General features: G+C 35.6%; 1 protein-coding gene across 1 annotated transcript; it reads right to left on the bottom strand.

Annotated features, from left to right (window-relative positions):
* Nucleotides 1–51,979: 51,979 nt before the first annotated feature.
* On the bottom strand, nt 51,980–69,726 carry LOC145672663 (uncharacterized). Its single transcript, XM_081741827.1, has 6 exons — nt 69,256–69,726; nt 66,215–66,632; nt 63,675–63,848; nt 58,699–59,721; nt 57,314–57,632; nt 51,980–55,937 (listed from the first exon to the last, which is right to left on the bottom strand). Exons 1-6 carry the CDS (start codon nt 69,453–69,455, stop codon nt 55,477–55,479), a joined length of 2,595 nt encoding a protein of 864 aa, XP_081597953.1. The 5' UTR covers nt 69,456–69,726; the 3' UTR covers nt 51,980–55,476.
* Between the last annotated feature and the right edge of the window lie 2,363 nt (nt 69,727–72,089).

Below are 72,089 nucleotides of genomic sequence, written 5' to 3'. Positions count from 1 at the left end.
TATTTGACGAACACTTCTAAATATATTTTAAAGGAGTTAAAGTAAAGTTCATCAGTCTTCTCGAATCTTGATATGAAATGACAGAATACACATTGAAGCAAGTTTTTCGAAAAGAAGGAATATGTTCATAATACTTAACGCCACAGTTGTAATAGCGATCTGGGAGGTAGGAGACAAAGTGTGAAGTCCTTACTGCAAACCAAATCATGTAAACAGGAACAGGAACAAAGCGTTTGTCTTTGTTCATTGCAGTAACGGCGGTAGGTCATTGTTATTCTATTGTGTACTTGTAGATACATGCATTGCAAAATCCTCGTCAATAGCAAATCTTAGATTAATTGTGGAATAATTTAGTGGGTTTTCTAGTGGTATCCCGTGTGCAATTTAATGGTAGATTATTGTGGATGGTATCATTTTGTTCCTTATAATGTAGGGAATAAGAAAAGTGATGATGGGCATGTCAGACCCGCGACTGGGAAGGCGGAGGGGAGGGGAGAAATGATGAGTCATCGCAAGCTTAACCCCTTATAACTTTGCTCCTAATCACTCGATTTTAATTTTTTTAATAAAGAAAGGTCTAAGTACCTTCTACACATTATATTATTGGCACCTTTTACGTAAATGTAGCTGTTTTGGTTTAATTTTTTTAAAAAAGATTTTTACTAAGAAAAAGTGTTTCATTTTACAAAATCATCATTTTTGTATTTTTTTTAATGCTAAATAGCTAAATTTATAAAAGGAGCATGAAATACGAATAAATTTTCGTTTTCAAAATCGTTGTTATATAAAAACGTAAGGAAAAGAACAGTACAGAAAATCTAATATTTCAATCAAGCGAAGTAATTAATATATTTCAATTACCATTACATCTATTCCTACAATTATTTTATTATGTGATCCATATTAATATTAATTCTGTAGATGTTGATAAGTATTTGGGAAACATGTTTTAATTATCATGGAATAAGTACTCCAGTTACGTATATTCATTTACTAAAATGTAAAGGATATACCCTACTCTTCTTTTTGGTGTGAATCCACACGTTAGTCATCGGGACACTTCTAGAATTCGAAGTTGTCTTTCTTACTTCAATCTTTATAACATTCATTCTTCTTAATATTTTACTTGTAATATACACTATACTACACTATGACACCATTTTCGGAACACTGTAATGATAATTAAAGTATATTAATTACTTCTCTTGAGTGAAATGTTAGATTTTCTGTACTGTTCTTTTCCTTACGTTTTATATAACAACGATTTTGAAAATAAAAATTTATTCGTATTTCATGCTCTTTTTATACAGTAAATTTAGTTATTTGGCATAAATAAATAATACAAAAATGATTATTTTGTCAAATGAAATATTTTTTCTTAGGATTTTTTTTTTTGAAATTTTAACCAAAACGGCTACATTTACGTAAAAGGTGTTAATAACATGATGTGTAGAACGCACTTAGACCTTTCTTTTTTTAAAAGAAGAAAATTAAAATCGAATGATTAGGACCGAAGTCCTAAGGGGTTAACCGAACAATGATCCATCATTTCCCCCTTCCAAGTCGCAGGTCTGACATGTCCACCATCACTTTTCTTATTTCCTACCTTTTAAGGAACAAAATGATACCATCCACAATACTCTACCATTAAATAGCACACGGAATAAAAAAAAAGTGACCACTAGAAAACTGACTAATTAGTTGTGAAGTGAATTAAGAGCTCCGTGTTCCATTAAAGGCGACCGATTCTGGTAAATTATTTGTGGTGCGATACGTAAAACAAGACCTGTTGTGGAACATTCACCGAAAAAGTAATGGTTGCAAAGACTTTCATTTGTTTGTCCTCGTAGAAGAATAAAGCTAAGCTAAATTACTTTAATTAGATGAGTAACTGAGCAAGTGAACATATTTAACGTTTAAGGATTAAATTCCCTGTTGAGGAGCTGATGTTACTATTTGATGAACTATAATATGATTGGCTCTCCTGCCCTAACTTCTACCGGGCCCCCTCTACATTTTGGGGCTGGCTACGGGCCTGGGGCAAATTATGAAGAATGAAACAATAAGTATTAACCTTAGTTCTGTAATTATTGATGAGCGCTTAAGGAGCTTCTTGATGATTTCAGTCATCATAAAAGAAATCCATATTGAATTCGAGAACAACAATTTAAAAGTTATGCTAAAAAAGTTTGAACAATAACGAAGATTTTACTAAACACAAGAAAAGTATGAATATTGTTATTTCCAAGAGAAGAGTAATAACCTGTTTCATCTCCGGTTATATTATTTAGATACTTTCAAAAAGATCACGAGGTTTGTTATCGAAGGTGGAATCAGTGTTGCAGTAACATCTTCTGCAGGTCACTCAAAATTTTTACGCAGCAGCGGGAACTGAGCATAATTTTGTTTTTCTTTATGTTTCGTGTGTTTTTCATTATACTGACTTACATATAATATTAACTACATAATTTTTGTTTAGTTATTTTACTAATGCCTCACTTAGTTTTGATTAATAAATTTAACTCCAAATTTTCATAATATCATCTTCATAGAATCATATTGTATTTAAATTGCATTTATAATATTTTTCCATTCATTTATTTCCAGAAAAAAAGTTTCAAAAGTGAAGCTGTACAATTATGTATATATTAAAATGCTAGGTTTGTACGTTTTTGGTCAAGAAACGTTTATATGTTTTGGTCAATTCCTTTGATAATGAGATCTCGGAAACTACAAATTCTAGAAAGATTCGATTTTCGCTGATCGATTGCAAATTTAATGAAGATTGCTCAGTTCTGATTGAATATTTAAAAATGGCCGTTATTTCTTTATTACATTTTTAGGGCTACACTAGAAGTATTGAAATTTTAAAAAGTAAAGCTTCATAACCTACAAGTTATACATTCCAACATCACACATTTGTATATTCGTTAGTATATTTCTCTGGCGCTTGTTTATTTGCCAAATGATAACGAAAAACAAAGGATAATCATTTCCTTAGTCCAAGAGGAATCTAGTATACTGTTAGGAGTGTTTTGGCCAATGAACACCATTTATCAATGACATTATAATTACTGTAATTGTGTGTGTAATGTATTTACTTATTATATACTGTATGCAAGAATAAAGAAATCACTGATCATACATGTATTAGAAACTCTAACATGAAGTACCGGAAGTTAGCTCATGTGGTTCGGATTCCACCTTAATCAGTAGGTCTGCGTCTGATAAAGCCTCGCTGCAGAAAGGGACGTTTAACTTAGACTCAACTCCAACATGAAGTAGGGTCAAATCTTGCAAACGATGCGAGATAATGAAAAAATAATAAAAAAATCTCCCCTTTATGATATATCTTGTCAATTTTGAACAAGACGTCCTTCACTCGTGTCTGTAAAGGATCATGTACAGATATTGTGGGAAACGACAAGAAGATTCAAATGTGAATGATGTGCTTTTAGAGCGCTGTTTAATCTAGTATACAAATTAAAATCATAACAATTTATGGATATCAACACAAGTATTTACAAATGATTTTTTACTATTATCCTAGAATCTTTAAAATATTTTTCGTCTTGCAAAAACATATCACAAGATTTGTTCCTTCGAGAATTAGCTCTATGTTGTTCTCAAATAGTAGCTTTTGTCACATAATTCTCACACTTGGCGACTGTAAAGATTACACCTATTATTATATTAATATATATATATATATATATATATATATATATATATATATATATATATATATATATATATATATATATATATATATATATATATAGATATAGATATAGATATAGATATAGATATAGATATATATATAGATATATTAATAATAATAATAATAATAGTGTTTTACTTGTGGCATAATTGTTTCTAAGAAGGAACGTGTGAAAGCTGGATCTTTTAGTTACTATAATCTAATTATTTCCAGTCTTAATGGAATTATTTGTGTGGAAAAATTTTTCATTCTGTGACTACGGACAAAGTATTTGTGATGAATAACCAAACAGTCTAGAGGAAAATTTTAAGAGAAAATTCTAAAGGCCAAAAAGTTGAAAAAGTTCACAAAGAAAATGACTGCAAATTACATAAGACTGAAAAAAGGGGGAGAAAGAAAAAGGGCAAGCGGTTCTATTAGTATTTCTGAAAACTTTTAAATTTGCCGCACTCTTTGACAGTCATGCAATTAAGCAATTATAGATCCTATTTAGTAATATTTCTCTTTGCTTTGCAAAGCTTTTAAAACTTTCAAGATTTTTAATTTAACTTTGTCGTAAATCTTGGGATTAAGATCTTTCTTTAGGTAGCTATGCACTGCTCTTTTAAATCACATCGGTGAGCGTAAGACATAAATACGATTGTGTTTATGACAGTGGGTTTGTGTGCTTGAATCGTTCAGCAAGATGAAGACTACCGATAAGATTTTATCTGCAGCTCCAAAATTACCCGTTAAATACAATGAAGGCAGTTATGTAGGAAAACAATTCAGTTTATAACTGCTCGTATTCTGTAGTCTGTAGAACATAAGATTATTATTATTATTATTATTATTATTATTATTATTATTATTATTATTATTATTATTATTATTATTATTATTATTACACTGGTCAACAGTGAAAATGCTTCGGAGATAAAACTAACCAATTCTTACTAATTTTAGGGTGCTGATAACGAATATGAAATTAGTTTCTGAAGATTGGTTCGGGTGTCAAAGAAATACGTTATCACCCAATGTGCTGTGCTGGTCAAATTAAGGGTTCGTGACAACAGGAGCTGTCTACTTACTTCAACAAACTTCCATTGTTTGATGGTTAGTTTCATTGCTATCCTCAGGGACATACACAGAGGTGGGTCCTGCGGATCTTGACACCCCGACTTGTTTGTAAATTTAGTCTAATTTCAGGTGCAATTTTACAAATTTTATTATAATTTAGCTTCAAATTGTATTTGGACCACCGAAAAGCTTACGACCCCTCCCGAAATAAATTCCTGCGTAGTCTTTGGCTATCCATTTGTTCGCACTTCATCGCTAACAAAAATATATCAACCACTTCACGGTTTAGTTTGTATTGAAGAGTTTGCCAGAGAAAACAGGTTGTGTAACGTTCTTTTGTAGTTACAATTTGCAATGTCGGACGTAGTCGTGATGAGATATTGGATGGGTAGGTGAGTGCTGTTATTATTATTATTATTATTATTATTATTATTATTATTATTATTATTATTATTATTATTATTATTTATCGTTCTATGACTATATTAAGCAGAAACATGTCGCGTAAATGTGTTTGCCGTGCAGAGCAAATTGTTGTTTTTAACAAAGTGTAGCGAAAAGTGGAATTTCGCTCCTATCATAAAGAAAGCCTATCACTTGTACTTTGGCTGTAAAGTGGGAGATGTGGACAAGAAGTGAGCACCACATGTATGTTGTAATACTTATTCTACAAATTGCGGGACTGGCTATTCGGAAAAGGGCCATGCGTGCCATTTGCAGTTCCAATAATATGGAGAGAACGGACAGATCATAATTCAAACTGCTATTTTTGCATAGTTCTTCCAATTAAAGGTCTATCCAAAACTAGATAAAAGTGGACTGCTAATTATTCAAATATTCCTTGAAATGTTTATGACTTTGGCACACTCTGAAGAACTACAGGTTCCACAAATTCCCGTACCTTACTCAAGTGCTTCACCCGATGAAGAGCAAAAGGCGAAACATGTCGACCCACCTTGTCAAATTCTGCTGCAGATTCATCGTCTTCCACCGATTCTAACTTCACAAAACCAAAATATCATTATCTATTCACCATATGCTACTCAACCTGAATTAAATTACCTGGGGTTGTCAAAAGTGGCGCAGAACTGCTGGTATCCAAACTCAAGAAGTGGTCAGCTTATTCTGAAGATCTAAAAGTGTTCGTGTTTTGAACACGTCAGAATCCCTAAACAGTATTTTCAGTGGAGAGTGACATATTACGTTGTAACAATGTACGCCTAACTGGTCTTATGAGTAAATTTAACATAGACGATAATCTCGATGAATGGCGGCTATTCATAGACGCATCAAAATTATTCTTCACATATATTTTGCGTAAACTTCCACAAATTGCTGAAACTAAAATCAGGTAACGCACTCAAATTGGCACTCAAATTCGCTAACTCCTCAATGATCCTGAATTTGATGCAGTGTTAGAAAATGAGGAGAGGATTGCATGAGATTCTTTCTGAAAAGTGATGACGAATGTTTTGGGCAACGAGCGGTCTCAGAACTATATGGAAGTAGAGGTTCACCTTCTACCAAGCAATAGTATGTAAAGTATCACTAAAAATGCATATGTTGCACTCCCACATAGATTTCTTCCCAGAAAATTGCGGAGCAGTCATTGATGAACATGGGAAACATTTCCACCAAGTTATATTTATGATGGAGAAACGATATCAGGTCTACTGGAGCAACTCTACTCTTGCCGCATTATCAGAAAGAAATGACTACTTTATTTTCATTTATTATGAGTTTCTTTTAGGTTTTAAATAATTTGGAGGTTAAGAAAATGAAATTGCCTGTACTTTATATAACTAATTAATAATATATAAATATACTATAATATATAATATATTTATAATATATATTAAATAATATATTTTTTTTAATTTCCATTTCCACTTGCACTAGAAAGTAGCAAAATGAGGAGAGGATTCTATAAATGATCTATAAATGATGAAAACGAACCAGTTTGTAAAGTAATCTAGAAATTCTGTAGAGGTAAAGGTGAAGTACTATGAAAACACCCCGAACCCCCGTCAGTAATAGATGTTGGTCTGTTTGTTGTCTCTGACTCGAATTTCGTTCTCCGAGGAAGAATCAGATATTGAATAAAGGAATCTCTGTAGTTGTAAATACATATACAATTAAAATATAATATTATCAAAATTAGGGTTGCTTCTCAGGATGTTTCATTAGTATGGTGTTTGCGGACCTGTGTTAATTATGTGAAGTATCTGTGTAATTACAGTGATGTGACAGTGAGATGATTGCGAACTATTAATTTACTTTGTTAAATTCTATTTCATTATTTTTACGATTATCTTCGACAGTATCATGAACTCTTTAAATTCCAACGGAACAAAACTTTTATTAATGTTGTACATTGCCAGACAGTTTGAATAAGCATGTATTTGTTAATTGTCACTTTCAAAATTGTCAATAAACTCGACTAGTTTCCTTCACCTTTCTGCGTTCCTCTCTGCCCAGCTTGACATATCCAAGTTCACTGAACGTCAGAGTCATCCTCATCACTTTACAGCCGGACTAAACCACGGGGGACACATCGACAAGGGATATTCGCCACAAAGTTTAGGAAGGTGCAGGATCATCGGAGGCAAGCGGATCGCACCAATGGAGGACGACCGACTGCATGTCCCGAGAATACCATTCTACTGGTTCATCGCCGCAGACACATTTTGACATCTGAGTAGTGGAATGCAGGTGTAGAAGAACATTATCGTGAGAGGCACATTGTCAAGAGAGAATTCGACGCCCCTGGCAGCCATCAGGATTAAGATCCAGATGTTGGCTGACTCCAGTACATCCAGGCTCCTCCAGGGGAAACGTTTCATCTACCAGATGACCAGTATGACACCAGTCTAAGTGGATTTGTCAGGCTAGTGCTCATTCTTTATCTTTTAATTATAACCTATCTTTCTCACCTATTTCCCCAACTAGTCATTTTCAAAATTAAAAAAAATTGAATTTCATTTAAAGTCAACCATAATTTTGCAGTTAAGTACCGTGTTGTGCATCAGTTTCATCCCCAGTTGTTGCATTTATTTAATGAGTATTATAGAGGTTATTCTGAGCTACGACTGATGGCACAGCAAAGCCACAATTAGGATTGGTTTGCTTCTTTTTACATGTGTATCCATGTACCAAGCGTTGTTGGAAAATTTTTGTAACACTGTAAATATTGTTCTTAGTATCCTATCTTCTTAAATTAGAGATTTAATAGTGCACAGTAATTACCCAGTAACAAAGCACAGTGTACCTCAAATCAAGATTCTTTGTATATACACCCCATTCCATACACTGGCAACCTTACGAATTTTTCGACAGATTACGTACGTTTTTTGGCAGTTTCCTAACCTAATTTCTTTATAACATTTAAATAAGTAATATGTTTATAATATCAGTACTATAGTCAAGTTTAGAAAATCCACTGATATATAAATTTAAAATGTTTAGCGGTGTACAAGTATGTGGACGTTCTATACCAAATGTTTTTCCAACATATTTACTCGCATAAGACATATTGTAAGTAAATATAGGTCTATATTTAGGATATACGTACTTTCTAAATTTAATAAAATAACAATATACTGCTCAGAATATACATTTTAAAGAATCTTGTGGAGACAACAATAATAAATATACTCTTATAAAAAAGATTTTGAAATCATAATATAGTAATAGAATACAGTTTTCTTTGTGTTTGTACATAAATTCCCGGAATATTCCCGGGAATTTGCCCATCACTAGGATAAAGGTGTATGCAACAAATTGTACATTTCTGGAAAATTGACTTCCACTATTGTCTGTTGACATACACCCTTCATCGTTTACAAATCTCTTCACTTGAACGAGGACTACTAAATGTAGCATTACATAGCATGACCAACATATAACACGTGCATGAACCTCCAGAACCCTCTAAGCACTTCAATTCGTACAGTTGCTACTGGCAGAGAACATGTAAAGGGTACAATTACTTTAAAAGATATATGTATAAAGTTATGTATCTTTAATACAAAACATTGTGAGAAATCGAGAATAAGTTGGACAATCAAACGTCTGATGCGTTCATGAAATACTACATTGTCTGTTTCTAATTTATTTATGATTTGTAGATTGCACAGTATACATATATCCGTGCATATTCATTGTTCCAGTGCATTTCAGAGCTTTGTTTGGATAATCAGTGTCTATTATATTTCTAAAATATAGCTATATTGATTTGTTGGTATATTTAGCTTTATTTCGTTTAACAAAAAATTATTACAAGGACTAAAAGGTGGTTCTCTAGTAAAGACGTTTCCTAAGTTTAGATATTTACGTTAGTAAAATAGTTTTCTTGATTTTAATATATAAAATGGAGCCCATAGTTATATATACTTAATAATTATTTGCGTTTGTATAGGCGTCCTATTGATAAACTTATCCATTGACCTAAAAATAATAGTCCTGTAAAATAGCGACAGAAAATATGCCAAAAATGTAAAATAAAAAAGTATCAAAAGGGATTTATTCCTCAGTTAAAATATAAAATCAACAAAGGGAGAGCGCTGTAATCCAATACTACGAAAGAAACCGATTCAAATGCATAATGGAATTTCCACATTCAAACCACGCTGCGTAGAATATAATAAACAGTCTGTCCAGTTAATCTCTATCCTAGTCGCATATTTTTTGAAATGAATTGTTTAGTCTTTTTCAACCAATGAGACTCCGAACCCAATGCTACCCAATGCTCACTCATTGCACAAACATTAAACGAAAATTGAAGATGTCATATATGTTATTATAATAGGAAGTTTTAAGATTGTTTCGGGACAAAAGCAGGAAGATAAACTCAAATGCACAGAAATCTCATAGATAAGAAATATGCAAAAGCTGATTAGAATTCTGAAAATATTTCACACAAGTGTACAAAAGATATTTCGTTTTGTATATGACCAATTTTGAAGTGGTTTACCATGTTTACAAGAAATCTTGCCCCCGTCAATGCCATATTGGACATTAAATTTTGTAAAAATCACCTGACATAGAAATTTTCATTGAGCCAAATTCACAGGCACAGGCAAAAAAAATTCAATCTCACTGCTGCCTACAAGCTTTCTAGAAGTTAACGATGGTGCCCGGATACCAATATTAAAGACGTCCTCTCAACTGACGAAAGACGCAGAAATCCATGGAGCAAGTGGATATATTAGCATATATTAGCAAGAGCACGTTCTTCCATACAAACCTTGGATATGTTATTTGTATCCCAATATGATTACACTGTTCAACAACGAAAAAGTAAATTGAACAAAATCAGCTAATTCTTATTGATTTTGTGGTGCTGATCACGAATTTGAAAGTTATTTTCGAATATTAGCTCTACTTTTCGTTTTACAGGCATGTCTAATAATAACGCTTTAAAAATAAATATATTCGCTTCGTTTGGGGTAAAATGTTACACTGATCCGGCAACACTGGAGAAACTATATGAACGCTTGGTTTCATTGTGTTCCTTATCTCAGTAGTGTTCTGCTATTGTTAGAAAAGACAGGTTTAGTGCAGTTATCAGCGTTTTGGGTGTGACGTTTGTGTAGTGCAGGACATAAAAATACAACTACAAGTACGCAAAAATACTGGTATTTCGAATGTATATTTTTAAATAGTTGTCGGAACTATTTCAAGTGACATTTTAAGGATTTCAATAAACAAAAATGCCGCGAAATTGTGTAAACAGTGCGGATAGCTTCTGCTACGTGTGTGGGGAAGTGACATTTTCCTCACAAAAGCAGACTATAACACCACTAATAAGAAAAGCCTATCAATATTACTTTGGTTGTAAAATTGGAGACCAAGATAAATCTTGGGTACCCCACATTGTGTGTAACACTTGTGCCAGCAATCTAAGAAATTGGATTAATGGGAAGGGGCGCTCAATGCCTTTTGCAGTGCCCATGATTTGGAGGGAGCCAAGCGACCATATCAGAGACTGTTATTTTTGTATGGTTCCTTCCGTCAAGAAGGGAATTTCCACGAAGAAGAAGCGGGTCTTGAACTATCCTAACATTTCTTCCGCAATGCGCCCTGTTCCACATGAAGAAGGACTACCTGTTCCTGACCCACCTAAAGAATACGATCTTTTTTCTGATGATGATCAAGAAGTTGAAGCTCCTGAATCAAGTACTTCGAAGGACCCTACGTTTGTTTTAGAAGAACCTCCATGTGAACCACATAGACTTACTCAAGAGGAACTAAGTGATCTAATCAGAGACTTGGACCTCTCGAAAAGCAAAGCCGAAATTTTAGCGTCACGCTTAAAGCAATGGAATTTATTGCAGGGAAAAGTAAATATTTCAGTGTATCGGAATAGGGAGAAGATGTTCACTTCATGTTTTACTATGGAAGACACACTTGTGGCATGTACAGATGTAAATGGTCTCATGAGGGCACTTAAAATTAATTACGAACCTACGGAGTGGAGGCTCTTTATAGATTCGTCCAAGGTGAGTTTAAAGGCAGTGCTTTTACATATTGGAAATGAACTTCCTTCAATTTCTGTAGGTTACGCAGTTCATATGAAGGAATCTTATGAAAACTTGAAACGTTTACTTCAAGCCATTAAATATTACGATTTTCAGTGGCTCATTTGTGGTGACCTTAAAGTAATAGCACTGTTGCTAGGTATGCAGTTAGGGTATACAAAGTATTGTTGCTTTATATGTGAATGGGACAGTAGAGATCGTGGATCTCATTACCGCAAAAGTGGTTCTTGGAGTACCAGAGAAACTCTTCAGCCGGGAGTGAAAAATGTGCAGCATGAACCACTGGTAGATCGTAACCGAATTTTGCTTACCCCTCTACATATTAAATTAGGTCTTATGAAAAGTTTTGTTAAGAGCATGAACCAAGAGGATGAGGCCTATAAGTAAATAAGAGGACAATTCCCTTGATTAAGTGATGCCAAAGTTAAAGAGGGTGTTTTCTTAGGGCCACAGATTAGGCAACTATTCAAAGATCACAAGTTCGAAGAAATTCTCCAAGGTGAGGAGAAAGCTGCGTGGGAAAGCTTGAAGAGTGTTTGTTCACAGTTCTTGGGAAGACACCGAGCAACAAATTACAAACAACTGGTAGCAAAGTTGTTATTGTGCTACGAAAATCTTGGTTGCAATATGTCTCTGAAACTCCACTTTCTTCATTCACATCTAGACTTCTTTCCCGAAGATTGTGGAGCAGTAAGTGACGAACATGGTGAGCGTTTCCATCAAGATATTGCAGCCATGGAGAAGAGATATGAGGGAAAGTGGAGTTCTAACATATTGGCCGACTACTGTTGGACTATTGCAAGGGATGCTCCAGATGTAACCTACAAAAGGCAAGCCAAGCGAAGACACTCAAAATAAAATAAACATAATCCTGTACAAGGGATCACTTGAAACTTTTGTCTACATTGCAGTGTAGTTCTTCCACAAAAAGGTATTTGTACATATTTTTCATGTTTTGATGTTAATACCGATTTTTATTATGGAATTGTTAATGTTTAACTTGATCATGGTTACTTTATTTTCTGTATCGCTGTGAAACTGGTATTTGCGCAATTTTGAAAAAGGAAGTACAAGGGTATAGAAAGCTATAGGTTAGGGTACATCTTAACTCCCCAGCTTATCACATCACAGTGAAATAGATAAAAAAAGTGAAATTTAGGTTTTTACAAGGATTTTGCTTAAATGTTCTATAAATATTAATACATTTGTATATATACAGCTACTGTTGTACAAGGGCGCTTTTTTTACAACCTGAGCTAAGAAAATTCTTCTATTATCATTTCCTTTCATATTATGCTTAAATGAATGTAAAAATCGCAATTTCAAAGAATTTACATACTTTCGATCAAACTTTGTTGAACAGTGTTATTCATCAACTACTATGAACAAGTATTAGTTCAGATAAAGAAATTTCCAACAAATATTACATACAGAAAGTATGGATAATTCTTAGGTATATGAGTGGCTAAGGGAAATACAATAATTTTATACATTACAATAGTACGTCCATTTTTTTTTTAAACTTTTGAGTAAACTGGAAAAGAAAATTCGACATTTCTATGCATGAATGTAATGACACATATGCATAAATGTAATGCAAACAAGCTTCCCCTGCCATTTGCAGGTACTTCTCCAAAATTAAAATACCTACATACTTTTCTGTGATCTGATCACAAATCATTCTCCCTACTAACTCAATTTCACCGGAAGTGGCCCTTACTATTGTCTTCTCAATACCTGTTCATATATTCATATGCACGTATATATCCGTTTCTTCTTCAACTCATTGACGCCACGTCTAAAGTTCATATTTGCCAATTGTAATATCGCCACAGCTATTCTCATTGTTAATATCATTCTAATATACCAACACCATCCCAGACAAAACAAATCTTTAAGCAACCTCAGAAATGGAAACACAAATCTATAACAAAACTAAGAAGTCAAACTCAGAAAGTTGTCAGAACTGTAGATATCATATTCATGTGCGAGTTAAGGGTAGTTAGAGTCAAAATAGAAAGATATATACAAAATGGGAAGTGTTAAAAGACAAGATTTACAATTGAGACAGACATTTGAGAGGGAAGTGTAATTTTGAAACTAGTTTGGAAGTAAAGTGCCTGTCATCAATATTACTTAACATGGTCTCTGTTTGTTATTAGAAAGATGCAATACCAGGAAGGAGACAAGACAGCAGCACCAAAAAATGACAGGCAGAGACTTGAGTAGTAGCAACTTATTAAATTTACCGATGACGCGTGACAACATGGCGACGATCAGTAGCCTTTGGACCAACCGTGGACAGTAAAAATGGCTACGACATGCCGAGCCATCGAGAGAATGAGCCCTCGGATATCCTCCTGGGGTATGCCAAGCCAAGTATCTTTGACACGATGCCACAACCCATAAATTAAAACAAGTGGAATTGATGTGAGAGGCGATGCGCACTCATCGATCAGACGCGTTGAATAAAAGATTAGGCAAACGTGACGGCCATGGAATCAGAGGAACATTGTGTTGAGTCAGGAAGTGTACGGCAGTACGTGCAATATACGGGTGCATATTATCCTCCTAGAGTGTAGTCTACACGAAACTTGCACTAAAGAGACTATAATCGGGTATAATTATCGCATGACAGAAAATGCGAGTGGAAACTGTGAATAATATGAAAGATCTTGAAAATCTAAATTCAAAAGTGATTGGATAGAAAATAATAATAAAATTGAAGAAACAGAATTGCGTTTCTAGCTTTCCGTTTCTAGCAAAAGGAAGTCAGTAATCTTGCGAGTGTTGGGGATGTTTGGAATAATGATAAGACTGGAGGAAAACATAGCTCAGTAGACTGGAAAGTCGAAGAGAAAGTGTTGGAAATAGTAGAGAGGTAGTAGTGCACAGAGGTAGTCGTAGTATTAATAGTATTAGTATTATTATTATTACTATTAGTAGTAGTAGTATTAGTAGTAGAGAGATTTAGTATTAGGAGAAATTGAAACCAGAATAAGAAACTAATCAGAGCATTGTTTGAGAAGAAATTGCGTCCTATGAACGTGATGGGCACAACGATGAAAGAGGAAGGAATAGGTGAGCGTTCCCTATTGGTGAAGTATTAAAACGAAAAGCTACAATGAGAAAAAAATGTAAAAACGTAGGTTACATTTGTAAATTCTGTAGTTTGTGGACTTAACGTACAGCAAACGTATAACTGAAGAAGCGTATTTTATACACACTTTCCATAGGAGTGTTCCGAATAAACGTGTTTTCTGTACGATCGAAAGAACTGTATATAAGCAGTCAGGATTTTTATATACAGAATAACGTATGTACCAAATATCTGATGTATGTAACATACGTATACATATGTAATATACGGAGGACAGTTAGACGTCAGACATCCTGCAACGGCGTGATGTAACATCTAAGCGGGAAAAATACGTAGCATATGGATAACATAACCTCCGTTCTGATTTCTGTAGTAATTATAAGGATTCCGTATATTTGTACAATATACCGTTGTCCAGATAACGGGTTCTTCTCAGTGTATTAGGTGAAACCAAAGATACTAATTTCTAATTAAAATGCCTGAAAGGTAGTCAGGATTCGCGTTGTGTGGTCACTACTTGTCAGAGATATTGGGCCTTATGCAGAGTCGTTTTGATAAGTGATTAGTGCCATATTAAAGAGTTCGAGTAACGTATATTTCCTGCAGTAGTCAGGCTTTTAGTATGGGGCTAATCGTACGTCAAAACGACTCTGCATAACTTGGATTATTATTAATGTATCTTTCCATCCCTTGAAACCATTCATGGATTAATACAATATTCCTTTATTGCTTGAACAACCTGAACTCGTGACTATTTGTTTTCAGGTTCAGGCCCAAAAGCATTTCTTCGTCTTATCACACACATAATATAGAGCATATGTATATAGAACCAGCCTCTGACTAGCTGGGGGCTCCGCCCCAGACCTCCGTGTCTGCTCGGCCTACAGCCTCGCATTTCTTATATATCAGCCTTTGCATCAATAGTGAATTTCGTGAACTTGCTCTTCATATTTTCAGAATCTGCCCACCCGAGGGCTTCGCCCCCACATACTGTCTCTGTTCGGCCTACGTCCTGCACCTCTTGAACTTACAATTCAATATTTTATTTAATATTTCAACTATCTAAAAGATAATTCTTTGTATTCCAAGAAAACGCTCATTTAAATAGCATGGGAATTTCTTTAGACCATCCCCCTTTAGACCACTAAAACATTAAAAATATTCACTTTTGGCAATTTTGCTGTCGTTTACTCCTAGAAAGCTACAACCATGCCAAATTTGATTATTGTAGCCCTACAGAAAGTGCCTAAACATTTTGGGGTGTAGAAAACTTCCCATATAAATAGCATGGGAAAGATTTTTCAGTTCCGTATAAAAACCACTCTAGGGTTGGAAATTTGGGATACGGAAAAAATCTCGCGGCCGAAACATCGCCGCCCAAAATCTCGCCGGCCAAAACCTCGCGGGCCAAAATCTCGCCGGGCCAAAACCTCGCGTGGCCAAAACCTCGCCGCCCAAAACCTCGCGGGACAAAATCTCGCCGGGCCAATACCTCGCGTTGCCAAAACCTCGCCGCCCAAAATCTCGCCGGGCCAAAACCTCGCCACCCAAAACCTCGCGTGGCCAAAACCTCGCCGCGAATGAAACTTTTCTTTAAAATTTACCCAATGAGTTTCTTAATATGTAATTCCACATTACAAATAATAATAAGAAGAAGAAGAAGAAGAAGAAGAAGAAGATACAAAAAACATCGTGTGCATGGGCTTTCTCGGGTTATTCCCGTGTCCTCTCACTTTCTTTATTCGATCATTTCCTTCATCCTGGTCATCTACGTCTCCTTTAACCTACAGGACATAATCAAGGGACGTCGTAAAAACTCATATATTATTTCATACTTTCATAAATATTATTAGATTTTTGTTGAAATTTTAAGTTTTTGGATGTTCCAAAGTTCACGAAACTAACCCCGTTAGTTGTCATTGCTTTCCTTATGCAGGCTTTCTTTCCCTATAACCAGTTTAAAAACATCCTGTCGCCCTACCTTCACATTGAAATCCTCTAATACAGAAATAGAATTTTCATATGGTATCGTGGGACTTGGTCAAATACTCGTGATACTTCTTCTGAAACAGCGTCTTTTATGCCGTCATTCTTATCATCTGTTGGAACATTTACATTTTGGTCAGGCGAGATTTTGGGTATGGCGATATTTTGGGGCGCGAGGTTTTGGCAAGGCGAGGTTTTGACCCGGTGAGATTTTGGCCCGCGAGGTTTTGGCCAGGCGAGGTTTTGGCCCCGCGAGATTTTGGCCAGCGAGGTTTTGGGCGGCGAGGTTTTGGCCAGGCGGGGTTTTGGCCCGGCGAGATTTTGTCCCGCGAGGTTTTGGGCGGCGATGTTTTGGCCAGGCGAGGTTTCGGCCCGGCGAGATTTTGGGCCGCGAGGTTTTGGGAGGCGAGGTTTTGGCCAGGCGAGGTTTTGGTCCGCGAGGTTGTCGCCGCGAGGTTTTGTACCCAAACCTGGAAATTTTTATTTCTCATGATTCACTAAGGTAACGCTAAGAAAAATGTACAAGCCCCAATCTTAATGTGGGATTCGAACTCATGATCTCCTGCTAGGAATCAGTCTCCCATGCCAAAGACGCGTAAGTCATAGCTACGAGCTCTCTCTCCATATATACAGTATATATATATATTCGCAGCCCAGGTGGACATAATGATATGTGACATTATCTAACTTTTCGAGTAAACTGCAAAAGAAGATTAATTATTCATGCAATTCAATGCAATGATATTTACCAAACAAGCTTTCCCTGCCATCTGCAGGTACATATCCAAAATTAAAGTATCTACATACTCTGTTGTGGTTTGATCAGAACCCATACTACCTAATAGCTCAATTTCACCATAAGTTGCTCTTATTTTTATGTTCGCCCGAGTCACTGATATATATGATGTAATTAGTCACGTATTAGTTTAATTTGGATGCATGTTGTATTTTATTTATAAGATATAAGAAAACTAAAATGGAGTTGTGTTGCTGCAACTACTAATGCTATATTCATGACTTCATATTTAAAGCTTATAAAAGAACAATGTTCTGCATCATGGGTCGCTATTGTGAGTCTTGTGCAAAGGCCAGTCAAAAGTAACGTTCAGTTCTCTGTAATCTGGCAATTGAAATTAACTTAATATATGAGCTAGTTGCTTCACTGTACTGCAGACATTTTTGTTTCCATGACATGAATGCACATTTGTTAAACTCTCTATGTTGATCATTACGCAACTTTTTCTCATACGCAAAAATCTTGTTGTCAGTTCGAAACTTTCTTCCACATAGATGAGTCGTCAGTGACGTGATGACTCTGAAAGCATTCTGAACAATATCCAAAGTAGAAGGAGATCATAACACACGTTCTTCCTGATTTACATAATCTCCCTTGCCGAGAATTGTATAACCAAAGAAGCACAATTATTTTGTATCGTAATCGATGTATTAGCATTAACATATTTCATTTTGTAATATCTATGTGGTCCATGATCTATCTTGTGGTGATGTACCAGTCTTTTTGGATGAGTTCCTTAATAACTTACGTGTTTTCATTGATTGTAACGGTGAATAGTCAACCTGACGCTAGCTGGTTTGGATGTTGCAATCATCACTCCGAAACCTCTGAAGTCATCCACACACATTAGTTTGATACATTATGTTATCTCATAGATTGTCAACAACTTACTGTGTGTCGTGGGTTTTCTCGGGTTCTCCCGTTTCCTCCCACTTTCTTCATTCCACCATTTCACTCATCTCTCATCATCACCGTCTCCTTTAGCCTAACCGGCATAATCGTGGGACGTAAAACTCAGATTTCATTTCATTTCATTTCAACTTACTGTGTGAATCGATGTTGCTGAGTTATTCCCGGACTTGTAGGAGAATTCGATCACTGCACGTTGGTGTAGCAGGATGTCTCGTTGGCCCACTAAGTTAGCTTACCTGCAACAACGTGAATTAAAAGTTAGATATAGGCTGGGTGGTAAAGTACTACCTACAAAATGGTAAAGTACCTACCATGATCGAGCTACGGTGGATTGTAGGATACTTTTTGACCGACCTTCGTATGCTAATGTATTATATCAGACAATCTAGTACATGTTTAATATGGACACAAGTTAAGGAAGCGAGGGGAGGAATAATGACCAAAATAAACAGTCATGTAAAGTGACAAGAGCCTTAACTGCCTTGCTTGTTCCTTCTGCCTCCTACCAAATTCTTGCACTAAGCTCGGTTTGTAACTGGTAACTATTGAACTAGCCCAATCTTCACTTTTAAACCAAATGCATTTGTTTTCCCGTTTTGCAACTACGGTACCAAAATTCCAAAATTCCAAAGATCCAAAATTAGAAGATCAAACACCTCAGGTTTTAATAATAATCGTCATAGAGCAAAAGTGACAATGAATATGCAGAAATGGTTCTCGGTATAATCAGATTTCAACCGCTTATATTTCAATAGAGGAATAATGACGATTGTGAAACATTAATTTCATATTAGTTTAAGAGAAAAAAGATCCTACTCTTACTATTTTTGTTCTGATGCCTGTTAAAAGACGGTCGAACAGAGATGTTCTGCTTGATCATAACATTTATCCAAAGTCTAAAAATGTTATATTTCTTCTTATTTCAGTTTCCATGTTCAAAACAGCACAAGCTATATTACCGCTAACAGTTACTTCTCATCAGTTAAATTGTCCTTACCATCAGAAAATGAAAATGGGAGATAAAACGATTCTTCTATCAACAACTATCTGTTTGCTTCTTTAAAGATTCATTAATTTTATAGAGCAGTAAGGAGCTTATGTGTTTTTCCCTTTGCTTTTCATTTCCTTCAATTTTCATTTTTTGGCAATTACAAGAAAGAAAAGTAGTCATCGTGATATAAAGAAAGAAGACTGGTGGTATACACATATAAGGAAAACTTTATTCTAAAGGTTTACCTCTAAGCGCACTTAATTTCGTTCGTTGTTCTATGAAACTATTGGTCTTTATTGCTTCTTGAAAATTATTTCTTACCTGTATTGATATTTTTGTAAATTCTACCAAGACTTTCACTTTGAAAGTTATCTGTTTTTGCGATCTGTATATGTCACTTTGTTACAAAAAAAATACATCAATCATTTTCATTTTTGTAATCAATAATGTTCTATCTTTCCCTGATAGCTCCCTTAACTTCCTCATTTTTCTCTATACTGTATAAATAGCGCCAATAACCACACTTGAATAAGATATCAGTCTCAAAGAAGTAAGTGATAGATGAGTAACCTTCTCAACCACAGTTTAATCTGAAAATCGATCTCACTTTTAATCCATACATCTTCTACTGTCTATCTTCTTTGAATGCTCTTAGCTAATAGCTATTAGTTTAAGTTACTCAGTCACTCTTTCACATACATATTTCCTCATCTCTGTGCTGAATCAATAATTATTTCGCACTGAATTGAGAATTTAGTACCAGCTATACCTGTCTCTCATCTTAGAGCCATTATATAAAGTTAATGACGCTGTGAATAAGCTCGCCTGCAAAATAGCCAATTCCCCATTAAGTCTGCTATCGACCCATACAACAGTTGGGAGGAAGTTAGAGAAACTCATTACAGCTGACGTGTCATTTGCATAGACTGTCCGGGAAAGGCAGGCAAAACACGGCAACCGAAGAATCAGGAATTAAGAAGGAAAAGAAGATGATACAAGCGCGCTCTCAGACAGAGAGAAAAATGGAGAAGAGACAGTGAAAGTTAAGGGGATTTTTTTTTTTGCATCTCTTCACTTTTCCCTTCTTCATCTTGAACTCCTTCATTTACTTTCGTCTTCGTCCAGATGCAGTGCCCAAAGCAGAAAAGACAGCAGCACAAAAAAGAAAATTGGATGAGAATAATTTATTTTAAGGTGTAGAAGTCGTTACCGCACTTTATTCTTTATATCCTGATATCTTTCTTTACTTTTAACAGGATAAATTACAGAAAGTAGCGATCAAGCTGATTAAATTGGAAAAGGTATCCATCTTCTGTTTTTACAGCCATTTTCTCTCCTTTTCATCCTATTGAATCAGAAGGGAGAAACAGACAAGGATCCAAAAGACTATATCAACTTCTACACTACAGTATTTCCTAAAACCTCTTTGTTCGAACTTCACTGAGTATTAATATGAATTTTTTTATTAAAAAAAACCATTTTAGTCACTCGTGTATAACGCATTTAAGTATGATAATTAGATGTGTATTTCATCACACATGAAATAATAAAAGGTATAAATATGTTCCCAAACGAGAGCCAATTGTCAGTATATGACAGGACACTCGTGGATTTCTTATTGCAGCAGTGGTACCTACATACAGAGCTTTAATATTCGTGATAATCAGGTAAATCAAAGAGAGAGTATTGAAACTCTGACAAAGGTGAAATTGAGTAATTTGTGACAGGATTACCTCTGTACTTTTGAGAAACGAATTCCACGTGTTCAAAGTTTCAAACACAACACTGTTCACGTACTCCGTGTCAATTTTGTGTGCCTTACGTTCTGTTGCGTCCTTAATTAATATAGGACGTCTTACTAATATGAAGGCCAAACGTCTGGTGCAATTAGAAACATGTTACCAGTTTAGACTGAAAACTATCTATTTCCAACAACTTTCCTGCCTTTTCATTTTTTGTATCTCTACCCATAACGTGGTTGGCAAATGTCCCCGGAATTTTGATATACTCTGTTATTTGATTAAAATTCAGAGATGATCCTCGGATAATAACCTATGTGGTTTGTCATTGGCCGAAATTTCAAAACTCATGTCTTGAATTTTACTGAATTAATTTGAATATTGTTGTTCCATTGAAAATATATCGAAAACATGTATATATGACAAATGTTCTTCTATATGTTGGCGACTAACACCCCTTTGCGTTAACTTTGACACCATCAAAGCAACGAAACAATGATCTTAGGTACGAAAATTGCTAATTACTCCAAATGTTTTCCTATTAACTCAAAATTCTATTGAAAAACAGACACTTACTTGAAAAGACTCACTCAAATGAGAATCAAGAAAGGGAAAAACAGTGGTCATAGCCCAGTCAAAAGTACTCAAATTTAATATCTACTATTTGAAGTAAAAACTCAAATACAAATAGATCGTTAGGAATATATTTTTCATACAGTAATATGGGCATGTTAACACTTTAATTGAAACATGAGTTTTAGAAACTTTATGAAACACCCAATATATACAGAATGGCTCAAAAATGACTTTAAACTCAAAATCTGGAAGTTAATTCATAAATGAGGCTTCAACTTCTTAGCATATTAAAACATCACAATGTGAGCAATATTAGCTGTTTTGCAAAATGCAAAAAATAAGTTTACAAAATTAAAATTTAACAGCATACTTTTATAACTTAAAAGATGCTATGATCTAAAGAGATTTTCAAGAAAATATCCACTCTTGAATAGTACGTTACCACAGCGTACAGCATCGCAACTATCTGAAAGATATCTTGCTGATTTTTTTTTTTATATATAACTGACTGTGAGTTATTTTACTTTATAACTAAGACATTTTCTTTTTTAAAAAAAGTCAAATGCTCATATGCAATATCATATTTTGAACATTAGAGCATATTCTTAGGATATTGGCATATTTCTAACTTAACTTACGAATTATTAATATTATTAATATCCTGAAGTAGTAGCTTTATTGTATGTGGCACCCTTTAAGAAAATATATTCCCTAGACTGAGTGTTCATGGCCCTCTTCAGTGTTAAAATGTAAGTAGCAGAAATAGTTTTGGAACTGGCCTTTCAAGATATTGATTTTGTTCTTGCACAGCTCGAGGTACACTGATGTCCAAAATTATTGTCGCATGTCTATAAATATGTTGTTTTAGGAATATAATTTGATAATTATTAAGCCCGGCATTTCTTATAACGTTAGTATGTGTATAATCGGCAAAGAATTGTATGTGGCAAATTTCATGTCAAAAGAGCAGTATATAAGAACAATAAAAGGAAAATAAAACTTTCTTGTCCATTTAGCGACATTTTGTTTTACTCATTCTAATTTTCGTATTTATAATTCTTTTCCTATGGAATTTACCACAAATATACACTTCCCAATTATAAACATAGTAATAGTATTAAAAGTACCCTACAACATCATTATCAAATTATATTCTTACAAGAAGGCCGCGATAAATATGCTACAAAAATTTTGGACATGTGTATACATCTCTCTACGAGTCAGTCGAACTTGTTTAGAAAATAACTTTTGGTTTAAGTTCTTCCTCAGGTGAAACTGAAGAAAAAAAATGTTAAAGAGTTTAGTTCAAATCGATGAATAGGAAACGAAATAATCACATGCATGTGTGAGATCAGTAAGTTTTTGCAAGGTGAGCAAGGTGAGTGTCTCGAACTTCCTACACTACTCTGCAAATATTGTCCAAACGTGTCAGTTGATGTTCAAATGTCATTTTAGGCCTATAAACTTATTTTAATAGACAATAGTAGAAGACTGACGCTAGAAAACCTTGGAAATCACATAGTAGTGTACTTTGGAAATTTATTCTGTATACAATAAATATTACAAACAATAAATCTGAAAGAAATGGCCTGTTTAATAAGTAAATATTCTTTTTGTTTTTCATAGAGCATATTTTCTAGGATTTTAGTGAATATTTCTATTTGTATTTTTAGTGCTTTTAGTGTAGGGCGACCAAATCTATAAATTGAGAAAAATAGAACACTTGAGAAGCTGGCATAATTTGATAATCCATTTCGGTACAGTTATTGGCATATCGTTATTCATGCTACTAAAGAAGAGGTCTCTCCCTTTTTAAAATGAGATTTCCATTTATTTAACTTTCTTCAATTTTAATTTTTCATTACATTTTAACATTTAACAAAATCTAAATCTAGCGACATCAATTATCTCTCGAATTTTTATGTATTCTTTGGATTTCTTGTGGAATTGTTGGTCTTTTCTTCAAAAATTGTAGTTCATAGAAGAAATTACTAGTGTATTACGAAACTAAGAATAAGAAACGGGAAATTTCTCTTTAAAAAACTACATGTTGCGTTTCGTCCGTACTCTTCTCGTTATATCGGATGAATCTGTGAAAAAAGGACAATCCCGTTGAAAACGTACGTAAAGAGGGTCATTCTATTTCAGTGCATATAAATTCGATCCTTATGCAAGGTTTGAAAAGATACAGAAGTATATGGTTTCAATACTAATTTCCATAGAGTAAAAAACAATAAAAAAGTATCTATTTTTCTTTCTTTTAATTCTGGCAGGAGTTCAAGTGGTTCCACGTAGATCCGCGTTCATCAGTAGGTCCACGTCTCATATAGCCTCCCTGCTGAAAGGAACGTTAAAATCAAAATCAACTCAACTCTAACCAGAAGTAATAGAAATTAACCACTTCAGATTTCAACGTTGATAACCATATAACATAAGCGGTAATAGACATATACAGCTACAAGTTATCTTTTTTTAATCAGTTTAGTGTTTGAGATTTAGTAAACGTTCCAAGCAAGGTAATTTACATAGTTTACAATATAGAATTATATTTTGCTAAGCAACCCAGTTTTTGTTCGGACGGAGAAATATAAAGAAAACAATGCCACACTTTCAACGTAGCAGAGGCCTTTCCATATCGGTGGATAGGAAGCAGGAAACTTTATTCCATTGTTCACAGGGTTCTGCCTGTACTGCGCTTTTCGAGGCTTTCCTTGAAAGGTAGTCAATTTTAAAATCAGCAAGCTTGAGGTGCACGTTCATTAGATCCTCATTGCTGAAAAGTGAAAATTTGAAATTATCTAACAAACTAACAAGACAATAAGTTTATTGTACAAAATTTTACGTTAAAGGCACCAGTATTCAAGAAATCTAACCGATATTAATAAAAAATCGATTATGCATATTATTCTTTATACGAGTATTTTGCAAGCACTCTTCTAAAATCTCCTAAGTGCATCAAAAGATGAATCATACTATTATCGAACGGACATGTTTCTGTTCTAACGGTTCATAGAAAATCTTATTCGTTTTATTTTTTATTATTTGATTTCAACATAATAATGGTTCCTTTTATGCTTTCTCTAAAGTACTGTATGGTCTCAATTAAATGTGACCTCTAGGTTCGTGTATAAACGGACTGTCGAAAATGGCGGTGAATTGGACGAACAAAACAAGACGGGTATTCTAAACCCAGTTTTCTGTATGTGGATATTGAAAGGTGAAATATTAAAATCATAAATTCGATTTTTTCACAAGACTTCCTTCTTGTTATTAAGGACCATGCCAGAAACATATTTTCAGCAGATTGAGGGATGATTTCCGAAATCCGTCCTGGATGTGGATAAAAATTCAACCACTGTTCTGATTGTTTACTATTATTGTAGCAAGTTAAGTTTTCATCATAAATGACAATGTGACACAGGAAACATTTTGTATTATTCTGTATACTCAGAGAACTGCATACCACCAGATGGTTATTCTTATGGCATGTATAAGCTCATGTGGCACCCATGAATTCAACTTTCCCTCTTACCAATAGCGGTGAGAAGATGAACAACAGTTTCGCGGAGTAAGTCTAACTTGTCTGCAGTACCATGGACATTTTTCCGAAAGCCTATTTCCAACGTATTCCTCAAGTACTCATTAGAACAAGCTATTGGTGAGTGGCCGTGGGGCTCATTTTTCAAATTCCCAGTTGTCACTGGCACTAAATGTTACAAACCAGTGGTGTATATGGTGCATTCATTCAATACTCCCAGATCTATTGCAATGTTAATTCTACCTTCTAGATGTGTAGAATGTACAAATTTGAACTTTTAAAGGAAAATTATTCGTAATTGTGTGTTCGGCATGCTGCACTTCCACACGACTCTGTTCAACAACAGGTTGGCTAGTGACTTACTGATCACTCCAAATCTGTGTTCTGAGCATGTATGATTTTTTCGTAATGTAATACCTGTTACCTCGAGCTATCTATTAGTTGTATTACGTGAAGAGACACATAATTGTACATAGTAATTCTAATCAAAGATCCACGAGAGATTTTGGCATGTAATGCAAAAGTTGAATAACGTCAAAATCAAAGGTAGCAATTTCCACTAATACAAACAGCACAGTTCATCGAAGATTGAAAACGCAAGTATATTAATGTCAATCCGCTCTTCAAATAGCAAAATAAAGAGCTTGTTAAAATGACTGCAGTTTACTTGAACGTGCAAAGTTATGATAAAACGCTACTAAGCTTTTCGGTGCGAGAGACGCTTTAACTTAGCGATTGACGATTGCTACACTGTTTCGTATAACCTTTCCACTTTTGAACATACCCCATCAGGATTCTGCTGCTTACAGTCGGACAATTTGTTCATGCCGACCAGATGCCGCGGTCGGATTGCTGGCGCCGGACGCTGGCGTCTTTCAGCGCGATTTCCGACCGCGACGAATAGTTGCCTCTCCGAGCAGTCACCAAACAGCCGGAAATGAGCATTAAATGCGCCGGCGCCGCCGTCGAAAAGAGGACAGCATAAGGAGTCGGCAGAGGGTCGGAAAGAGGCCTTTCCGATTGTTTTGCCGACTGTGACGGTCGGCAACAGTCGGCAAAGGGTCGGCAAACGGCATTTTATTTTACGATTTTCGACCGCTTCCCACCTCGGCAAAAGGTCTGCAACTTTGAACAAGTAGATCGTCGTCCCACCGCGGACAGGTGCCGGCTGCCTCCGGCGGCCCACCACCATCGACGGTGGTAATCCCTCTTCCCGATCGCGACTTTCTGATGGGGTAATTTATAAAACTTCCGTTCGAATGTTGTAACTGAGCACCTTTTAATTCATTAGACCATTAATGAAATAATACTTAGTTCTGTTAGCTTTGTTAAACAACGTTTGCCAACAATAGAAAGCATACAATTACGCGAGTGACGGATTTAGCCCAGGCCGGGGGGCCTAGCCTCCCCAGTTGTTTGAGTGATAAAAATAATTGAAGTTGTTACTTTTATATTTTTGAAAATTTATAGTATAGAATTTATCGGCGCCGGCAATCCGACTGTTAAATTTAAATTCTATACCTATCATAGTTTGGGCTCTGGCTGGTCCCCCAATTTTTACCTTCTAAATCCGCCACTGAATTACGCATTTTTTCAGAGGGTGAAAGTGCAAAACTTTTTATGGAATCACCACTTTTTATGGAATTTTAGATTTTGGTAGTATTCAATTCCCCACATCTGAATCTACGTGTATGCAAAAGCTCGTAAATGAAACACAATCAAAAACGTGAAACACTAACTTCTAAAACGTCGTATCGCTTATAAGATAATGTAAAAGCAGAACGGTTTTCTTTGTTCTTCTGAAAAGTTTGGTTTTGATGAGTTACGATATTTTGCACTTTCGCCGTTAGGCCGACGTATGAGGCAAACTGCAGTTAGGGAAAATGACATTGAGATCCTGCAACTGGATAAAGATAGAGAAATGTATGAAACCGATTGGTTTTGCGTGGTTAAGGCTTGCAAAATAATCACGATGCGAATTCGACTTCCTACAAACCACAATATACGAAAATAAAAGTTTCTTTATCTAGAATAGTACATATCTAAACATAAATGACGTGACTTTTAGTTCAAGAAAAGGACGGTCGTAATCCGAAAAGTAATGTTTCCTTAATAAAAGAAGCATAGAATGTTCATTGGGAAATAAAGTTGAAAATTGTCCTAAACTATGGCCAAAATATCGATTCCTAATGTATTAACTCTGTAAATTCTTAGAAACTGTATACCGTTGGAATAAAACTCTACAAGTGGGCTTATATTAAAATGCTAGTTTGAAAAGAATTATTTCTTCAGTTCCATTGTTCTTCAACAACTTTCCATCTCTTCGACGGAAATTTGTTTGTGCAACATTATAAGAGGAAGCGAAGGAAAGTAAATACAAAAAGAAATATCTGCATGAGTGTGATTCTTTTGAATTCGACTGTAGAGCAATGTTTGCTCCTCCCCATCTCTACTTCCCATCCGCCCTCCCCACTGAGAAAAACAGTTTGTCCGTCATGGTAAGTAGATCACTCTACCCTAAAGCATTTCTCTAAAGAAAACCGAGTCTATTATTTATTCGCTTGTTTATAAGAAAGTAATAACAGTATGGGAACAAAGAAAGAAGACGAAATGGAGTCCTCGCTTTTTGCAAAGTTCACGATCTGTAAACTGCAACGACATGTCAATAGTTTCCTTGGGGTTCTGGGAAGAAAGCGTTATATTTCTTTAACTCTTCGTTTTCTGTTGTCTTTGTTCTACTTTTTTATCATCCCAGGAGGGGTTTCGTCTCTCCGTTCGAAATCGAAGAACACGTTTTTTCCTCCCTTTTGTAGTTCTGTCTTTTCAGTTCTTTGAAACAGAATTCCTCCATATTGATTTCGCCATTGCCTTTTGTTCCTTTGCTTTATTGTTTTATGGTTGGATTACATAGCTCCTACTCTCCTCCTTTTGGTCCATTATGTATAATATTCCTATTCTCTATGGTGACATGTTTGCTTCACTGCAGATCTACAACGTGTGAGGTTATTACTAGGAAACAGGTTGAGTAGAAGCTCAGCCTGGACGGATTATCATAAGCCACACGCATTGATATTGATTCATTGTTTCCTTAGAACTATGGAACTTGTCACTCAGTTTTTCTCGCAGCTTTTTTTTTTTCAATAGTATTTACGTAACATTTTTCCTATATTTGAATCCTGTATTATAAGCAGTACACTTTTCTATTCTATGGTTTGTTAATATGCACAGAATGAGAAGAATGTGATTTGAAATACTCCGTATGGAAAGCGTACAATGCCAGATAAAACACATATATCCAGGGATCATTCTTTGATGACGGAGAATAATCTTAGAGAGTGTTGAAGCTGGTTCTTTAGTGAGGTTACTTATTCTCAAACCATATCGTTCACATAAACTAGAATTATAGGTCAGGGTAAAATAGAACATAGAGCTCTGAAATTGTCCTTGTACTGAAGAGCATATCAACAGCTGAATCGGTCATTATTAGAAACTGCTATGCATTTCAGTATAGTGAAGTTCCGTATCAAAAATTAACGATTCAATTACAGTGTTGTCTCTTCCCAATGATAACCAATGTTTAAAATAAAAATGAAATTGTACTGAGGACTAGTATTATTTTCAGACATTTAAGATTTGAATTAAAAATGTTTTTGTAATGTGCTCTTAAGCAATGCCGTGCCGTGGAGGGGGGCGACGGCCCGGGCGCCGACGTAAAGCGGCGTATAATTCGAAAGGAACAAGAGAAAAAGAGAGGAGAAATTATTTGGAATATTACTAGTATATACTTAAATCCTCTTTCTGGTTTAGGAAGTGGTCCCATAATGTTATTCATGTTAGGAAAATGCATGTGCACATAGCAATCTACACAAAATTGTAAGAAAAAAACTAATAAAAAGTAATCAAAATCAAAGAAAAAACAGGGTTTATTTTATATAATTTTCTTACGCTTCACGCCAACCATGGCGGTGCTCCGCGGCTGGTCTGTCGATCTCACTTATATGTACAGGAGCGCCGTCATATATTTTCGCCCCGGGCGCTGATTTTCCACGGCACGGCATTGACCTTAAGTGTGTCGAGTGACTCTATTGACTGTTGAGACCAACATCAGTCTCAAAATAAATGATGAAGATAGTCTCCACCGACAATGGGAAGTTTACTATATTGGAGCGGCGTGGTTTTCGTGCAATGGTCTTTTACGGTTGTATATACTGTTTAACGCAAGAACAGTGCTATGATAGTTTAGAACAGAGTTTTAGGGACTTTGCCCCTTTACATGCAACCGTTTTTAATTGGTTTTCGGAAATTAAGTGCGGTCGAAAAATCCTGACAGATGAGCCTTGCTTTGGACGCCCTAGCACTGCAATTACGGATGGAAATGTCGCTGTAGTAAGAAATCTTGTAAAAGAGGATTACCGTATCACATATGAGAAAATTCAATCAACATTGAAGATCGTATGAACTGCAGCCAAATCCATAATTAAAAAAAAAAAATATCTCTGCTTTTCCAAACGTTGCAGTTGCTGAGTCCCACATGTGCTTACTTCTGAGTAAAAAGATGACCACCTGGTGTGGGGCAACTATATGCTCAAAAGTTTTCGATGGGGAAAGTAAAAACGTTTCCAATATTGTCACAGATGATGAAACATGGATTTACTACTGTGACCCCAAAACAAAACAGCAGTACACAGCGTGATGTTTCAAAATAAAACTCCACCTTCGAAAGTTAATCGAGTATAGACCATGGTAAAGTTATGGTGACATTTTTCCTTAACATGTACAAACAATACAGTTAGATAATCGATGTACAGTGACAGCAGACAAGTGCGTCACTTATTACCTTCCGAGTGCCTTTGAAGCATGGTAATCAGCCCACCGAAAATCTTGTTAGTCTGACTTTCTTCCTCAGCACGATAATACACGACTACAGACACCACTGAAAATTTCGGAATTTCTACAGGGAGGGTGAGTCCTAGCGCACCCGGCTTATTATCCAGATTTAGCTTCATGTGACTTTACCTTTTTCAGAAAACGCAAGAAAAAGCTGCGAGGAAGTCCGTTTCAAACAACTGGAGAAGATATCGCAGCGTATAACAATGAAATTTCTGATATTCCAAAAGACGGGTTTTTTAAAGTAGGCTATTTGATTCGTGATTTTTAATAATGCAGAAGTGTATTGACGTTTATAGGGATCATTTTGAGGAATTGTAAAAGATTCTATGTAAATAAATTTATCTTTTCAAAGAGTGTCTAAGAACTTTCGGCATGTCCCTAGAATTCCTCAGATACATGTCAGGGGTAAAGAAGCAAAACCTGCTAAGTCCGTTTTCCAATTTTGACAGGGAACGAAGAAAAAGTGACTCCCCTTTGGTTTCAGAATTGTTGAACAATTCTTTTTCTTTAGTCGTAGATTTCACTCATCTTCATTAAGTAGTGACCATTAAACAAAAATATTGTTTGACAATTTTGAAACATAAGGGCGTCAGTTTTTCTTTGTTTCCTGGCAAAATTGAAAAATGGATTTAGCAGGTTTTGCTTCTATACCATTGATTTTTTTCTATACTTAATGGTTTTCCGGTGAGAAGCAGTTAATCCTCTAGCTGATTTAAAACTTGAGAACATTTACCATTCACTAACGTATTTACAGAACATGTTGTAGTTATTGTAAGGATATACTTAATACTTCATGCAAATGATGATGTATTCGTTGTAAGGATATATTTAATACTTATAGGAAACACAATGAAGTTTCTAACTATTTACGATATTGGCTGGCAGCACTGTCTCTGACGGAGAGGAAAATCCATCTAAAAATATGATTTTGTTTGTTGAACGTATTCGCGTTGTTTGATAGTTCAGATACGTTTTAAATGAACTCTTCTCATTCAAAATACAGTACTGGACAGTACTTCAATAGTAACAATTGTAACAATTTATAACACATTCCATCGTCAACCTCAATGAATTTGTGTTCTTTCACACCCACGTCCTGTTTTGCTCTGTGGGAGTTCATTTGCATTTTCTTTTACAATGGTTACTGGAGCAGCGTACATAATAGTTCATTATGGGCATTGATTTCAACCTGTGCACTCATTCGCCATAGAAATTCATAACAAGAATCTACGTTGGATTGATTGGGCGATCGTGAAGGCTAAGTAATGAGACCCTACGATCAAACAAGGAATTTCGAATTCGTACGTCAAAATAATACTTCACAAATCCGGTATAATATTTTGGAGCCCTATTGTGCTGGAAATGCAGTGCGTTCAAAAAGGCGTTCCGAAATGGATGTATTATTGTTTGGAAAGAATTAAAACATTCACTTTTCTCCTTGTGTATGTGTGTGTTATGTTCGACACAAATACTTGTAAGAACGAGGCTTCAACTTTCAGCTCAATAGAGACATATACTGCACAATAAATTGTTACTAGCTGTGCTCAAAGGTCAGTCAGAATTCTTTTGAGTATTGACCAATGCAGGTGTGCATTACAATGTTAACAATGGAAGTAACAAATGGTTTTTCTTCTAGTGTGCATGACAAATTACAAAACATTTGAAACAATATTCATTGAAAAGTGGTTCAGACAGTGCTTGTTAAACAGTATCAGTATCGATGTAAAAACTATTAAAATATTGACGGACGCTATCATACACATAGTACATAAAATTTATCGATTACCAATCTCTACTTCGAGTGTTCGCAAAATCGGGTTAGGTCAGGAGAGCGTGGAGATCATGATATGAAATGCTTTCTAGACCCCTGTCGCCATCTTGCCACACGGTGAAGAAAACAATCGCCAAATACTTTGGGGATGGGCGATTACTGAGCATCCAGACCTAGCTTCCAGTGTTTACCATGTTTTTTTTTTTTTTTTTTTTTGGTCCATTGAAGAATTTCCTGACAAAATGGAGGTTGACAAACACAGCTGAAGCGCAAAACGTTGTTCGCGACTGGTTCCGTAGTCAGCCGGCCACATTGTATGCAGTATTTATCCAGGAACTTGTATCGTGGGACAAGGTCATCAGCATATAAAATGCCTGTTTATTTCAAGAGTGACATAACTCAAAATTCCTAACTTTTCAGGAGAAGCTTTTTGAAGTTTTGAAACGCAATAAAAACAAATGGACGCAAGAACGATTTAAAGTGCTCTGTAGCATCACAGTTTTGAAAGGACACCTGTGAAACGTTTACAAGAGATAGACATCAAGATTAACTTTCATTTTCTGCCCACAAGTCAGTAAGGTCGATTTTTGAGTTATGTCACTCTTGAAATAAACAGGCGATATGCTAATCATGTGTCAAAATATACAAAGGGGTACAGACTATTTTGTATCTCTTGTTTCTGGTTTATGATTTGTAATAAATTATAGGCGAAAAGACTTCCCCACTTTTCCTCGTACATACAACTTGCAATATACTTATGTACTCTACGTTAGAAAATATACCGAATGATGATCGCAGAAGAGTGAGAAACTGGACTCTCTTCCATTGCTGAAAATTTACACAGATTCCACGAATTAATTATCTAGAGTTTCGTTTCAGTCAAGAATGTAGGTATAGTTAAATTCGTTTATTCACTAGTGTGTCCTAGTATCATAGGACGTAACTAAACAAGTACATAAAAATCTAGCCACTTGGAGTGAAACTATGTAACAACTGAAGATCACAAAAACTCTTGTCGGAAACTAAAATTCTCTTTCATTACTCCTTGGTCTACATAGACCGCTTAAACATATTTGCATATTTGCCCTTATATACTCAACACTTGCAACCATATATGTAACTTCCTATTTGTAGGCCCACCTGAATTCAATCTTAACACGTAATAGAATATATATGTAAATAGATATAATATTATTGAATGTACCTCATACATTACTAAATAGCCGGTTATGTAATTGAAGAACTTAGAAAGGGAAACGTAGTCGGATACAGCTAGACTGTTTATTTTGTACGAATGTGCTGTTAGCTTATTCAAATAAGAAAGCACCAAGTAATATTGTCTTCCTACTTTAAGATTATTTCTTCCTTGTTACCTTTGTTTTATTTCTTCCCTGTTTTTGTTTAGGCTCTCTCTCCTATCTGTTTAAATTCGACTTAATTTGTTTTCTTGGCGTATCTACAAGACACGAAACAATTTCTTGTGTTTCCGTTTGAATGTTTCTTTTCTCTCAGTTGCTGTTGCAAACAAAGACTGTGAATCCGATCGCTTTCCATGGTGTTTGCATGCTCTTTTCTCGGAAAGCACTGCTCAAGGGAATTGAAGGATTTATATAGCAAAGTGGTAGACACTGCAATATATCACAAGAGCCTTTCCTAACTTTATGCCTAGATATATGCCTTGCCTTGTAGCACACTGAAGAGAAATATATATCTTTCTTTTATGAACTAAAAATGTTATAAGGATTGGAACAACTCAGTATTGATTCCACCAAGTACTAATAAAAAGATGTTTTTTTTTTTTTTAGTTTGTAAATTGGCACTTTTGCCAAGTCTCCAACTGTAGGATCACAATCTTGTTTCTGTTCAATACAAATGTTTCCATAAAATTAGATACATGAAAACAGCACCAACATGATAAAATGCTACATGTAGCCATATACTGAATTCTTAAAATTGATACATTAACAGAAGAATTACAGTGGAATCCCGATAATCCGAACACGTTCGGGCGGAAAATTTTATTTATTTATTTTTGCGGCAAAAATACACAGTTTTAGGAAATTAATAACTAAAAGAATGAAAATGGGTGCATGTTTTCGTAGAAAACGAAGAAAACTTTTGTTAAGCACAGTTTTTTTAATACATGTATTTAGGCCTTAGGCTACATTACGACAATTACATAAACTTTGAAATAGACCACATTACGTACTTTACAATACTGGAACTTATACGTTTAGTATGAGTGAAATACAGTAACGTAGTAGAATAAGTTTTTCTCCAGTCATAAATTGTAGCTTTGTCAACATTTAACTCTGTGGTCAATTTAGTCACACTTTCATTGTTATCTAAACGCTTTAGAGCGTCTAACTTATCTTGTTTACGTTTACTCGGGATAACAATCGACTCTCGCACTGTAATACGCAAGTGCTCAAAACAGAGGAAACAATGTTTGCACTGAGACAACAGCTGACAAACAGCCGACCGCTTCAGACTGAAAAACATAAAGATAATAATACCCCTAACCGAAAGATTTCTAACTACTGTACGTACTGTACATGGAAAAATAAAGGCATCAAGTTTCTTCAACACTTTGTAAACATTTTTCCAGTACAGTACATATACTGTACTGTAGTCAGAAAACGTGTTTTGAAATATACGTTATTATTACAACATAATAGACCGGGGGTGCGGCTTTTGTCAATAAAACCATTTTTCCGCAGAAAATAGAAAGCTCATATTCGTTTATCTTTTGCTTATTGTCCCTACACAAAGTTTTGTCCCAATTTGTCATGTTCTTTAGGCACTTCTGGCATACTGTTATTAGCACTTTTGATATTTCATGATCAAAGGTTTGGAGGGGTACGTGCCCTACCGAACCGTTTTTTCCAGGAAAATACGAAACCCGTATTCTCTCATTTTACGTCTACAATAACTGTGCACAATTTCATTCACTTCGGTCAACTTGTTTTTGCCTTTTGGGCGGTAAATTTCAAAATTTTGGTTGGGGATTTTGTCTCCTAAAACTATTTTCCGCAGAAAATAAGAAACCGGTATTCGTTTATCTTTTGCTTATTGTCCCTACACAAAGTTTTGTCCCAATTTTTCATGTCCTTTAGGCATTTCTGACCTACTGTTACTAGCACCTTTGATATATCGTGATCAAATGTTTGAGAGGTCCGTGAACAACTCAACCGTTTTATCCAGGAAAATACGAAACACGTATTCTCTCAATTTACGTCTACACATCTATGCACAATTTCGTTCACTTCGGTCCACTTGTTTTCGCCTTTCGGGCGTCAACTTCCAAACCATTGGTGGGGTTTCTGCCCCCTAAACCTCGTTTTTCCGTAGAAAACAAAAAAAAGACACGTATTCGTTTATTTTATGTGTAGTATCTACCTGCCAAATTTTATCAAAATCGTAAGTTAAACTTGGGAAGTGTTACTTTTAGTCACGCGTTACGCAAAATGGGACAAATAGAGCATCCTAGATGTCAATGCGAAAAAATAGGCACACCAAAACATCACGTATTATGGTGTCCATTACTGGAAGAACGGCTAGAGGGAAGAGATCAAATAAAAAGGAGGGAAATAAACGAAACTTTAGCTAATGAGAAGGACTATATTATATTAAGCAAAATAACAAATGACTAATCAGGAGTCATGTTTATAATAGTGATGTTTATAATAGTGTTACGGAATGAATGGCAGAGTGGCTGTGAATCTTTCTGGGCCGGAGGACTTCTCCAGGAACGTCGGCATTCCGCGTGTCCCAGAATGAAACTGTATGCTTGCACTCGGTATATCCCCTTGTAATACCGGATACGAACTCTGGATATATCGAGAGTGTGTGTGTGTGTGTATGTCGGGAACGGTGTCTGGAACAGTAAATTCATAAATACCTTTAATGGAAAAATGTGTCGGAACGGAAGCACAATCCACTATCCGCATTGCCGTATTCAAATGACATGCGAATCTCACAAAGAATATACATGAACATGTCGTCCGGACATCCGAATCAAACCTAGTCCATTCGATAAACATAACTAAAATATGCTCATGCACTAAAAGTTAGGTGCCATGGACAATGGAATAAGTTCCTGGAACCCATTAATTCCCTTGGCATAAAAAAATTTAGAATCGCAGTGAAAAGATATTGCATCAACATTGTTCATTGGAAAGTCATGCTTTGTAGTTCATTCTCTTCAGCACGAAACAAGTTCTCTAGAGGTGTTATGTATTGGTGCACATAATGTATTTGAAAACGGGAAATTGGAAAAAGTTCCCTCCAAAAATACCTCACATCAAATTAGGCCCCTTCTGGAGTGGCCCCAGAAAAAGCACACAATCCAAATGTATCTTGAAAAATACTACAGGCGTTAAAAAATGCGTGTTTCAAGTTTCGTTTTTATAGACGGAATAGATATGAAGGGAAAGGTTGTATACCAATACGCTATGTATATACAAAACCGAACCGATGACTTGACCTATAAAGAGAACACAATATAAAAAGTATAAACGCAATACTATTTATTGAGATATCAAGAATTGTACAACGTTTGTTTTGGTAAAGGATGTGCCTTGCGGGCCATGCATGTGCTGTTTTTGTCATAGGTGTCCAAACTCACAAGCCCACTCGTGCTCAGCTGGGCTCGGGCCCGAACCTCAATTATGTAAGTGAGCGCGAGTCCGAGTGAGAGTGAGGCCAATCAAGATGAGTAAGTGCGAGCGCGAGCCCACTTTGGGGAAGTGATTGCCAGCCCGAGTGAGCGCAAGTCCAGTTGAGAGAAGAGATCACTAGCCCGAGTCGAGAGAAGTGAAACCGAGTTGGAGTGAACACGAGCCCACTTAGAATTAGTGAGCGCAAGCCCATTCGAGGGAATTGAGTGCGAGCCCTGTGATCGCATGCCCAGTGTGGGAAAATGATCGCAAGTTTAGTTGACAGAAGTGATCGCGACCTCGAGCCCGGTTGAGGGCAGTGAGTGCGAGCTCAGTTGAGAGAAGTGAGCGCGATCCGAGTGAACGCGAGCTCACTTAAGATTAGTGTGCGCAAGCCCGAGTGAGCGCGAGCCCACTCGAGAGAATTGAGTGCGAGCCCGTATGAGAGCGAGTCCAGTTTGGATAAGTGATCGGGAGCCCATTTGAGAGAAGTGATCACGAGCTCAAGCTCGGTTGAGGGAAGTATGTGCAAGCTCGGGTGAGTGCGAGCCCAATTGAGGTAAGTGATCGCGAGCTCCAGTGAGCGCGAGCCCAGTTGAAAGAAAGGTGAAAGTCTACTCGAGCGCAAGCGAGCCTAGTGCAAAATGTTCATCTATGATTTTTGTCCACGCTGTATTTGCATGCGCTATTTTTGTCCTTGCGCGGTTTTTGTCCATGCGCTGTTTTTGTCCTTATATTTAACTAGGAAGAATGCTTGTCAATTATGCAACCTGAAATACAGTAAAGACATTTGGGTTGTCAAACTTAAGCTGACTTCTGCTTAACTCCGTTGACTTCTGCTGTAATTTTTCCTGACTCATCTTTCCTAAGGATGTCTATAAAAATTGTATGCAGTCTGTCGAAGTTGACTTGTAAGACAGAATAAGACCTGTAAAGATCAAATTTTTTTAAAGCACCAAAGTCCACTGAATGTCAGATCAACTGTACTGCAAACAAGTATAACTGTCCACTTTTTCACTAGTATAAACGTTCTCATTACAATGCAAAAGAGGAGGAAAATGTCATATGAAACAACAATTATAGATTATATTTTATTAAATGAAGAATTGAAAAAATGTAACTGGAATCAGGTAATACAGAGTAATTGTGTTAATAGTGCCACTTCAAATTTCATCCAAATAATGAAAAATTGTATAAGTAATCCACGTATTAACAATAAAAAAAAAGGAAGTAGTAAATATCTCAAAATAAAACCTGGAGAACAAAAGGATTAATTAACTCTATAAGATAAAGAGATAGATTAAGCTTTTTAGTAATAAAAAACCAAAAGGATTTAGAATTTATGAATATTACAGAAGGTATAGAAATAAACTTACACAATTAATAAAAGAAGTTAAAAATGACTACTATAGAAAACAAATTATATTATGTAATAACAAAGTTAGTAAATTATGGAAGATAATAACAGATATTATATATAAAAATGACAAAAAATATGTAGAAATAAATCAACTAAACACTAAAAATGGTCTCGTAACGTATGAATTAGTGCTGTCGAAATCGGTTTTTGAAAAAACCGAAAACCGGTTTTTGAAAAAAGTGAAATTCCATAAAACCGAAATGTCGGTTTTGAAAACCGCATTTGCGGTTTCGGTTTTGAAAACCGCTTTTGCGGTTTCGGTTTTGAAAACCGCATTTGCGGTTTCGGTTTCGAAAACCGCATTTGCGGTTTCGGTTTTGAAAACCGCATTTGCGGTTTCGGTTTTGAAAACCGCTTTTGCGGTTTCGGTTTTGAAAACCGCATCTGCGGTTTCGGTTTTGAAAACCGATTTTCTCAAAAACCGAAAACTGCAGAAGTCACAAAAATTCGAGAGCACTATTATCAAGTAACGACGAGGAAACAGCAAAGAATCTTTCCCATCTTCGGCTCACAGTTGCCAGATGGAGGGAAATTTCCCCCCACGTAGGGGAAAAATGCTCAAAATTTGCAGAGGTGAAAGAAGATATTTTTCTTAAAATGTCTTAACGTGTAGGGAAATTCTTGTTTAGTATTCTTTTACAATTGGCAGAATAAAAAAAAAATAAGTTGCAGTTTCTCACAAAGAGGCACGGCTATCGTTATTGGGAAGTAAAAAGATATAGAATAAAATATGATCGGTGTTCCCTTCACGTATGAACTATTGCAGGTGTCTGGGACTTGCGATAAGAAACCAGTCAACACATGCAAAACCACAACATTCACATTTATCGGAGTGGCAACAAATCAACAATAAAATTGTGTATTGCGATCTAATTTTTTTCTTTTCTTTTTTTTTAAGAAAGAGTAATGAGTAGAAACAAAGTGAAAGAGTAATGATAATATAAAAGATCTCAGTCTAAGTGGATGAGATTTCAAATTGGATTTCATGGGTTGCAGGTGTAGTGATCTTAAATAGGGATATACCTTATTTTCTATTTAGCTTAGTGTTGTCATATTACCCGATTTTTGCAGGTACCACCCGATTGTCAGGTTCTATATTCGTCCCTCGCTATCTTAATCACGAAAAACCACCCGCTTTTTGGGATTGGAGAAAAATCGGGAACTGCTACCGGCTGGTCAGAGCAGAACATTAATGCAACTGTCTACTGTCAGCAGTTGAGCCGTGTTCAAGAAAAACTCAAAACCCTGGAGCCAGCACTTCTCAATCGCTAAGGGGTTCTACCGTTACGGGACAACGCTAAGCCCCACATGATTAGAGTGACCCGGGACACCATCCTACGCCTTAAATGGGAAACACTATTGCAACCGCCATACTCCCTGGACAATGCACCGTCCAATTATCCCTGAACCATTTCTTGGACACTCACATTAGAGAACTAAAGTCTAACTCCGTAGTAAAGGTGCAAAATGCACTTGATACCTTCTTTCCTTCACGGCAAACCAAGTTCTACCGCGAAGGAATCCATGCCCATCCCGAACGTTTTCAGAAGGTCCGTTGATACTGATGGGTACTATTTTTGATCTTCCAGGTACGTCTTAGGCAGGGGTGTAGCCACGGGGCCAGGCCCCCCAAATGATTTCCTGCCCCCCCTAATGACCAGATGTTAAAACATCATCGTGAGATTACTTCGCTTCAGTCATTTAAAAATAACAATGTTTACATATAATTAATAATTTACGGTAAAATAGTATGGAAAAATAGTATTTTACCATACCGATCACAAAATAGTATGGTATTTCTTCCTCATAGCAATCCGAAAATAGTATGGTATACTTTTTGTGACAGTAGATTACACAATTTACGGCGATTTGTATTTGACAGTTTGAAGACAAACGTTTTGACAAGGTACTATAAATTCTATGAAATGAAATGAAATCTTTGAGTTTAACGTCCCACGCATATGCCGGTTAGGCCAAAGGAGACGGTGATTATGAGAAATGAATGAAATGATGGAATGAAGAAAGTGGGAGGAAACGGAACCCCGAAAAAAACCATGAGCACGGTTCTTTGTCCACCACAAAGTCCACACGGCGCGAGCTGGGATCGAACCAGGGACCCCAAGCACCGGAGGTGAACGCTCTACCACTGAGCCACCGCGCCCCCAACTATAAATTCTATCATAAAACAATGGTACTATACTAAATCGTAAGTACATTATATTATTTATATGCTGTAATTAGTGTTTCAAGAAAACTTTTTATCAGATGGAAAATTTGGTGAAAAGCAACGTTTTTATTCAGTTTTTCAGTTTGGATTTCATTCGCTTTTTAAAATGCTATTTCGTGTAAAACAGGAAGTGAGATATAACTGTTAAAAAAATAATTATGTCTTTTTAGTCACGAATAATAAATAAACATTTTTTCAGAAAATCTTAAATTAAGTGCAATTTCAAAGAAAATCAGTCTTATGTATAAAAGTAACCAAGAAAGTTCTGTCGCTTTTTGCGTAGGTCTGCGATAGTTGGCCCTAACTGGCGGCCGGGTTTCGTCGAGTTGAAACATATATCTCGCGTCGGGGTGTTGAAGTACCACCGCGTAGCAGCGACCAGCGAGAACTTCGTCTTGGTCCGCACTTCTCAGATTCTTCGCGGAGAATCGTGAAGGGACCAACACGAACTGTCGCCAGTCATGTGCATGCGGTTATTATTATATATTATTTTTTGCTGACGAATTGTTCCTAAAGTGAGCTCCGAGGGTCAAGAATAACCTCTGCCTCAACATCATGACGTGAAAAATCTTGAGATAAGTGCGATAATTGTATGAATTTAGATGACAACTGTCGTCGATCATTAGAAAGTGAGTATGCGAGAACTATGAAATAAAGTAAATAGACACGCGTCATTTGTTACAAAATTACATGGCGAACACATTTTATCTAATTCCAAACAGTTATCGTCGAATATACACGGTTAAAGGAGCACTGTGATTGACCAAATTAAAAAGATCTTAACGTTTTATCCCTTTACAAGCAACGTTTCCTTCATCGCCATCGTAGCGAAGTAGGAAGAACACTTGCCTAGTAATAATAAGGTTGGTGGTTTGAGTCCCCTTCGGGGTAATTTTTTTGTACTTTTTTAAAGTGTTTTTTAGACTCACCTTAATGTAACTAAATCACACATTTAGCCGATTTAACATTTTGGGGGAGTAATTTTGTGGTTCATTGGCGTTTTGTCGCATCTCTGCCGCCAATGTTTGGCGTGATGTCGCTAATTGCCCATTTGTGGTCCATCGACGCTTACGGCATGGGGACAATTCAGTGTGAGTGGCGAAACCATTCAGCAGCACCTTCAACTGAGGAAACACTAGAAGTTGGGTCGATGGGTCCCACATAACTTGATTCCGGGTCAAAAGGCAACGCAAGCAGACACCTGTGTTTCTTTGCTGTCTCGTCTGAGGAAGGAGCCATTTCTGGACAAGGTGTTGTCATGTGATGAGAAATGGGTCCTGTACGAAGTTCCACGGCGCCGTCATAATTGGTTAGCATCCCATGAACGGTTCCAAGACAGCCGAAACCAGTACTACACCAGAAGAAAGTCCTCCTGTGTGTTGATGAACTGCTCGTGGCATTGTGCATCGGGAACTGCTACCAGCTGGTCATCGCATCAATCCAACTGTGTACTGTCAGCAGTTGAGCCGTGTTCAAGAGATGTTACAGGACAACGCTAAGCCCCTCGTGGCTAGGATGACCCGGGACACCATTTTACGCCTTGGATAGGAAACACTATTGCATCCGCCATACTCCCTGGACATTGCACCGTCCGATTATCATCTGTTCCCTTCCTTGGACAATCACTTTAAAGGATGCCAGCTCAAATCCCAAGTAGAGGTGAAAAATGCACTTGATAACTTCTTCACTTCACGGAACACCAACCTCTACCGCGATGGAATAAATGGCCTTCCAGAACGTTTGCAGAAGGTTGTCGATCTATTCTTGATCTTCCAGATACGTGTTAGGTGACATATGAATGTCCGGAGGTGGTGAGTGAGAAAGCGATAGAACTTTCTTGTTTACCTATATAGATCGGTTCTGTGTATTGAAATAGTTATGCACAAAGGTATAATGTTTGGTCGGAGGCAGTAGTTCTTGGTTAAACATAATACAAACTATCTGTAATATAATTTATGAAATTATTATTATTATTATTATTATTATTATTATTATTATTATTATTATTATTATTATTATTATTATTATTAATAATAATAATAATAATAATAATAATAAGCTAAAACAGTGTTTTTAGTTTTCCGGAAGGAAACCAAAATTTTCCAGTTTTTTTCAGGCTTCAAAAACACTAGCTGTAACACATTTTTTTTTTAGATTGTAGCTGCCCCCCTTCAAAAACGACGGGCCCCTTCTACAGAAACCTGCTGCCTACACCCCTGGTCTTAGGTGACATATCGATGTTCTAAGGTGATAGGTCAAAAAGCGACAGAACTTTCTTCGTTAATTTTATACATACTATGTAAAACTACTGTATAAGTTCTAGTATCTCGAGTTCGGGAAATCGGAATGTCAAAATTCCTTAAGATTCGTGTTCCTCGTGCTCTACTTTACAAAATGTATATAAATCAGGTGGGGTCCAGTTTGCTTCCCTGCAACCGAAAAGTACCTTGGAAGTGTCATCAAAGAAGTAACTAAAAAAAAGTGCAAATGATCCCAGGTCAGTATTTGTAACACACAAGTTCACATCAGTACTTACGGAGTTCTAAACCGTAAGAAAGTGGGAGGAAACGGGAGCAAATAAAAAAAAGTTGAAACACAGACATAAATCAATACAATTGTATCGATCGATAGATGCTTTCACAATTGTTAAAAGGTGTAATTAAAAACATTGGTTTCGGTTTTGAAAACCGCATTTGCGGTTTCGGTTTTGAAAACCGCTTTTGCGGTTTCGGTTTTGAAAACCGCATTTGCGGTTTCGGTTTTGAAAACCGCACTTGCGGTTTCGGTTTTGAAAACCGCATTTGCGGTTTCGGTTTTGAAACCGAAAACCGCAAATGTCACAAAAATTCAACAGCACTAGTATGAATGTGATCCAATGTTAATAGTTGAAAGTTTTAATGAGCAGTGCTTCAGTGTTGGCAAAAACAATAGTTAGCCAAGAGATTGATGATAAAATAAATTTTAATTTTAATTCCCAAACTAAAGTAGTAAACTCTATATTTATATCTCCAATCACTGGACAGGAAATTGAACGCTATATAAATTAATTATTACCATAAACATCTCGTATAGATGTATTATCAGCAAGTGTATTGCAACATCCGAAATCAAATATATTAAAACCTTTGCAGTATATCTCCAACCTAAGTTTAGAAACAGATGTACTTCCTGATGATTTTAAGACTGCTGTAATAAAACCTATATATAAAAAAGGCTCAAAGGCTGATCCTAATAATTATAGACATATCAATCCTCAATAACGGTGCTAAAATATTAGAAAAATGTATAAAGAAAAAATTAGTTAATTTTCTTGAACAAAATAAATTCTTTTCTTCAAATCAATATGGATTTCAAAAAGCTAAAAGTACATCGGATGCGCTGCACAATTTAACAGAGATAGTTTGTGAAAATGTTGATAAAGCTGAAAAAGTAACTGCAGTTTTTCCAGACCTAGCTAAAGGATTCGACACAATATCACACAAATACTCTTAAATATACTAGAAAGATATGGAATAAGGGGTATATCGCTATATTGGTTTAGCAGTTATTTGAAAGACAGAAAACAGGCCGTCCAAATAGGTAATTTTCAAAGCAATTATTCATATGTAAAATAAGAAGTCGCACAAGGAACTGTATTAGATCCAATATGATTTTTAATATATATAAATGATTTGTGTAATTTAAAAATGAACGGGCATATACAATCATTTGCTGATGACACCTCTCTTATATTTACTGGTAAAACATGGACAGATGTATTCAAGAAATCTGAAGCAGAAATGAAGTAAGTGAAATAATGGCTTGATAATTATGAGTTGGTATTTCCTAGGTAAATGCTGAAAAGACAGGTATATAACCGATTTTCGCCAACTTTAACAGGACGGCCGGAAAACATATAGCTAAAATTGCATTATTGTCAAGATACTGAAAAATGTAACTGTAGTCTCTTATTAGTAAAACTAAAGTAAAACACTTAGGTATATTTATTGATAAGCATCTAAAATGGTCTTCCTACATTACACATATTTCCACAATATTAAGAAAATTATTATATAAATTTGTTCAATTACGAAACATTGTAAGCATACAAATATTACATACTGTATATTATGCTGTTGTAAATAGTATACTTACATATGGTATATTAATTTGGGGTGCTGCTTACCCAACTCATTTAAAGCCTTTGATTGTTCAGAAAAATAATATTGTAAGAATATGTTTAAAAAAGGGACTTGAAAGTAGACTAGATAGACTCTATGACCAATTTTCAGTGTTAGCATTTTCAAAATTATATTTGCAGAAGGTATTAATATATGTTAAAAGGATGGTAACAAATGAGACTTAATAAAACTTTTGTATATAACCAGAAATGTGACAAACAAAAATTTAGGAATTAAAGCAACGAGTAAATCTGTAACTCAATATCAAACATATTACAGAGCTCCGACAATCTATAACGAACTCCCACTCCGAATCAAAGAGGAAAGTAATTTCAAAGCATATAAAATGTTACTTTTACAGTGGTTAAAAGGATCAAAGGGTATTTTTAAAACTATTGTTAGGTAAAAGTAAGAATTATAAACCTCATATGTTACGGTAAGAAAATAAATAAATAAAACACGAGACTCAGGATCACACACAAGCATTTGTTTATTTGAGCCATTTTCTGTTTTCTTTATTGTTTGCATAATAAGTACAAAAATTTGCGCATTGAATTAATCTGCCCTACACCGGAAGATAGACATGACTTCTGAAAGTCCAAAGTTCTATCATCTATAAATACCTGGTACGTTAAACTCTGTTAACAAAGGGAATCTAGGAAGTCCGGTTTTCTTTGGAGAAGTAATAGCACTTACAAGCAGGAAATTTGACTTGCTAATTTTAGTAGCAGTTAATTTTTCCTTATACTTTATAATATTTTGTATATTGTTTTTTTATAGTTTAGTATGTTTATGTATTTTATGTATATTCTTTAATATATTGGATACATCCAATACATACATTTTCTTCTTCCTTTAAATAAATAAAATAAATAAAATAAAAGTGGTTCTCAACCTAATTCCCATCGTGACTCGCTCGTGTGAGTGCAATCTCGAGTGACTACGAGCCCAGTTGAGAGAGATAAGTGCGAGTCCAAGTGACCACGAGCGCGAGTGATTACGAGAACAGTCGAGGGAAGTGGTCAGAAGCGCGAGCCCAATTGAGGTAAGTGAGCGCGAGCCCAGTTGAAAGAAGTGGGCTCGAGCGTGAGCGAGCCTAAAACAAAATGTTCATCTATGATTTTTTCCATTGGCTGTTTTCGCTCACACAGTATTTGAATGCGCTGTTTTGTCCTTGCGCGGTTTTTATTCATGCGTTGTTTTTGTCCAAGCAGTATTTGCATGCGCTGTATTTGTCCACGCAATATTTGCACTCGTTGATTTTGTCCTTGCGCGGTTTTTGTCCATGCGCTGTTTTTGTCCCTATATCTATAACTGGCAAGAGTGCCTGTCAATTATGCAACCTGAAACACAGTAAAGACATTTGGGTTGTCAAACTTATGGGACTTGTGCTGTAATTGTTTCTGGCTCATCTTTCCTAAGGATGTCTATAAAAATTTAAACATTATGTGACAGTGCTTCTCAACCTAATTCATATCTCGACCAGTTCGTGTGAGTGCAAACCCAAGTGACCACGGGCGCGAGTGATTGTGAGAACAGTTGAGGGAAGCAGTCGGAAGCGCGACCCCAATTAAAGTAAGTGATCACGAGCACGAGTGAGCGCGAGTCCAGTTGAAATAAGTGACCTGGAGCACGAGCGAGCCCAGTGCAAAATGTTTATCTATCGTTTTTGTCCATAGGATGTTTTACTCACGCGGTATTTGCATGCGTCGTTTTTGTCCTTGCGCGGTTTTTGTTCATGCGCTGTTTTTGTCCAAGCAGTATTTGCACGCGCTGTTTTTGACCTTGCGCGGTTTTTGTTCATGTGCTGTTTTTGTCCACGCGGTATTTGCATACGCTGTTTTTGTGCTTGCGCTGTTTTTGTCCATGCGCTGTTTTTGTCCTTGCGCTGTTTTGACCGAATACCTATTTATATAAGATTCAGAATTTTATGTGTTTGGAGTTTCATGTTTTTTTCCAGCATCGAAAGTCTGATATGTAGTGTACTTTCAGCTTTACTTGAGATCCAAACTGAAACCTTCAAAATATGGGAACACTAAAGACAGAAGAGCCCCCAATGTTAGATTAAAGCCGGGGGATCCACTACGTAGTTTGTATCAGTGTCAACAGAGGTCACCTGCGTAGGTCGCTTCAAGCGTTTGTAGTGAGCTCAGTTGGAACTAGCTTCTCAATGTAAAGTAGGGTGTTTCCATCCCAACATACCAAATGGTTTCGTTTCGTTTCAGGAAAATACAGGGTAAATCAACCTGAAATTGGCACAGACCAGTTTTTTTTTTTTTTTTTAGATTTTTTCAGATTTATTATATTAAGTGGCAATATCGGCATTATCTACTTTTTCCCCTGTCTTTCGTCGATGACATTTCCAAGTGGCGTCTGTTTATTTTTTTTTTTTATTTATTGTAAAAAATTCGCGTTTAAGTGAAAGGCTTTCATGATATTCAAGTTTTCTGCTCGATTCTAGGCAATAGGTTAAGGAATATGCTTTCAGTGTTTTTGCGTTATTTATTGTTCTAATGGAAATGTTGCACATATTTTATGTTGATCGCTTCGTTAAACCGTAAAGAATGTGCATTTATGTCATACTGTTAAAAATTGTACATTCGTCGCATGCTTACAACGGTGCCAGGAACGTAGCTAGGAGAGAACATGGGGCCCCACGTACCTCCTAAAAGTTGACTTAGCCCTCCAAATATTTATTTAACGTTATTTATATGAAGGAGCCCATTTGCTAATATGGCTTCCCAAAATCAGAACTCTAGTTACGTTCCTGAACGGTATCAAAAATTAGGATTTCTAATGTACACTCATGTCCAAAATTATTGTCGCATGTCTATAAATATGTTGTTCTAGAAATAAAATTTGATAACGAATCCGCCCAGTATTTCTTACAATGTTAGTATGTGTGTATGTGGCAAATTTCAAATGACATGTGGCAAAGACATAGACTATATGTGGCAAATTTCATGTCAAAAGAGCAGTAAATAGGTACAATAAAACGAAAATAATATTGCCTTGTCCATTTAGCAACATTTTATTTTACTAATTATAATTTTCGTATTTATAATTCTTTTCCTTTGAAATTTGCCACAAACATACATTTCCCGATTATACACATAGTATCAGTATTAAAAGCAACCTGCAAAATCATTATCAAATTATATTCTTACAAGAAAACAGTTATAGATATGCGACAATAATTTTGGGCATGAGTGTACATAAACCCCCTTTGCTTGGCACAAGGATATAAAGCAGTTCTAGAGATATTAATTTGATACTATTCAAGGTAACAGTCTACTAGAGATTAATTTGATTTTAAGGTCTTCTACTTGGTCTAGTATCTAGCACACTTGCCTTCGGAGCTCGCTATCCAGGGTTCAATTCCGATAAGAGATAGGGTACAGTAGAACAATAAAAAAATGTTCAGATACCACTAAAGGTAGTAGATCTCCTGCAGCCACCATGGAATAAGAATAAAGCGTTAAAATAAAAAAAAAATACTGATTTTCTTGATTTTTAATTTAAAAAAGATTATCCCAACTGGTCACTAACTGCCTTGTAGAATTTTATGCCTTAGCCACTAAGCTTATTTCTGAGCACGAGCGCACCCACGGGTTACTCCGCTTACACCAGACCCTCAAAAACAATAATTCAAAAGATTCCGTACACTTCCGTAATAAAACCACAATTCCTTAGCAGATAAATTGTTGGTGTATTCTCATAATTTGATTTTACACTTCATCTGTACTATAAATCCTAATTTTAAAAAAATCTAATTCTATCATAGGGAAGTTTGGTAAAATTTTAAATAAGTATATTTTTTTCAAGTGCAGAATCGTTTCAATATTACATACAAGCACTGTCTTGTAGTACTGGACACCTCTCAATACAAAAAATTCTGGCTGCGCGTCTGTGTCCGAGTAAGTGAAGGTAAATATTTTTTTTTAGATGTATATAGTACTATTTATAAATGAATTCAGGGAAATCCCACACCATGAACAGTGTACCTAAGTAGCAATTTGTACCAACTACAGATCGCCAGTGGAATATTTTACCGCCACAAACCCGACTGTTCCCCTCTCGCCACCTCCGTTAAAGTCCGTCCTGGATCCACCCCTGGCCCTATTTTACAGGATGTTTTAAAACAACACTGACAACGTTTCGGAGGTGACCAAAATAAAAATTATATACCAACCTACGGTCAAAAGTGCACAGTTTTGGAGTTACAAGTTGCCGAAAACGTGAAAAAATAAATTAAAAGTCAATCCCTCCACTACTATGGGACCGATTGGAGTCGCACCAAAACATCACTTAGAAACTAACACGTGTTCTATCCAAATATCCATGTTTCAGAACCTCCCGGAATTTGCACAAGAATTTTTGGAGAAGCAGCTGAACAGTACTCAAAAGGTTTGAAGTACTTTCAAACTGCCCCTGTAAAAACTGTTGCGCAAGTACCGGGGAATTCTGAAACATAGATATTTAGATAGAACGCATATTAATTCCTAAAAGATGTATTGACCCAACTCCGATCAGTCTCAAAGCAGTGTAGCAATGGACCTTTTAAGTTAATTTTATCACGTTTTCAGCAGCCTGTAACTCCCAAACTATGCACTTTTGACCATAGGCTGATCAATACTTTTTTTGTCTTATTTTGGTGTTAGGAATCACCTCTCAAACGTTGCCGGTCTTGTTCTAAAACACCATGTATAACAAAGTTACTCCTTACCAAAACATTTGATGAAATCTAAAAATTGGTTTATTTCTTCATGATCTTTAGCAAAAAAAAAAAAAAAAAAAAAAAAAAAAAAAAAGTGGGAGAAATATCCATTTCATTCCGCACGCAAATGTGTACATTTGTAGGACTAACATATAAGTTAAATATAAAGCGCAAAATGACTATTTGGTAAGTACCAACAACTACTCATTTTCGGGTTCTCATTAAAAGATAAATAAATAAATACATTCTGATTTTACTATGTCTAAATAGACTTCCTTTCAGGAAAAATTTATTTGTTCATGAAATAAAGAAACTCACAAAATTTAGTGATACAATGTGTGAAATACATATTTTTTTTAACTTCCTCCGGGCCCATAACTGGGTAATTTACCCTAGCCATTTAAATACAGTGCGTCTCAAAACTTCCTTGACATAGCGTAACTCTGTTATTATCAACAAAATGTAAGAGGGGAACCGGTCTCCAAATATGTTTTCAATCTAAAGTGAAGGAATATTTTAAATCGGACTAGCCGTTTGGGCTGTAGTCTTTATGTGCATAATGTTAAATGAAAATGCAACGTTTCCATTAATAGAGGGACTGGAGGAGGGAAGGGCGGGTCAGGGGGTGAATAAATTTTGTAACAGTATGGTGAATGAGAACTGTGTTTTCAATGGAGGCTGACCATCGACACGTTAGCGTAAAAGACAGTAACTTCATTCACTTATGTTGTTGATCCAGATAAATGGCAAGGTTGAATTTTCATTATTGGACGCATAAAGAGTGTACAGCCCAAATAGTAGTCCGATTTAAAAATTCCTTCACTTTTGGATGGAAAACATCATATTTGGTGACGGTTTCCCCTCTTACATTTTGTTGAAAAACCGATAATATTTACCCTATGTTAGGGGACTTCTGGAACACCGTGTATATATACAATATATACAGTGATGTAATGCTAATTTTTTAGGTGGGTATACGCTCCATCCCTTGTCACACACACACATATTATATATATATACATCGGGTGTTTCAATACTATTGGTCTTTGCACTATTAAGATTTAAAGTTCAACGTTCATAAGAAAGTTATGAAATATCCTTGCTTATACGGAACTCACACTGGCTCTCTGCGCGTATCGATTGCATAATAAGCAGGATATGTATATGAAGTAACAAGAGAAGTCTGAATGGAGAGCTATGTTTTTGAGAGCAGCTACCGAACCACTTAACCTATCAACCAGAGACTAAGAAAAAGATTACCTATAATGTTATAGATTAATGTAAGACCTTATTTAGCTCTCAGCGTTAACTAGATCAGGCTGTAGAAGTGGCTGTACTTGTATGACTGATAACTATAAGAAGAAAACAATGACTTTGACCAATGTTGTTTCCGCCATGTTGCTCATTCCTTTGGCCCTATCTATCACTATGACACTTTCAAAGGATGTATTTAATGTATACATATCTCGTTTGAGTTAAAATGTTGAGTACATTTGGAGTAATTTAAGATTGACATTTTGAATTTTAACATTGTAGATCGGTCGCGAGCCACAGCCTACTGGCTGCTGTAATAATCAGGGCCATAACCAAGAAGAAATTAATCGCCCTCAATCTGTAGTTTGTCCGTCCTACAGCTTATAACCTCTCTCTCTCCCAAATTGTGTTTAGTTGGACCAGTAAGGATGGCTGGCTCGATTTTTTAAGAGTAGAATTACTCGAACAGTTATTTCCAGCGAAATTTGACCCTGGGGCCATTCACGCAAATGATTCCAATAATAATAATAATAATAATAATAATAATAATAATAATACGAGGGACATTCAATAAGTAAAGAGACAAATTGCTATAGCTCAATAAAGATTTATTTTAATCTTTCAAAACTAAGGCTATTTTTTAATATAATCACCCTTTACAGTTATGCATTTGTCCCATCTTTCTTGCAGCTTCCTAATTCCCTTGGCGAAGAAATCTTTCGATTTACCCCGAAGCCACCTTTGCACCGTCTGGGAACCCATCTGGCACACGTTTTTCTGTACTTTAAAATGTTCCTAATGACATTGTGAACAGTTCCAACACTTACTTGAACTTCCTCAGCTATCATTTCAACAGTAATTCTTCTGTTATCACGAATAAGTCCGTCAATCCTCGATTCCAACGAAGAACCAGAAACTTCCACTGGACGTCCATATCGGGGTTCATCACCTTGTTCGGCCACTTTTAAACCGATCAACCCACTTGTACACATTCGCACGGTTCATACAACTGTTACCGTACTGTCTCAACATTCTAGAAAAAAATTCACTTGGTTTTACACCTTCTGCGACTAAAAACCTAATGACTGAGCGCTGTTCTTCTAAGGTGCAATCTTCTAGAGGACTTGCCATGATGAATTGATATTTTTGAAGTTATGTTGACATAAAATTACGAAACAGCAGATCAGAGCATATCCCAAGGTTGCCAGCTAACAACCCTGAAACAAAAAAAAAAAAAAAAATGATTAGTGTTAAAAATATAGACTTTGTCTCTTTACTTATTGAATGACCCTCGTAATAATAATAATAATAATAATAATAATAATAATAATAATAATAATAATAATAATAATAATAATAAATCGGTCAAGAATGTGTGAAAAAGATTTTGCAGGTCAGCTATCCCAAGAGAGGTTTTTCTTCATTCACACCAGGCAAATGTTGGAATAGTACCTAACAGGCCCCAAGTACTCTCCTATCCAATGCCGAGAAGGACGTTATCCATATGACATCATCATCAAGCCGGAGATGTAATAACAACCGTTATAATGTGAAATAAATAAATGAATATACTTTCTCTGAAGTAGCTGGCAAATTAACGTATTCTTTTGGATTTTTCTTCACTATTTCCCGATGTATTTTTTCACATTTTCGTCAATGGAATTTACACAGCTATTGTCTCTTTTCCTTTTTAACTAATTTTCTAACATCTTGCAAATTGCGAAGGAACTCTTAATTAGCCAATCCACAAAGAAAGTTTAAACCTTTTGGGATTTCCACTTCGTGAGGTAAATTTAGACTTTCACTGAAACAGTCACTGCTTCCTTACTATTTATCGTAGGATCGTTCGTACTTTTTTTTTTTTTTTTTTTTCAGAATAGAGCATCATCTTTTCCTACGGTAGCACTCGCTTGTCCGTATTATACACCAGAAACGAGAAAAGGGTGGAAAACCGGGAGCTTTTTCGATTTTTTTTCAAAATGTTTGGGCCCATTTATATATATACAAAAATTTACTGCGTCATTATTTACTTGGCCTAGCATCATGGTTCAAACGCCATTTTCTTCGTATTACGCGCTCTTTCAAACGCTACCATCACATGTCCGTATCTGCATCTGAACCGGGATATCGTTTCTTTTTCGAAGAGTCACCCACCTCGGAACTCTGGCCGGCCTGGGTTCACGTAGGGATCTGAAAATTTCTTGAAAAATATGCTGTTATGTACACAGTACGTGTGCAAAATTTCAGTTCGATATCTTGAAAACAAAGAACAGATTTTTTTTTTTTTTTGAAAATCTGAAGGTGATCCATTTATAGATATACAGGATGGCCCAAAAGTAGGTATACAACCCTGCATTGATTAAATATGACCGTTTATTAAGATAGTGAGGTTATTTGCTTCGTTCTATTTCCACTTTAACGTATAAGTGAAAATAAATCAAATAAACTAGCATAAGTAAATCCTGTCTGGATAATAATAAGTAAATTATATATAATGTCATAAGTCAATCAGTACACTAGACTGTATTCCTACTTTTGGGCTACCCTGTATATACATATATTCTAAAAATTCATATAACATTACTATTTGGCCTAGGATTATGGTTCAAACTTCATTTTCTTCAGTATTACGTGTCCTTTCCAACAGTACCACCCACATGTCTGTATCGTACACATGAATCCGAAAGTTCGGTAAAAACCGGACGTTTTTCTGAAAAACCAACCTCTCGGAATATTTGCGCCCCTTGGGTCCGGGTTCAGATAGGAATCTCAAAAGAAATGAGAAATAATTAAAGATGCACACAATCCGCATGCAAAATTTTAATTTTGATATCTTGAAAATTAAGGTGCGAACTTTTTTGAAATTTTCCTAAAAAAAAAAAAGTCACACTCCTGCCCCTCCTAGGCACCGCCAACTTTACCATCCGGTTGCAAAACGAATCTGGGGTGTTCTTTGATCCATGCTTGACTTGAACAATAAAAAGAACCGGGTTCAATACGTGTTCAAGCGTTTAAATACAACACTACTCCATGGTACTGATTCGTACTATAAATCCCCTAAAGGGTTAAACACTACTAAGGAAATATTTTCGAAGTGACGGCTGTATCAAAATGAGCAAAGATTGCTGTGACATGCTCATACGCTACAAGTCTTTCCTGACTTGTTTTCTACCCATTCCTGTTAAAAATTTTCTTCAATTTTATTTTTTTACCTAAAAGAAAATGAAACAGCAAAGAAAAATGTTTATTTTTACCCCGCCCTTGTGTGTGTGTGTGTGTGTGTATGTGTGTGTGTGTGTATGTGTGTGTGTGTGTGTGTGTTCGGTAGGTTGAGGAGAAACTACTACTAGTACTAGCTTGGGATCGGCGAAAATGCTAGCTGCTAAGTATTTATCGAAATCAATCGCTCCTTTCTTTTATGTCAATTGCGGCTACAAATGAGCAGTATTAATCCCAGGTTCGCTGTTGTAATTGGTGGTATTGGGAACGACGGTGAATGCTTGAAACAAGACCGACGACAGGTCATGTGTTTTGTTATTTTTGTGGAGGCCAACGATTTCTTGGAGCAAATATATTCATTTAATTTCTCTTAACTTTTAAGTAAAGACCACATTTTTCGGAACCTCCTTCCGAGATTAGAAGGGAACTGATTCCATCCCATATTGCCTTGTTCAAATTGTATCCAATCGACAGAATGTGAATTTGAATTTGGAAGGTAGGGACAACGCATGTGACATCTTGGGGAAAAATCACTGCATGTTCAGAGGGCTGTTTGCTTTTGCTTTTTTTTAACATTCGCTCAGTCGAGTTACTCTTAGTCGGTTACCTAGAGCATTCGAAAACCGACGAGTTATCATCACTGCGAATGATTTCTATGGTAGTTTTTTTTCTTTATTTCCATAAGTGAAAAAAGAAAAAAAAGTAGGAAAATTTGAGAGGGAAAGGATGGGGAAGGAAAAGAGACCAAAAAAGGGAAAATTTACAAAAACGAAACAAAAAAAAAAAAAACTAAAAATTTAGGAAAAAAGTTTGAATCTAGTTTGCTTGTTTATTGTGTATTTCTGTATGTGTGTTTGGTATCTGTGTTCTCTGCGTATTTATGTTTTTACCTTTTGGCTTCTTCTTCTTTTTACCTTAGGCTTCTTCTTGTTTCTTGCAGGTTTTCCCTGTGTGTTTAGGTTTTTTCGCCCACATGTTTTATATACATATATATATATATATATATATATATATATATTTCAATATATTTATTTGGTATTCACCTATTTCTTTCACTGCACTAATGGTTTTCACCTGTGTTTACCACACTAACACTTGTGCACCAAAACTAATATTCTTAACACTACACTACACTGTATGCTTTTGCTGTCACTAATACTAATAATCACTGACACTTGTTTTTCACCTATATGACTTTCTATTTACATATACACTTACATATATATATAACTTCATCTTTTTGCATTATAGAAAAGATCCTAGAAAGTTAGATTCCCACGCCCCCAAAACGCAAATATTTTAAAATAATTGTAATCCTTTGTTTTAAAAAATAATTTTCCCGATTATTATTATTCTTTTTATTTCTTTTCATATATGGAGAAGAGTTTTAGAAAAACAGTGCAGAATATACATTGTGTGTCGCTTACTTCGCTCATCACCGGCAACGATATTGTCGGGGCTTCCACCGATTTTGACGGTATCGTGTGCAAACACGCTTACGTGTTCCTACCTAAATATACAATTGACAATTTTGTTCCACGAAATCTATTACGTTTTCAGAACGTTATTACTAACATTATTATTATTATTATTTTAAACACATTTGTCTTGAAAATTATTAATTATGTTGTACGTAAAGCAGGACTGTTCTATGCAGGTGGACGCTAGAAAGAGCAAAGCCAACGAGAATAGCATCAAACCCGCTATGGTATGTTCCAAAATCAATCAAGGTTGCAAGTGTTTGTTGTTTGTAATGGCTATATGTAGCTATATATTTTATGGATTTATTAGAATGCCACGTGACTTTGTAACTATCTGTAGAGCCACTACCCTTTTTTTAAACTTTGGAGTCTTTAGTCGCTACAGTTCTTTACTTAGTGCGTTATCTTGCTTTTAAAAATGTCCAAAATATTACGAGAACTAAATTATTAAAGCAACATTTCAAAATAATAATAATAATAATAATAATAATAATAATAATAATAATAATAATAATAATGACAACATAAATACATATATTGAACACACACTGACGATATTGATAAAAAAAAATAATGTTTACATTTACTGTAACAACAAAACAGCACAATATAGGGATACAAATAATAATAATATAAAGAAGAAGAAGAATACTTGTTGGAATTACAAATAGTAATGTTTGAGAATAGGTCGTTCCAAACATGTAAAACATATTTTGCCTTTCTCACTTTTTCCCTTTTTTATTTGTACTATTTTCTTTGCTTTCCTTTCTTCTCTGGATTTCCTCCTGGGCTTTCACTATGTAGTCGGGATCTCTACATTTCATTCCACGTGGGCTTAACGGATCGACAATCTCTGGTAGCATGCATTGTTTAAAAAAACGACAGAGTTTAGGAAGCATAATATTCTTCCATAAATCTTCATTCCTTACTACCTTTTCAATATACAGAGGTGTTTTGTCGTCAATATACACTACCAAATAGCATTTATTTAGTTCGGCAATGTTCAGCTGTCCCTGAATTTGGTAGTAGTAATCACTATTTTGTTTTAGTTTCAAGCTTCCATCCGGCTGGACAAGTAAGAAAAATGTCCCTTTCCTCTTTCTTATTTCTTCTTGAATATCTTTGTTCCTAAGGGAAGGAACGCACTTGACTTCCACTAGTGCATTCTCTTCAACTACATACCCTGTAAATATGCAGATAATACCAATTATAATATTAATTATTACTTTGTGACGATTAAGGTGTTGCATATGAAAAATTAGTATCCTCCCTATTTCAAATTTAGTCAAAAAGTAAAATTTGTTCGACACTGGTTCAGGAGAAAAGACATAACTAAAGGCAAACTGCAAATCTTCAATCAAATTAAACTCTCGTGAATTACAAATTATGGGCAATATCTTTCCCTTGCAGTTCCAAAATCATAACTATTTGAAGTCATATTGGTACGAGAACTGGGTGTGAACGTTTGCACACAATCACATACGTAAGTCAATGTGTGTTATTGAAGAATGGAATACTGAATTATTTGTTGTATAAGTATAACTACGCGTATTATAAAAATCGCCTTGTAAACGTTGAAGTTTATTCAGGAAAAACAATATTTACGAAGGAAGGCGCCGGGTAAATACGGTTGGGAACCTCTGGAAAACAGTCATGATAAACAGGAATAGTAAACTGGTTAACATTTTCTGAAAGGCGTAAGTTAGGCCACCTAACTGTTCCTTCCAAGGACATATTTAGGGGAGCTATTGGGCTCAAGGCCCTCCCTAAATAAATTCGTTATCATTTTTTCGCATTGCACATATACTGCTACTTACAGGCCCCTCAGTCGGCTACGAATAAACGGAAATCAGAATTACGAATATTTTACAGCAGCTGTAACTTTTGCTTCTAGTTTTTATTATGAAAGCAGTAATTTTTGCTTTCCCAAACTTTTTAAATATCAATATCAAAAATTTACAAAGAAACGGAGCCATAAAAAACGAAACTACGAACAAAACTTCAGAGAACAAAATCCACCAGAAATTTTATAGGATAGGACGATAGCCCATCAAACAGGAAAAACCTTTGGTCAGGGTTATAATGGCGAAGGAGCGACCGCGTTGTGAATTCAAAATTTATTGTACTTAATTATTCAATTTTATATAGAAAAAATAACATTCGATTTTTTAAAAGAAGTAAAACGCACATTATATTTGGAAAAAATTTTCAACAAAAGCAACATTTCTCATTTTTTCTTTGAACCGACTATAGTAGATAATATTAATAAATACATGTCAGGTAAATTGTATTTGTTCATATGGGCTACTGTTGAATCCAATACTGGAATCGATACTGAAAGTACACAAAATACTTTAGAGTAAATAACCTATATCTATAGGTTCTTAGTTCTCCCATGTCCACGCATTGAAGTGAAGTAAATTGATAGTAGGCTTTATCTCATCTATTTCCGACATGAAAAGTATGGGGCAGGTTTCTAAGTACGAGATGGTTGTATACAGAAAATAAATAAAAATAATTTTCATTCGGAAAGATTTACTAATGAAAAAATGTTCTTACCATCAGGACTAGCGGCCAAAAATCCGTGTGTGAGATCTATGTACAGTCCTCTCTTTTGTATTGTCCAGCCTTTCTCAGCCGCAAGCCTTCGGAGAGCCACATGTTCATAATTCCTCCCATATTCCATGGCTGGTGTACATACATTTCTTTTGTAAAGTACATCCTTTACCAATGAATGACAGGCGGTGTTATCTTTACGCTTAATTACCCTACCAAACATAGACGCTGTTAGTCTGTTACGACGCTGCTCCTCGTAAACTAAGTTACCGTGCTGTCCTCTAGAAGAAACTTCTATATTTGTTCTCTGTTCTGTTGTAACCTAATAATAATAATAATAATAATAATAATAATAATAATAATAATAATAATAATAATAATAATAATAATAATAATAATAATAATAAGTTAGTTTCGTTTCACAGTGTGAAACTATGGCAGACTTACAAACTATGCAAATTCAAAGCAAAATCAAACAAATTCGAGATTGAATCGATTCCCGGAAACCACTTTTCGATATCTCTTACCGTTGTGGCTTATAAAAATCAAGTTTAGCCGGAAGTAGTAGTAAATACCTACCACTTCCAGTTTTGGCTTAAAAAGGATTGACATAGTAAGATGCTAAATCAGTTAACGAAAGCTGCTATTCGCTATCTACTTCCGTTTTTGATTTATGCGCAATTATAATTTTGGCTCCACAAAAATTCAATTGAAACCTGAAGTAATATAAATTTGTACCAGTTCTAGTTTTAGTAGAGAGAAATAAGTGGGCCTATTATTCTTTCTTGAAACGGTGAATCATTTGTTGAAAACAGTTTATAAAATATTAAAATTTCATTGTTTTGAATTTATAGAATTTTTAAAAAGGCCTATTTTTGACCGCCCATTGCGTATTTATTGAATATTAAAATTATATTACATGAGTATTTATTAAACCAAAAATTCATAAAAAAAAAAAAATAAAATAAAAAAATAGTATAGCATAAATTTTTTTTAAACATTACTTTTCAAACATTCATTGAATCACTAATATGAAATATTTACACTTTTTATGCTTGTTATTCAATGGATATTTAAGAAAAAAAATATTTATGCTTTATTATTATTATTATTTGGTTTGTTTTTTTGAATAAGTATTCATAGTAACATAATTTCAGTATTCAATAAACATGCAATGGGCGGTAAGAAATAGGCCTTTTTACTATTTTATAAGTATTAGAAATCAAACAATAATGCAATTTCAATATTGAGTATAAAATAAATATTCCAAAAATATTGTTTCAACTTTCAGTGCTATTAAAGGTATAAAATAAATGATAAAACGAACTTAAAGTAAACTTTAAAAAAAATTCAAATAATTTAATATGGTTTAAGAAATGAAAACTTACGTCGTATGTTTTGAGCTCGGCTTCACAGGCTGATTGAAGCGAAGTCGGAGACAGCGGTGGTTTATCCGCGTTCGGCCCATAATCTCTGTCCTTTTCTGGTGGAAGTTCTAATTTTCTTCTTACTCGTCGTGAACGGGAGTGAGAACGCTTGCGGCTTCTCTTGTTCATAAATCTCCTGAAATACATTCCAGGACTATTTTCTATCACAGATTTCCAAGGACTACGGTGCCATGTTGCTTTTTTGTTATATGATAGTCCTGTAACATAGCATCGGCGCTGGAAGGCACCGCGATTTGTCAAATTAAGCCTCTTACCAGCATTGAACTTTGACAGAAGGCTCATATACAGCTCAACCCGATTAGTTGTTTCGTTTGGAACTAATCGGTCTGCCTTTCTTATTAACTGGTCTACAGCAGCCATAATGTGGTAATACAATCCGGCCTTTTCTAAATCTGGAACTAAGTTTCTATCTTCTTTCTTTGTACAAAAGTACTGTTTGCACTTCTCGTGGTTCCCAAATACGTGCGATGGACCATTTCGCAGGTCATCTCTAAGATCCTGCACTGAACACTTCTGTTTTGCATTATAGGATATAGCTCCCCGAGCAGCAGCGGTTAGACGTGGAATTCTATCTCGCAAAATTGTTCTGGCTTGCAAGGGAAAACTATTTTGCATACGCAGCTTGTGGAGCGCACATGTATAATTCCGCACACAATGATTTGCGCATTCAACTTTCGTGACTTGACGTCCATACGGCACCTTTTCGATTATCCTGGAGTGAACGCTGGAGTCGCCATCTGCCACAAATCGTTTGTAGCGAAGCGTATGCATTTCTTGGCTCTTGCAAAAGCCTTCTACGATTATGTCAGCTTCCATCGACGAAGATGAGGATGACCAGTTGCGGTAGCATCGATGGTCGCTTGGTTTTTTATTTCTTGATGACGCTGCAGCGCACACTGAACAATATTTGTTTCTCACTCCCAAAAATAATAGCTTGTTAGTTTCTTGACCAATAATACATGCCTGGAAAAGATAATATATACAACAATGTAAGTAAAATTTAAGTATTAGCAACATTATGCACGATAAAACGTAAAACGTATTCAATTTTAACAAAACACAGTGTAGACCTTAGAGCGTTTGCACACGTCCACGGCAATGCTGGCCCAGTACCGACAATGCCGGAACCGGAACCGAGGATGCTTTGCACACGCGGCCGGCAAAACCGGATCCGGCGCTGCTTTGCCCACACATCCCGGTAATGCCGGTGCCAAGAAGTAGTTAGAATTTGAACGTGAAGGATAGAACATGAGTCCAGCAATAAACAAACGACATCTCCTTGCCTTGATGTACGTACGGCGAAGAAAAAGGAAACAAAGCAGTACTAGAAAGATTTGGATCCATCCATTGTTGACAGTGCGTCATGTGAAAGGTTCGTTTTATACATTATATGAAAAGATGCGGAAATATATTGAAACAGACTGAGATCACGGTATTTAAAATACTACTACTACTACTACTACTACTACTACTAATAATAATAATAATAATAATAATAATAATAATAATAATAATAATAATAATAATAATAATAATAATAATAATAGGAGGTTCTGAAAAGGCAGCATTGCGGTTGCATATTCACTCAGTCCACAATCGTTCTATGGAACATATGCCAGACTAGACACAGAGTACATGAATACTTTTATAATGATCTATAGGGTAAAGCAGCATGCAACCACAAGACTGGAAGTTTTCTTGTTCTGCTGGTGCTTTTTCAGTTCTTTCTGTAGTTGTGTTGTAGTTTTTATTTACTTTAATTGTATTGGGATGCCTCTCGTAAGCCTCTGTAAAATCATGATACCCTTTCCCCGTAATATATTATGTTCCTTACTACAAACTTTTTTTCATGCTTACACTGTTCGTTTCATGCAAAAGGTTTATGACAGAAAAATAAATGTGGAAAACTTAGTAAATAAAAAAAAATAACTAAAAATCAATGGTAAAATGGAAAAACATCCCTAAGAGCAAGGAATCGTGAAATAATATTTATAAAGTATTGAAATTTCATTTGTTTCAGGATGTCAAATATTTATTGAATATTGAAAACCGGCCTATTTTTGACCACAGATTGAACACTTATGTTATTATAAATGACACTTTTCTCTGTGGATTTTAACCGCTTCAGCAGACAAAGCTCAGGCCAGGAAGTTGACCATAAAATCGCAATGAAACTGGATTCTCTCTCTCTCGCCTTTTTTTTTTTTTTTTTTTTTTTTTTTTTTTTTTTTTTTTGTGCGAAGGGAACATATGTAGCGTTGTTCTTTCCTGTACCTCTGCACAAGAAACAGAGCAGGCTTTCTGCTAAATTGAATAGAACAGCGGTACTTCAAATATTGCGAATGGACGTTTCTAACTGCTCTTTCACTTTCTCGAATGATTACCGACGAACTGTACATATCCCTACGCAAGTTTTGTGTGTGTGCCACTACTCTGAAATCTTTCGGGCTGTTTATCACAATGGAAACAGGGAACGCGGCGTATAATGTGTAGTACTGTATGTTGTACGTATTATTGTAAGTGACCTGCTAGGAGTAAGATTGTAATTCCTGGAATAAACTAGACGATGGAATATGACAGCTATTGTAACGGTCGAGATGTAAGAGTATAAAAATAGTTCGTGCCGGCAGGGTCAGAAACAAGAGATTGTCTTTTTTTTTCCCCCACCTATCCCAGTTGGGGAAGGAGGTGTTTGGAATCTTGGCTAAGATAATTGCCGCTAGTCTAAATTGTAAATCTGCTAGTACAAACAATGTACTGGAAAAGGAAAAGGTATTGTGGTTATAAAATTTCATCCCTTCACTTCAGCTGTTGCTTCTGGCAATGAGATAATATCGAGTTCGCAGAAGGAAGGCTGCAAATGGGAACAGCTCTTCAATCTTCTCTTTCGTGGTCAATAAACCCCCACCCCTATTTGCAGTGACCTTCACAAAAGACTATTTCTGCTTCAGAAGAAAAATAATATCCATTCATCTGTGAAAGCTTTCAGGAATGTTTCGGAGCTTATTTGGGTGTTTCATATGAACATACGTATTTCGCGAAAAATTCACACAGCCAGGAGTGGAAGCGGAAACTATTGAAAGCCTGTTGTTGGCGGAAGGTGTTTCCAATCTCCACAGAATGTATACTAACAAAAATTATATTACTTGTGCTCATAAAAGAATGCCAAGTTGAACTTTTGATTTTATGTTTAGCGTTCCTTTGAGCAGCGAGGCTACATGAGACGTAGATATACAACTCCTGAAATCCGAAGATTATCGTTCAGTGCACTCCCACTGGGAATCGAACACGGGATCCCGTTCACCAAAGTCGCGCATAATAGCCATTAGACCAGCAGGGAGGGTCACCCCAAATAGAACGTGGATAGCAAACAAAACAATTCATTTCCCATCTTCACAATGATTGGTAGGGTGAAATTACAACTTACAAACATTATTTTAAAAAGAATGTGGTTAGTTGAATATATAGACAAAATATTCGTCGGCTTCACCCCTAGATCTCCTAGTTTGCTCGGTTTACGGCCTCTCAGTTCATGAACCTAGAACCATATTTAATTTCATTTGGGGCTTCGCCCACAACCTCCCTTATCCCTTTTGATCGGCCAACGGCCTTGCATCTGATAAACTTGCAAGCACACCGAATTTCATTTCAGATCCGGAAAATCGCTCCGTGTACGGCCTCGCATCTCATTAGGCGTTTACTCGACCTATGGGATCGTACCTCATAATCCTGCAAGCATATTGAATTTCAGTTGAAGTTGTCAAAGGATTAGCTCCAACCCAGGTTTGCAGGTTGAGTCAGGTTCAGTACGCGGGGGCTTCGCCCTCAGATCCAGGGGCGTAAATAAGGGCCCCGTAGACCCTGTATTGCGGGGGGCCTCAAGCCATCAGGGGCCCCGAAATCGTGAAGTGGGAAGTAGGGAAGGGGGCTCACTCCACGCTGTCTGCGGGAGGGCCCCCAAGCCTTTAGTTACGCTACTGCTCAGATCCCCTACATTTGCTCTTCATATCATACACCTGCACATTTCCCGAATTTTTGTTCAAATTCCAAGTTTCATGTCTCTAACATGCCGGGGTTCCGAGATTTGAACATCTTTTCTTCCCGCCTCTTTTCTTTCCTTCTAGGATATACACCGGTGTACATAAAAACGCTTAATAAGTATCTAATAATCTTCATTGAAAAGTATAAATACCACATCCATGTTCCTAACCTTCAAAGATTCCAAGATATCGACATCTTATTATAAGAATTACAATGTAGCTCTTTTCTTCTACTTTCACTAAAATATCAAAAAATGCTGAAACATGTGTTAATTTATTTTAAATGGGAAATCCCAATACCAAATTTCAAGTCTCTAACCCGGAGTGAACATCTTATTATAGTAATTATAATCCACGTCCATTTTTCTTCCCTTCTGGGCCATATTAAAAAAAAGGCACTGAAATACGTGCTACATTATTTTAAATGAAAAGTCCAAATACGAAATTCTATGTTTCTAACCGTCAGAGTTTCCGAGATATTGGCAAGATACGAATTGCAACTCCCATTGCATTTTCCTTTTCTCCCCTTCCTATTTTCCTTTCCCTTTCGCCATTTTCCTTTTCTTCCCTCCTCTTCGTCCCATCTAATTAAAACATCACAAAACGCTAAAAACATGTCAAATGATTTTCAATGAGAAATGCAAATATCAAATTTAAAGTATCTAACGTCACGAGATTCCGAAATAATTCCATTTTATTAAAATATTTCAGACACCATTTTCATTCTATCCCTGTCGCATTTCCAGAAATCATTCCTTAGTGGTACTCTACGTCACAAATCCTATGTATTGTCCTAATTTTTTATTTTGACTTCTATATGATTTAGTTTTTAATTCCTTCCTATATAAGTCATTAAATTTGTATAATTATACTCACCACTCCAGAAGCTGCATTGTATCCATGTCCATAACTTCTTTTGCTCCACCCTCCGTCCACGTATACAGTTATCCATGGTATACCATCTGGATCTACATGGCCCTTTTCAATTGCTAATCTTCTTTCTTCCTCTCCAGCTTCTTTCATCTGACTCCAAAGAGAATCTGTCCACACCTATAAAAGATATACATTGTTTTAGAAAACATGGCATATCGTTATTTTGTTCTAATTTTGATTCATTACAAATCTCATTACCCATTTACTTTCTACTTTGAGTGATATCAATAACGAACAAGATAAATTTCCCTAGTCATCGAGAATGTGACTCAGTTTCTCTATGATTGTGCAGAAACTATACGGATAAATAGTTATTATTTGTCTCTGCATGCTTTGTCTGGTATGCATTGCAAAGACTAGCAGCGTTCAGAAAATATCAGTTTGAATTTTACTTTGTATAAAATGTAGATAGCGACTGAGGCTTCACCTCTTGAATCCCACATATGCTCACTCTCCGATCTCGCATCTCATAAACATAAAATCATCAATGTTTGGTTAGCCTACGGCCCCGCACCCCTGCAAGAGTGCTGAATTACAGTCGAAATACTGGAGGATTTGTTGCAGAAAGGTTTCTAAAACTATTTCCTTGTGGCCAAATAGCGTTCTCGCTTGCTGTGTGGGAGATTCGGGTAATATTTCGTGAAAGATCAATGGTTTGGATTTCACGTTAATTTACAGATTAAAGTCTCGTATGGCTCCGGTGCGCAACCATCTCATCACACACACCATAAAGTATTCTTGACAACATCAATATGAAAATTCCACGAGAGCAGCAAAACGAGTGTGATCCACAATTCGTTATATGGCGGGTTACGGAAGCTGAGGATCATAGCGAGACTACGCTTGGGTCGCAGAGTGGTGCAAACTCCGAAAACGTAATCAAAAACCCCTAAATCAAAGTCTCAACTTTGATACTTCTCCAAATAGATAGGTTAGGTTAGTATTTTAACCATTAGGAACCCGGTTTTGTGGGTCAGATGCATATACTGGCTTTTATATATATATATATATATATATATATATATATATATATATATATATATATATATATATATATATATATATATATATATATATATATATATATAAGCGCCGAACTCCTCACATCAAGGTCTCGCTCGCTCAATTTCCTTGTGATTAAAGTTATTTTATCATTTTCTCCAATGGAGTCAGCGATTGAAAATAAGTAGATTTTAACTACGTACGTTAATTGTAATAAAATTTGCTTGTTAATATATTATTGAACCATTTATAACATCTTTTTTCCATTATTTTGAGTTGAAATTGCAAAATTAAAAATGTGGTGAGTTCAAAAATCTTACTACACCCCACCCTTCAACAGCTGCCCATGTTGACCCCATTTTGTTTAACCCAAATTTATCCTGCATTCGCATTTAGATATGAAATTTATGCACCGATCCTGAAGGAGACGCTGATGATGATAATGAATGAAATGGTTGAATGAAGAAAGTGGACGAAAGAAAAGAACCCCCAAGTAAACCCACGCAATGATATCTGTCCGTTTGGCGCGAGATGGGATCAAATCAGGAAACCCACGTACCAGGTGAACGCTCTACCATCCACCACGACTCAAATATTCGCAGTTAGGCGGCGAATTCATGCTTTCTTTCAGACTCCCCCGTTCAATATGAAGTGGTGATAAATTTATTTGTCATTAATTTATTTACAATTCAAAATTAGCCGCTTGGGAGACCCATTTATATATTTTTTCTTATGAGATCGCGTTAGTTCAGTGGTGGAACGGACCCTGCTTCGATCTCGGTCCCACCAATGTGGACTTTATGGTGGACAAACACCGCGTAAGTGTTTTCTTTGGAGTTCTCTAATTTCCTTCCACTTCCTTCATTCCACCATTATCGCTTATTTCATCATTACCGCCTTTCTTAGTCGCGGTGCATAAAAAAAAAGATTTTCTCAAAAGCAAAAGTAATTTATTATAAATCCGTCATATTTGATCGCTATCAAAGCTGAAATCACCGATTTATGTGCTTTGTGTTTTTTCTTTTTCTTTTTTTAACGATTAATTTACGTTTTCGAATTTTCCACATTTTTGGCAATTGAAACTACTACGTTGCCCTTGTAACCAGGTCAGCAACTAGAAGGGGGCAAGGGGCCAGACCTCCCTAAATTTTTCATGGCTCGCAGATCTCAATGCATCATATACTATATTAACACAAAAAATCATGAATTTATATATTTGTAACAATTATTTTAAGACTTGGGCCCCCCTAACATGTTTATGGCACCCCCAGACTTCTATGGCTGGTTGCGGGCCTGCTTGTAACTAAGATTACTTTCATTCCGCAAGTGCTATTATGATAAAATCTTCTATACAGAACTATATCAATACAACTATTATATTAGCCACTTGTGATATTGTTGATAAGTAGGAAAGTATATTTGTCAGTTTTTTTTTTTTTTTTTTTTTTTAAGATCAAACGGATTTGTCAATTATTACTTACCGGTTCCAGATCTTGTTCAATCTTGTTGAAAAGTTTGAAGCTCATACATGGGATATCCATAATACTGAGAAATTCCTCTAGATGAGAATACCCACTTCCAATGGAAACAGTACCCCAAACAGCTGCAGTATTGATTACAGATCTTTTCGACTGTTGTTCCTCCTCTGTAGAGTGACATACTTCGCGTTTGCACACGCGGCACTTGAAATAGAGGTAAGACACTAGTCCTGAACGTCTCTCTCTATGAAAATCCATTTTTCCTAAGACACATATCTTTCTGTGGTTTTCTTGGAGCTTTATGGACCACTTGAGAATGTGTCCTAAATTTACAATTCGGTAGCCATTTGGAAAGTCATTGCGACTAACAATCTCTGTTTCGGGCTCCACTACAAGAGATGGTAGAGACTCAGTGTCAGAGCTGAAATGACATAATAATAATAATAATAATAATAATAATAATAATAATAATAATAATAATAATAATAATAATAAATTATAGAAATGAAAATGAAATTTATAGAAATTTAGTGCTTATATGTTGAACGATATGGCTTATATGAATAGGGTGAATAATTGAAGGACAGATGGTCAAAAATTACTTTTTTCCTGTATGTAGGACTGCGAAATGTGTTTATCTTTTTAAACATTTGAATTAGATTTTCTTCTCTATGACTATTATATTATCTCCTATTGTCGCTCGAAAATTAAAACCAAAAAAGTAACTTTTATATGAAGTTCAAATGTGAAACTGGTTTTGTTCTTTGGTTTGCAATTTAGATAGATTAAAACAGTGCAATTTTAGACTCGGTTTCATGACTTTTCGGGGAATAACCAAGAGTAGAAAATCATATGGAGCAAAAGCCACGACGAAAAAAAAAAAAAAAAAGTTGAGGGCGAAAATCACGCTGCCGGAATCTTTGATGTAAACAAACAACTGAATGTTTTTGTAGGAGGCTGAGTCCCCTTCAGGTGTGAGTTGACCAAGGATTTCTAAAAATTATTTAGTAGGAATAATCTGTAAATTAAGCATGATTTTTTAAATAGCTTTCCACTAATAAATTACGTATAGATTTAAAGTTTGAATTTCAGACTTTTTTTTTAAAGTAACATTTCGATACATAAAGAAAATATGTATTGTTGAAATTAAATGAGAGAAATAAATCACACGAAAAAAAAGCCTTTTAAGTTAGTGAACAATGTATATATATATATATATATATATATATATATATATATATATATATATATATATATATATATATATATATACAAGGGCGGATCCAAAGGGAGGCTAAGGGGCTATAGCCCCCCCCTTGACGCTCAGGTTTACATTGGATAAAATGGGCTTCAATTCTGCTTTACACTGGATAAAACGACAAATTATGGTTTAGCCCCTCCCTTGATCATATCCTGGATCCGCCACTGTATATATATATATATATATATATATATATATATATATATATATATATATATAATTACTTTTTCCTCTAAACCTTCAGTTACAATGAACAATTTAGCAGGTGATTTTCCTCGAAGTGTACATATTTTAGCAGTAAACCATTATAAAATGTGTGATAGAATGAGTCGAGTAAAGTACATTTCTTCAAGTCTGAAATATTAATAGTCCTAAAGTAAAATAATCGTTTAATCCTTATTGTAATTCTATATGTTGTCAGTTAAATTAATTCCTATTTTTTATTTTAGCTGTATATTAAAACAAGTTTTTGTAAAGCATCTAATTCAGGTGAATTCTAAACAGTATCAAAGAAGATGGCAAGTGTATTAGGGTATATATATTATTGAACCAATAAAAGTAAACACTTAATAAATAAGGTAGAATACATTTCCTAAAATACCTACATATACAAACACATAATATTCAGACATAAGATGCAATATATATATATATATATATATATATATATATATATATATATATATATATATATATATATATATATATATATATATATATATATATGTCGCTGGTCTAGTGGCTAGCACGTGCGCTTCTCTGCAAGGGGTCCTGGGTTCGAGTCCCGAAGGGAGAGCATAAAACGATTGTGGTTCGGATTCCATGTTAACCAGTAGGTCCATGTTTCATATAGCCTCGCTGCTGACAAGGGACTCTAAACTAATATATATTTATGATCAGAGAGAAAAGTGAAATTTGCCATTGCATCATAAAAAAGTAATTTAAACAAGAATACTTACTATATCTACTGATCCTAATTTCGATTTTTGCAAACTTGTCAAGATCAACGGGTTATCAGTGGTCGATTTGGAGGAAATACGGAGAACGTCGTTCTCCATTTACCAGAAAATCAAATATCCGTTCCCCTACTTTATTTCGTTCTGGAACGCGTTACCCCGGAATCTTACAAAATAATTTTGTTATTCAATGTATTAGAGCATTTTATATTAATACATAGAGAGTGTTCCCCCACTTCTTTAAAGCCAAATCGACTACTGCAGGTCGTAAGATATGCAAGGTCCTAAAAATAGTGATTTTTTTTTTTTTTTAAATGTGGCATATTGTTCCAAGCCCTTCATATATAACATTGCGCATAATACTATTATTATATGTATCGCTGTATAAAATTAAACACGCAAATGATTCACGTAATTGTATTTTAAAAAAATAATACACCTAGCAATATTATAATAATCCACTAAAAGATTAGTGAAACATGTGAAGGGTACAGGGAAAGAACATGGTAAGTACATTTTTTTTCTTCGATTTTGAGATTGCACCCAACCGTAAAAGTATGCGTTGCACACGATGTTTTGGACTACTCAAAGTGGTAAAAAATTTTGATCATTCCTCTGTAAATTGGATGTTAAAAGCAGCTATATGCGTAAAGAACACGCTCAGTCAGACTACAAAAATGAGTTTTGGTATAAAATCAATAAAACTGGATTTACAATGTTCTTTCCCTGTATACATTTAGATAGAATGATAACAATTTTATAAAAGAATCATTTTATGTTGGTTCAAAGTAATTAATAATCAGGATGGAAAGTAAAATAAATCTCACCTTTCTTTATCATTTGATTCATCCCTTGCAATTGGAACCTCCATAGAACTTCCACTTGTTTCTTCCAAAGATACACAAACAGAAGTGTCACACTTGGAGCTATCTTCTATTTTACGCCTTTTTATCCAAGATAAACGAATAGCCTTAGAATGCTTATTTCTCTTCCTACTTCTGGAAGGACATCGCCGCGTACGACCCATTTCTAAAACACTAGCTGAATAAAACTGTGCGTTGGTAACTCTGTCAAGACTTATCCAGACTGCAAGAAGTTCCGAAAAAAAACGTCGCCTGAAGTGGGAGGCGCCACCTCACAAACCAAGAGGGTGGCATTTTACATATTACGAAATTGTTTCATGTTTTACTTTGAAATGCATATGTCTATATCCAAAACTGTGGTACCAATCAAAAGACAAATATATAGGGATTTGCCTGATATGCAATATATAGGAATAAATAAAGTATTTTTCACAAAAATAGTGCTCAAAACTGAACGTTTGTTCCTCATACGGAATTCAGTAGTATCAGCAATGCACTTTTCCATTTTCAATTAATAATAATTTAATATCTGTCACGATATTGACGTGTATTATTATTTTATGTCAATGAGAAATGTGTAAAGAATCATATACTTTTTTACAAAAATATTTCTGACAATTGATTACAGAGAAAAACACGTAATAAAAATGCATAATTAATAATTAATTATGCAGTAATTAATTATCTAATTTTGTATAAAATCACTTTTAATCATACATATAGTCAATGTAATAGTGTTTTCATACAGACAGAACATGAGTAATGCATTAATATTAGTAAATCTCAAAATGGCAAATGTCCCCTTAAGAGACACAGCCTTTGGCAGATAATGCAACATTGGCAGATTCACTGGTAGGGCAATGGGAGCACTCAAGAGCGCCGATCTTGTGGAGGCCAGGAGGTCTGGGCCCCAAAATCTCATGTGGTTCCCTATTATATTTATGAATATACAATATTTGGCATAATTTGAATGCAATTTGTCTTAAAATCCTCATATACATACCTTCTGCATCGGAATGGGCCCCCCAAATTTACAGAAAAATTGGCGCCCTTGAGGGCACTCTCCTCTCTTGAAAGAAACTTTTCATAGGTCTAAATATAAGATATTGTACTGTTTTATTCTGATTTGATGTAAAGCCCCCTATTTTAAGCCTTCATTAGTTGTTCAGGAGGTAATAGTAGTGTAATGTAGTCTCTGTAGACATCGACTGCCACTACGTGAGTGATTTGGCTCATTCTTTCTTGAACGAGTAGAACCTTGTTTCACAAGGATATTATAATGTTGCATTACCTCGTGACAAGTGGAATCTGTGCAGATATTTTCGTGAGCCATATTATACGCAGAGAGGGACTCACCTAGCAGAGAGTAACTCCCCCTTTCTTTAATATAGTGATATAGAAAATATATTCTGCTTGCATGCTGTATATTGTACTTGTGATCCCTGTGTTACAACATTTCCTTATAATTGAATCGTTGAGTTCGAAAACCAATCATCTCCATCGAGGCTAATTTGAGAGGAGTGACAATCGAAACTAAATTAGACAATATGTGTTTGACATATAGGAATGTTTTCATTTTCGCACCGTAGAACTGTCATTTTTCCAGGGTCCAAAATATATGTCAAATACATATTTTCTAATTTAGTTTTGTTTGTCACTACTCTCAAATTAGCTTCGATAAAGGTTACTGGTTTTCGATCTCAACGATTCAATTTAACACAAAAGAAGCTAGAAGTTATTTCTCAGAAACTCAATATTTAACCATACGATAGATTTCGGTAAATTAGTTACATGTTGTATTCTTTATTTAAAGCATGTAACTAATATTTTATACAGTGGCGGATCCAGGATATGATCAAGGGGGGGCTAAACCATAAATTGCTGTTTTATCCAGTGTAAAGCTGAATTGAAGTCCATTTTATTGAGTGTAAACCTGTGCGTCAAGAGGGGGCTATAGCCCCTTAGCCCCCCTTGGATCCGCCCATATATACATATTACTTTTTGCTTTTTCTTGGTGGATTTTTCTTCCAGCAGAGTTCACTACCTGTGGATGCAAACAGAGAACATTGAAAGCGAAAGTGAAAATTTCTTCAAAGTATTACTGATTTGGATAGTTAACGCGCACCACTTTAGTATCTGAGCAAAGCCGTAGCTAGAGGGGACGAATAGGGCGGTCGCCAAGGGCGCATATTTCTCTGTAAATTTGGGGTGGCTCATTCAGATGCAGAAGGCATATATGAGAAATTTAAGACAAATTGCATTCAAATTATGCCAAATATTGTATATTCATAAGTACAATGTGGGGGCCCACATGAGCTTTGGGGGTGCCCGAGCCCCCCGGGCCCCCAGGATCGGCGTCCTTGGCGGTCGCCTCTGGTGCTGATAGCAAGAGAGCGCCGAACGTCGTCCCGAAAAAGTATCAGGTGCCTTATTTAAACAACATTGTTGTCGGTTTATAAAGAAATAGGTTTGTTAAACATTTCTTTGCTCGCTATGCTGGAAATTCAAATATTTCAATAAGAGTCACAAGTTTTTACTTGTTACTAAAAAACAGTCGTAAATTTTATTTATTAATGACGATGTGATATACAAGATGCCGAGTAATGTAGGCATTAGCGTTTTCAAAATCAGAAATAAAGTTTGAAATACTTGTTCGGCGTTTTGACGATGAGTTTGATTACTTAATCACTCTGTTCTACTCAATTGGATTAATCACTTTGGTGAGAGCGAACGTATGAAAATGAGAGGATTAAAGAGACACACGCAAGCTGCTGTTTAGGTGGGAATATTAAAAATGA

The sequence above is a fragment of the Thermobia domestica genome, chromosome 16, assembly GCF_964235325.1.
Source record: "Thermobia domestica chromosome 16, izTheDome1.hap1.1, whole genome shotgun sequence".
Lineage (NCBI taxonomy): Eukaryota > Metazoa > Arthropoda > Insecta > Zygentoma > Lepismatidae > Thermobia > Thermobia domestica.
The sequence above is the reverse complement of the archived record's forward strand: the minus strand, read 5'-3'. Positions and strand labels throughout refer to the sequence as shown.

Bases quoted from the DNA above. Each gene is read 5' to 3' on its own strand.
- LOC145672663 (XM_081741827.1), bottom strand. From the start codon at position 69,455: ATGGGTCGTACGCGGCGATGTCCTTCCAGAAGTAGGAAGAGAAATAAG. The intron at 63,849-66,214 runs GTAAGTAATAAT...TATCTTTTATAG, and splicing joins TTGAACAAGATCTGGAACCG to GTGTGGACAGATTCTCTTTG. The intron at 59,722-63,674 runs GTGAGTATAATT...TATCTTTTCCAG, and splicing joins ACAATGCAGCTTCTGGAGTG to GCATGTATTATTGGTCAAGA.